Genomic DNA, 66,989 nt, shown 5'->3' with positions numbered 1-66,989 from the left:
AAATGTATGCACTCACTAACTGTAAGTCGCTCTGGATAAGAGCGTCTGTTAAAATGACAAAAAAATAAATAAATAAAGTGTCTCGAAGTAGGAATGCTGATCTAGGATCAAGTCCCTCCTGTCCATATAATATTATTTATTATGCTCAAAAAGACAACTGATCCTAGATCAGAACTCCTTTGTGAAAACTGCCCCTGTTAAGTAGCACCTCGACAAGAGGGCTCAGACACCTAACAGAAATACAAGTCTGTCTCTAATACAAATGGAAACGGTTTTCCAAGCCACTCTATAGCAGTATCCCTCCCTATCTGACAGAGAATCTGACCTGGCTGCCCTGTGGGCCGTGGCTCAGACACATAATACAGTATTGTATAATAACCACTTTGACAAATGGACTGGTGTGACTTAGGGGCAGATCTGCAGGAGGATCCATCTAAGATAAGAGAGAGGTTAACTGGAGGTTAGAGTAGGGGAACTATCCCTTTAAGAGGAGATACATAGGTGGTGACTTTTCAATGTAAGAGGAGAACACAGAAAGGTGAACTATTAATTTAAAGCAACAATCTTAGACTTGTGTTTCAGCCTAATTCAGCCCTGCCACTTAAAGGTATAGTTCACCCAAATTACAAAATGACCAATATTATAATTTTTTCACGCATCATGTTCAAATCAACTATAAGTGACATTGTTGAGCTTCACAATCAATTTGAGATACTTTCAGATGATTTAGACATGATGTGCGAAAAACGTTAATATCGGTCCAATGACTTGAATGGGATTTGTGCCACAAATGTTAAAATGTTAGCATGTGGAAACAGTTCCAGGGAAACTAAATCAAAGCATGGACTGCTGTCATACCTTGTCCATAGACTGCTTACAGGGTAAGGAAACCAATGTTTCATTTAGTAATTTGTGTGAACTATCCCATTAAACTGAGATGGGGCTGGGAAATGTTCATTACAAAAACGGCTACAAATATCCCAGATGGCACCTTTAAGAAAATCATACAGAAGGAGCCCAACGTTCATCAGAGCTGCTCCCCTATAAAAGCTTATAGTGGTTTGTGCAACTGAACAAATTACATTTACAAAAAGGTACAGAACAGGGGCCCTTTCTTACAAAATGTAACCCTACCTAAATATGTACCGTGTGAGTATGTGTCAGTCTATAGATATGTTCTGTGAATATACAGGTTAGGGAATGTGATGTCATGCTTATAAAACACAAACTTAGATGATTAACCTTGAGATAATGTAACAAGTATCATTGTAACACTGCCAAAAGATAGTCTTTATACCGTATTTACCATAGTTAACCCTAGAGTAACCTATTATCTGATTACAATACTTATAACAGGAGCCCTAGCTCAGTGTTTGATTGAATACCTCAAGTATATACTGTATGTTGAGAAGAACCAGCAGAGAATGGATCAAAAACAAAAACATCTCTTAATGTGTATAATCCTTTAAAGGGATAGTTCAGTATTTTGGCAATGTCTACTTCCCCAGTCATTTGAACTCGTGGATACAATTTTTATGTCTCTGCGTTCAGTTTGAAGGAAGTTGCTAACTACCGTCAGCGCAATTGCTAACTAGCGTTAGTGCAGTGCTAGCTGTTCCTGTAGACTTCCAGTCATTGCGCAAACGTTAGTTAGCATTGTCTCATGAAACTACCCCTAACTTCCTTCATACTGGACGCTTAGACATAAAAATGGTATCCACAAGTACGTCTGACTCCGAGGAAGTAGATGAAGGGCTTCATTGTCAAAATCCCAAACGATCCCTTTAGTGTTATGTGCTGAACTGAGAGACAGTCATATAAATATAATTAATTCTATCCATGAATCCTATTTCTATGGAGACAGTGCTGTAAGCATAAAATAAACTCTTCCTACACAATGCTTTCACTGACTCCTAATGACAACCAGCTTTAAATCATACGCCTATAATACCCAGATCAGGTGGGTCTGTGAGATACGAGGGGTATTCAACAAAGCAGGATCAATGAGTTAGCCAGCTAACTTGCCAAACTATTTTTTATTTTAATTTTTTACAAAGATAAGTTTGAAACATGCATGGTCTAAATTAGTCAACAGCAACACATATCTATGTTTAGCTTTCTTAGTGGACCAGAAAATCAATAGTTATTTTGGGTTGTTTATTGAAGTTAGCTGGCTAACTCATTGATCCTACTGTGTAGTATACCCCTCTGGACTGAAAAGCTGTCAACTTAGTGGGAGCCAAGTTACTCTCTAGGGAAGAAGAAACACTGAAACATTAAAAACACAGAATGAGAGCAGTTGCCTCGCCCTTGATTCTGTTGGCCCAAAGAAAAGCGGCCATTTTGAATGTAGTGTTGAATGAGAGGCATTCAGGCCTGTTACTGCCGGTTACATACACTACATGACCAAAAATATGTGGACACCTGCTCGTCGAATAACTCATTCCAAAATCATAGGCATTAATATTGAGTTGGTCCCCCTTTTGCGGCTATAACAGCCTCCACTCTTCTGGGAAGGCCTTCCATTTTACAGTTGGCACTATGCATTCGGGCAGGTAGTGTTCTCCTGGCATCCGCCAAACCAAGATTAATTCATCGGACTGCCAGATGGTGAGGCGTGATTCATCACTCCAGAGAATGAGTTTCCACTGCTCCAGAGTCCAATGGCTTTACACAACTCCACCCGACACTTGGCATTGCACATGGCGATCTTAGGCTTGTGTGCGGCTGCTCGGCCATGGAAACCCATTTCATGAAGCTCCCGACAAACAGTTATTGTGCTGACGTTGCTCACAGAGGCAGTTTGGAACTCTGTAGTGAGTGTTGCAACCGAGGACAGATGATTTTTACGTGCTACGCGCTTCAGCACTCTGCGGTCCCGTTCTGTGAGCTTATATGGCCTACCACTTCGCGGCTGAGCCGTTGTTGCTCCTAGACATTTCCACTTCACAATAACAGCACTTACAGTTGACCGGGGCAGCTCTAGCAGGGCAGAAAGTTGACGAACTGACTTGTTGGAAAGGTGGCATCCTATGACTGTGCCACGCTGAATGTCACTGAGCTCTTCAGTAAGGCCATTCTACTGCTAATGTTTGTCTATGGAGGTTGCATGGCGGTGTGCTCAATTTTATACACCTGTCAACAACGGGTGAAGCTCAAATATCCGAATCCACTAATTTGAAGGAGTGTCCACATACTTTTGTATATAGATAACCAAAAATGACTTGAATGACTAGATATAAATATGGTTGGTAGTAATAATTTGTTTACTATTAGATATCCCAGGCAATCAAGACTGCTACGTCTAAATAGCCAACAGCACTGTTATGGGCTTAATATGCAGCCCTACCCATCTGATGGGACAGGTGTATATATATAGTTGTGCTGTCATGTTGACTCCTTGTCACTCATTTTCATGCCAAACAAAAACATTGTTTGGATTGACAAGGACAGCGATGGAGTAGACAAGAGAACAAACAGATGTGGGACTATTGTTGAGCAATAATGCGGGCCATCAGCCAGGGCCTGTAGTCCCTTTCCTATATTTATCTAGATACATGGGCTCGGATACGATACAGGAACGGTACGTTTTAGTTTGAAAAGATTCAGTGCGATAAGATGCTCTAACATTTGTTGCATAAACATTCATTTTCCATTCTAAATTAAAATCGGCTGCCGATGGAGCGCATGAGCTGGGCCTCTCTGAGCTGGATCAGTCTTAGCTGCCTTCTCTGTCTGTGTGTGTGTGTCAGGGTTTCTGTTAGCCGGCAATTGGCTGATAAATGCCGATATAGAAAACGGATCCCGCCGGGAGAAGAAAATCCCATAGCAAAATAACTAATTGATGGAAATATTAGTCGATACATTTGACCGTCATGCTTATGGGTCTATAGGTTAATTTTCATAATTTAGTGGAATTAAATTGTGTGTATTTTCATTAGTCAGCATATTTTGAGCGGGAAAAGAAAAGAATGCTTTATAAGCCCATTCCTTGTGCAACAATTCTAAATGCAATCGTGTGTTAAAAACAGTTTTGTGCACAATTAAAATAGCTACTATTTTTATTTCTCAACTGGTAATTGAAGCGTGCCTCCCATTCACTATTCAAGTGCAGGCAACAGGATATCAGCGCGTCACCCACCACTTTACAATGTGACTCACTGTACTGCCTCACTATCAGATTACGGGGGGGGGGGACAATGTATGCTTTTTTTCTCCCAACACTTTTAAAGATTTTAAATCACCATCACCCACTTGTCATTTTTCCAAATTAAAAGTGTTTGAGCTAGTAATGTATCAATATTTATGAATATATAGCACAACTTTGGATTTCACCCCCGTCTCAAAATGAATGGTTTTGATCGTTTGGAAGTTTTTAGAGAGCAAGCTTCAATTACTATTTACCTGTGAATAAATACATGAAACGGAGAATGGATTAAACTATTTACCCATTTAACCTTCATACAAATTTGCTATGCTCAATTCTTGACGCACAACCGAACATGCTGCTATATGCTGCCTGCACGCCCACAAGCGAGCCAATCTGGGCGGCCGTAGTGGCAAGTTACCGCTGTATAGTCTACAGTGGCAGAGGAAGAAGCGAAGAGAGAGGGTTTACTCCACCCAAAATCTGTCCACGAAAATAAGACCACGAAGTGAGGACATTTTGTATGGAGATCAATGAGAGTGTCGAATTTGGTCAACAAAACATTGAATTGCTAATTTGCTACTTGAAGCTTAATTGATCGAATATTAGTTTTCGAAATGGTTAGGTTGTTACAAATGCACTGATATACGTGGACGCAAGTGGCATTTCACAACTTTGAAAAAAACGTTATATTGGATTTATGCCTGTTGTTCACACGCGTATCTGCCCTCTCAATGGTAACGGACCCACCTGAACTTCCTCCCACCTGTGCTCCACTGAGAAACTTTGTGAATACAAGCCCAGGTATCACTAAGAGTAAGTACCACTAAGAGGACAAAACAAACAGAACAGAGAAAAAATATATAGCAGCAACAACCACTCCAGGAGAGTCTCAGAGGAGAGTCGATGTGTGTGTCGCAAATGGCACCCTATTCCCTATATAGTGCACTACTTCTGACCAGAGCCCTATGGGTAATAGTGTGCTATAAAGGGAATAGGGTGTCATTTGGGATGCAACCAGTGTGATGATCAGATCAGGGGGGGATTATAAAACCTACAAGGTTCACAAGTCTGATACTGATACTAGTTCCCCCTCAGAATGGAAATAGAGGTTGTGGTGCCAAGTTAGCCTTGGTGCCAGTCTGTTTCTGCCGGCTTGTCAACTCCTTATGGAATTGTCAACTCCTTATGGAATTGTCAACACCTTATGGAATTGTCATGCAAAATGTTATGCTTGACAATGACAATGTGGTAGGCAAAAGCACAAACAGATCTTGGACCAGGCTAGCGCCAAGTTCTTGAAGAAAAAGGAAAGCAGTGACACAGCCTACCTACCAGCTGTGCTTACATACAGTGCTGTAATCGTTCTCATTGATAGACTCGAGGGCTAGGTACTTCAGGAGAACCTTCTGAGGAAATTTGAATTTTTAGAATGTGCTTGCAGTCATTTCTTTACAATCGAGCACATCTCTATAATTGAAGTGACTCAGACCATGCCTGGTATGCCTGGTAGTTGATAAATAGCGATTTTTCACAGCCAGGTATGAAGAAACCTGGATCAACTAGAACTGATTCTCTCAGCTAGATTTGATTTGCTTTCCTCTCTCCATGCGAAATACTTTAATTTCTCTGAGAGCTAAAACATAAGTTTCATTGGTTCATGGTTGTGCTCAGTCTAAATGTTGTTTAGTTGTCCGTAGGGATGCACGATATATCGGTATCGGCATATAATGGCTTCCCTAGTTTTTTGTTCTTTGTTTTTGTATGTTGACAATTAATTATTTGCTGCACTGCTCATCTCACTATAGTCAGTAGTTTAATTCTGCAGAGTTTACTTGATAACAACAACATTTGTGATGAATAGCCTCCTGTAACCATGGCAGCTTCACTTAACCTATTCTGCTACAATACATTTAGTTAGTGGAAGACAAACGAAACAAACAGGATGAATGAATCTCTTAAGTGAAAAAACTAAAACGATAGACAGAATAGGTTGACAGAATTGTTGTTCTAGTCCCTAACATTGAGAGAGACCTGAGGTATTGAGGTACCTGAACTAAGCTACTAACAGACCATACGAGCCATACTCTTCCAGAGAAGTCGTTCCATGTTATTTCAGCAAGCTATGACACCCACCATCTCAGATTGTTCTCAAATGTTTCTGTAGTAAGAAACAGGTAAGATAGGTATTTCTGAAACATTCTTTTGTTAACATTTTATTTTATCTTGGAGAAATTAGGCTAATTAATTGCACCCAAATTGGCCATTTTAATTTGTAGGATTCAGAAAGTATTCAATAAATATATTACCCAACATCCGATGTGGACCAAACTTCTTCCTACCAATGAGTAAGACATGAGGAATCCCCCCAAATGAAAAAGCCACCCACGCACCCCCCACACCAATCCCACCTCAACAACCAGTATTCAGTATCAGTTCTCCATGTTTGACAAGTAGTATGAAGCTGCGGCTTTGAATATTTCCACACTATGTAATGTATTCCCTATGAAACTGGTGATGTTTTTTCCCCCCTGATAGTATAGAAGTCGTTTGCATTATTACCATAAAGTAGTGTGAACGTACTAGGTTTTGACCACTAGATGCCACTGTTCCTGCTATACTGCCACACTCTTATGCATTTTGCTGGTCTCTTGTGTTTATTATATAAATCACAACATTTTCTTTGCAACTTTGGGTAGAAATCCAATATATTTGTCTCATGATTAAATAAATTGTGTGATCATCCTCACAATTCAAGCCAGTCCTCCTCCTTTTTACGCTTAATCTGTGTCCAGGAAATTGCCCCTTTGTTTGTGGTTTATTCCCTTCAAAAAATGTCTGGATTAGTTACTGTTAGACCATTCCTGGTGAACAAGCAAACCATTAGGCTACAGCAGTTCTAATGGTTTCAATGTAATGCTCTCTAATGGTCTTCAATGGTAAAAGTCCCAAACACACACTGTATAGTTCTTTGCAATTGTAATGGTATTGGGTTGCGTTGGGTTTAATGGTAAATGTCACTAATCACAATACATATAGAGCTGTTTCCTGATCATTTTATTGAAACACATAAGACTGCCATGCAATTAATTACTTTATTAGGGCTGTCACAACATTTTAGTCCCTAGTCAATTTCTCCATCAAGAATTGGGCTTGTAGGAAAAGTCTTCATATGAGAATTGCATCGGGATAGCCCTCTCAGAGAGCAGCCACTTGTTAGACTATTCAAGGAGAGTTGGTTTTCAGCATTAAGTTGCTATTAGGACAAACTGAATTGCTTTCATGAAGGATTGGCTTGAATTGTGAGGATGACCACACCATTTATTTTCATAATGAGACAAATCTATTTGTCTCATTGTAGTGATGTATTTAATATACATAAGAGACCAGCAAAATTGATAAAAGAGTGGCGGTATAGCAGCAACAGCGGCATTTAGTGGTAAAAACCAGTTACTTTCACACTACTTTATAGACTGGTTGGCTGATAACGCATCGTTGTGGCCGGAAGCCATGCTTTGCAATGATTCTGAAAGGTGAGATAACTAGCAACAATGACAAGAAACTGCCACGTGGGGAATCGTAGGTGTCTCATTTCAGCTAGTTATATTTTGTTCTTGAGACCATGTCTTGTTTTGAGGTGTTTTGACTTATTTCATGTCAATGCTAATATGGCTCAAATTCGCAAGCTAGCTATCTAACAACTGTAACAATGTATTTGAGAGTCAACAGGTGCTCATTGTGCAAATGTATTTATGTGTTCAACAAACATTTGGAGACAAACATAGTTTACATGTTGTCAACAATCTAAGCCAACCCCGTCTGTTTATCCCCATAGTTGGGCACGCGTCACTTTTGTTGCTAAACAACCAACCCGTCTAATGTAAATAATGCAAGCGACTTGAATTACTAATTTCTCTGAACGGGGGGGGGGGGAACATTACCAGATGCGCAGCGAATATATTACATAGTATGGAGAAGCAATACTCCAAGCCACAGCTTCATACTACTTGTCAAACATAGAGAACTGATACTGTATACTGGTTGTTGGGGTGGGATTGGCATGGGGTGTAGGGGGTCCGTGGGCCTTTGACAATTTTCTGGGGACGCATTGGTAGGAAGATGTTTGGTCCAAATCGGATGTTGGGTACTATATTTGCTGACTATTATCTGAATCCTATAAATTAAAATGGTCAATTTGGATGCAATCAATTAGCTTAATATCTCAGAGATCAAATTATATTTCAACAAAATAATGTTACAGGAATGCTAATCCTATCTCCTCTTACTACTACAGAAACAATTTCAGAACAATCTGGTGGTCCTCTTTCTTGTGCTTTTTGAGGTGGAACGACTTAGAGCAGAGCCGCACTCAGATTTCCATTCTGAAGGGGAATTGGCTCAGACAAAGCTCTGCCGACGAATCAGAGTACAGGCATTTCCAGGAAGACGGGAGGGTGGGAGGGGCCACAAACAACTTGACCTATCAGAGATCCCCCAGCCCCCTTCCCAAGCCTTCAAGACTAGCATAATGTTACCAGCCACTAGACACTGATCTAGGGACAGTATTTTGCAGTTCTTGCCCTAATGGTTAAGGTTAGGGGTTGGGTGAGAGTAAGCTGATCCTAGATCTGTGCCAGTGGGCAACTTTAAACTGTAACCCATCTCCAGTGGTGTAGGAAGTGTCTCCTCTCACTGACCAATGATCTTGTCAGTCAATCTCTCACTGACCAATCACAGAGTCTAGCCACTTCCTGTATGCAAGGGCGAAGCATCCCTGCTCGGGGGAGCGGCAGTCTTCCAGGACGCTGGCTACGAAAACGTGCTCTGAGGGCAGGGCGGGGGGGCAGGGGCCAGGGGGACCCCTCTTCAGACGCTTGGTGTCGCGGGGGTCCTGGACCCCGACCCCGTCCACCTCCATGGCATCCTGACCCTCCTGAGCCTGTCCGTTCCTGCTCTCCACCCTGTCTAGACCCACTCCTCTAGGGGAGGCTGTGTGAGGGTGGCTGCTCAGTCCAGCGTCGGTGTGGTTCAGCTGGGGAGACTCCCTGCCACAGCCCTGGCCATTGTGGTGGTCGTGGTCCCGTCTCCAGTGGTGCCAGAGGTAGAAGACGTGTCGCCTGGAGACAGATAGTGGTTAGGAAATAAAGTGTTGGTTTTGATGTCATATAGTAAACTGCAATGATTGAAAAACTGGATTTCTAGGATCTGTAGAATTGTGAAGCTAAAAAACATTTTATGTTGAAACCACATTATGTTTTTAAGGGGAAAAGATGCCACTCTAGACAAAAATAACAATATCCTCTAAGATATTACTGAGTCATGACCATCTTGGCCAAATCCATTTATACAGTGGGGAAAAAAGTATTTAGTCAGCCACCAATTGTGCAAGTTCTCCCACTTAAAAAGATGAGAGAGGCCTGTAATTTTCATCATAGGTACACGTCAACTATGACAGACAAAATGAGAAAAAAAAATCCAGAAAATCACATTGTAGGATTTTTAATGAATTTATTTGCAAATTATGGTGGAAAATAAGTATTTGGTCAATAACAAAAGTTTCTCAATACTTTGTTATATACCCTTTGTTGGCAATGACACAGGTCAAACGTTTTCTGTAAGTCTTCACAAGGTTTTCACACACTGTTGCTGGTATTTTGGCCCATTCCTCCATGCAGATCTCCTCTAGAGCAGTGATGTTTTGGGGCTGTCGCTGGGCAACACGGACTTTCAACTCCCTCCAAAGATTTTCTATGGGGTTGAGATCTGGAGACTGGCTAGGCCACTCCAGGACCTTGAAATGCTTCTTACGCAAGCCACTCCTTCGTTGCCCGGGCGGTGTGTTTGGGATCATTGTCATGCTGAAAGACCCAGCCACGTTTCATCTTCAATGCCCTTGCTGATGGAAGGAGGTTTTCACTCAAAATCTCACGATACATGGCCCCATTCATTCTTTCCTTTACACGGATCAGTCGTCCTGGTCCCTTTGCAGAAAAACAGCCCCAAAGCATGATGTTTCCACCCCCATGCTACACAGTATGTATGGTGTTCTTTGGATGCAACTCAGCATTCTTTGTCCTCCAAACACGACGAGTTGAGTTTTAACAAAAAGTTCTATTTTGGTTTCATCTGACCATATGACATTCTCCCAATCCTCTTCTAGATCATCCAAATGCACTCTAGCAAAACTTCAGACGGGCCTGGACATGTACTGGCTTAAGCAGGGGGACACGTCTGGCACTGCAGGATTTGAGTCCCTGGCGGCGTAGCGTGTTACTGATGGTAGGCTTTGTTACTTTGGTCCCAGCTCTCTGCAGGTCATTCACTAGGTCCCCCCGTGTGGTTCTGGGATTTTTGCTCACCGTTCTTGTGATCATTTGGATCATTTGACTTGCGTGGAGCCCCAGATCGAGGGAGATTATCAGTGGTCTTGTATGTCTTCCATTTCCTAATAATTGCTCCCACAGTTGATTTCTTTAAACCAAGCTGCTTACCTATTGCAGATTTAGTCTTCCCAGCCTGGTGCAGGTCTACAATTTTGTTTCTGGTGTCCTTTGACAGCTCTTTGGTCTTGGCCAGAGTGGAGTTTGGAGTGTGACTGTTTTAGGTTGTGGACAGGTGTCTTTTATACTGATAAGTTCAAACAGGTGCCATTAATACAGGTAACGAGTGGAGGACAGAGGAGCCTCTTAAAGAAGAAGTTACAGGTCTGTGAGAGCCAGAAATCTTGCTTGTTTGTAGGTGACCAAATACTTATTTTCCACCATAATTTGCAAATAAATTCATAAAAAATCCTACAATGTGATTTTCTGGATTTTTTTTCCTCAATTTGTCTGTCATAGTTGACGTGTACCTATGATGAAAATTACAGGCCTCTCTCATCTTTTTAAGTGGGAGAACTTGCACAATTGGTGGCTGACTAAATACTTTTTCCCCCACTGTAAATAATCTTCTAACTTTCTACAGCCTTCAGCCATCAGTTAGCAACCATCTGAACACTGCTACCATGGCACCCCTTCTTTCTCCCTACCACAACAAAGCTGGTCAGTAGGGCTGGGTAATATGACCTAAAAATCATATCTCGATTTTTTTTTTTTTTACTAATGTAAAAATATATATATAGATAGATAGATAGATAGATAGATAGATAGATAGATAGATAGATAGATAGATAGATAGATAGATAGATAGATAGATAGATAGATAGATAGATAGATAGATAGATAGATAGATAGATAGATAGAGAGAGAGAGAGAGAGAGAGAGAGAGAGAGAGAGAGAGAGAGAGAAAGAGATTTTTAAATATTTTCTCTAAATAAGCTTTGTTGTACAATTAAAAGGTAAAATAAACTGCATTTCAAACAGTCAGCAATAATCTAATGAATTCAGGGCTTATGAAATTATACCTAGGCTAAATATAAGCCTTCCACAATCATAAGACCCACTAATAATTGTATTATTTTATTTAAATAGTTTAACCTGCTTTTTTGCAATAATCACTGATCTGGCTTTCAAGTCAATCTACGAAAATGCCCTTTTTGTAAAGTAAAAATAAATAAAAAATAAAAATCACCAGAACCATGCATAATTCCCTGCCTGCTGTTTCCTTGGCGTTGGTGGGGAAGCTTGTGTGTTTCAGTGATCCTGAACGCTATACTGGTGGGGTTTCGGCCCCAGGCAGGTTCAACCATGCCGGGCAGGTTCCAGGTCAGAAGCCAGACTAAATACAGCACCTGGCCCTCCAGGTTGGGGGTTGGGCGTGGGGCTAACAAACCCACCCCGTAAAAACACACATCGTTACAGAAACTGCAATAACAACTTTGAAAACTACACAAGGGACCCAACAGGAAACTCCAGTCAATCCATAGGCACTATGACAGCTTTAGATGAAAGCCCCACCCGGGAAATCAGGAGCTTGATAACACGTTTTCTAGGGCCCAAAACTACAGTCCGTCTTGGAGAATGGAACGCCCGCACCATGTTTGAAACTTCATGACAGCTCAAGTTATCAGACAGATGGACAGATAAAACGTGAATATCCGGTGTGTAAGCGAAAGCAGATGGACTGGTTCTGGACGCAAGGTGAAAAGCGATGGCTCAACAATAATTCAGGAAAGGATGATTCCAACTCCAGTGGTCTAGCCCTCATTATCAGCAGAACAACTGCCAAATCACTATTGGAATGGGAACCCATCAGTGACCGGCTCATCAGAGCAAGATTTGACTCCAAGTACAGTTCACCATCCTGCAATGTTATTCCCACACCAACGAGGCAGAGGAGGAGGACAAGGAAGACTGATACGAGCAGCTACAACAAGCAGTATCCAAGGTCCCACAACACAACATGGTCATAACGGTGGATTTGAATGCCAAGGTTGGAGCCGATAACACAGACTGTGAACAGGCTATGGGGCAACAACAACAACAACAACAACAACAGTGAATAACATCTGTGTGATTGGTGGCACACAATTACCTCACAAAGACATCCATAAGCTAACATGGAGATCCCCAGATGGTCACACCGTCAACCAAATTGACCACATCATTATCAATAAGAAATGGCGAAGGTCTCTGCAGGATGTCAAGGTCCACCACGGGGCAGATGTCCACAGTGACCACTACCTGGTAATAGCCAAGGTCAGGCTGAAGCTGTGAGCCACACACATACACAACACAACAAGGGCAGAAAGTCTTTGACATCAACAAGCTCACATCTCCTGAAATAAAGAAAGCTTTTACCATCGAGCTAAGAAATCGCTTCAGTCCATTAACCAATGCAGAGGAACACCAGGGCACAGTTGAAACCATGTGTAGTAACATCAAGAATGCGTACACAGAAACAGCAAAGAAAGTGATTGGCTTTAGAAAGAAGGGCAAGAAGTGGTTAACACAAGATACATGGAAGAACATAGATGAGAGAAGGCTGGCCAAAGAAAAACTGCTGAGCGCAAAATCACCCAGGCTGATTGAGCGAGCACAGCAAGAATATAAGACCAAGGACAAATAAGTAAAAAAGAGCGCTGGAAGGGATAAGAGAGCCTTTGGACAGGAATTGGCCAGTGAGGCAGGACACTGCAGCAAGAGGAGAACTAAGCACTGTATCTAAGATCACAAGACAGCTATGTGGCCAAGTTAGCAACCACACAATGCCAGTCAAAGACAAACAAGGTAAAATGTTAACAACCAAAGAGGAACAAACTGCAAGATGGGTCCAGCACTTTGAAGAGGTCGTCAACTGGCCAAAGTCTAATGATCCAGCAGACCAACCAACCTCGGATGAGATTGATGGTATTGACACCGACCCACCAGTTGAAGCAGAGGTCCAAGCAGCCATCAAGGCTATGAGGACTCTCTGCAGGCTGAGCTACTTAAATCTGATGTCAACACAGCTACCAAGGTGCTGACTGATCTCTTTCGCAAGATCTGGGAGCACGATGTCATACCACAAGCCTGGAGAAAAGGCCTTATCGTCAAACTGCCAAAGAAAGGAAACCTCAGTGAATGTGACAACTTGCAATGTATAACACTCCTTCTGCAGGATATTTAAAAGGATTGATATTGCTGTCGATGACAAACTCAGACAAGAACAAGCAGGGTTCTGCAAAGGAAGAGGATGCATTAACCAGATTTTTGCCCTGCGCAACATCATCGAGCAGTGCCTCGAGTGGAATGCACTCCTCTACATCAACTTTATTGATTTCAAGAAGGCATTCAATAGTGTTCACCGTGAGAGCTTATGGAGGATCCTTGGAGCCTACGGAATACCACCTAAGATTGCCAACCTCATTGGGAAGTTCTATGAACACTTTGAATGTAGCATCATCCTTGATAGTTCTCTCACAGAGTCATTTCAAGTCTGGTGTCAGACAAAGCTGTATCCATTCTTCAATCCTTGTTCTTGTTACCATCGACTGGGTAATGCGTCAAACAACATCTGACAATGCTCGAGCAATCCAGTGGACCCTCTTCTCCCATCTAGAGGACCTTCACTTTGCTTATGATTTGGACCCTATCTCATCTAAACACATCCACCTCCAGGAGAAGTCAGACAGACTCTGCATGTATGCTAAACAGACTGGTCTCCATATCAACATACAGAAGTACCAAGCCATGTGCATTAATACACCACCAACACCTCCAATTACCATTGATGGAGAGGTGCTTGAGTTTGTCGACAACTTCACCTACCTTAGAAGCCTAATCAGCAGTGACAACGGTGCCAAAACATACATAAAGGCCTGACTAAACAAAGCTAGAGGAGCTTTCACTCGACTCCATCCCATATTGAGCTCAAAAGTATACAGCCTCAAAACTAATTTCAGGATTTATAATAGCAATGTGAAGTCGCTGCTTTTATATGGCTCAACGGTTGCCTACGCAAGATCTCCAACATCTTCTGGCCAAACAAGATCTCCAACGAGAACCTGTATAGGAGGACGGGCTGTAAGAACATTGTCCTGGAAATAAAAATATGCAGGTTACGTTGGCTTGGTCATGTGCTGAGGATGCTGCCAGAAAGGATCCCCAAAGTTGCCCTCAGATGGATACCAACTGGAAAGCGCAAGTGAGGCTGGCCCAAAAACAACATGGCGATGGACAGTGGTGGCTGAGCTGGAAGAGATGGGTCTTTCATGGGACAGGGCACAAACTGTGGCCAAAGACAGACACCAGTGGCAGAAGATTGTTGCAGCCTTATGTCCCACCCGGGACGAAGAGGACTAAGTAAAGTAAGTACAAATAATGCACATTCACTAATAAACCTCTTGTAGCAGGCAATATAGAAAATTATAAAACGGGTTGTTCGGATCCTGGATGCTGATTTGTTGATATGCAAAATATCAAATCATGTTAATGTCATAATTCCACTGTGCCTCAGCCCAGGCAGGAAATTCTAAAACGTAATCTTGTTCGGGACAAAAGCGCCTACACATTATTTTTTTATTTTGGTTTGCAACAGTTGGGTTTTTTATAAACCCACCTATCTGCCTCTACGACCTGTGCAACAATGTATCATTTTACAAATGTGATCTCTCCCGTGCCAGTAGGCTAGCTAGCCCAAGAATGAACATGAAACTAATAATTCACCATGGAAACCGTAAACACTCCAAATTCCATTCATTAATCAGCGCATGTGCGGCCTATGTAGGCCTATTGGATATTTATAAAATCACTGTTTATTGAAGTTCTTGTCAATCATCATCATTGCATCTATGCTAGCTAGCTACATGCCAATGATTTGTTTAGCATAACAAAGTCGAATGAATAGAATGATTAGAATTAACGACTGGGTCAAAACATGAGAAAATAACTAACGACCAGCCCGCTTGCGTAGCAACTTCAGGATGCAAAAGTTATCCGATGCAGGCCTGGAGGCAAGGGGAATAATGGCTTGAGTGGCCATCGGTGAGAGAGCTCACTCAAGAGTTATTGGCAGCCCATAACATGGAGAACAGAAAGCGCTGGAGTGCCATTTTAGCTGGCAATGATGTGAGTGGAACGTCCCATTCTCCGCCAAAGAGGCAAGCACTGGTTGTTGCCAGGACCATGGATAGTTCTTCCACTCTTGTGCCATCAACGGAAACGTCAATATTAACATCACCAACTAGCTTGGTTAGTTCGTACTCGGCAACCATAATAGTTGTTGCCCATGTAGGACTATTGGTTATTTATTAAATCATTGTTTATTGAAGTTCTTGTCAATCATCATAATTTAATCTCTGATAGCTAGCTACATGCCAATGATTTGTTTAGCATAATAACATTGAATGAATAGAATGATTAGCATTAACGACTAGGCCAAAACATGAGAAAATAACTAATGACCAACCCGCTTGGGTAGCAACTTCAAAATGCAAAAACAAATTTACTCATTAAAGTAATGTTTTTAATGAAAACATGTAATTAATTTTTTATAAATATCTTTTTTATATACCGTTTTATAAAAGCAATAAGGCCCCTCGAACCCTGGGATCATCGTGTGACAACTCACTCCTAAGGGCTGTTCCCGGCCCTCGGCGAAGCCCTTAGTCGGAAGTTATCACACGATAATCCCCGGGTTCTCATGCCATATTGCTTAATTAACACAGGTCTCTCTCAAGCACAAGCCCATGTGCTAGTGAGTAGCCAGCTAATCTTTATATTTAAAACCTCTAAAAGTCTAAGCTGTTGGGGGGGGTTCTACTAAGTTAACATATGGAATTGTTTTAAGATGGTCATACCATGGATCATTTAGCTATTTGATTTAAATTTTAGGACCCCTTTAGGTATAAAAAAATATTTGATAAAATACTGAATTTGGCCTTTACTACTATAGCCCATAGATATACACATTCATAAATGGCAACAAAAAAAATACATTAAAAAAATTAATCATAAGAAAAGCTTTTGAAACGTCTGTCCTATACTTAGGATACAGTGCATTCGGTAAGTATTCAGACCCCTTGATTTTTTCCACATTTTGTTAAGTTACAGCCTTTTTCTCAAATTGATTAAATTGTTTTTTTCCCTCATCAATCTACACACAATACCCAATAATTACAAAGCAAAAACAGGTTTTTAGAAATGTTTGCACATACAGTATCAGTCAAAAGTTTGGACACCTACTCATTCAAGGGTTTTCTTTATTTTTACTATTTTCTACATTTTTTTTTTTTTTATTTTAGTCATTTAGCAGACACTCTTATCCAGAGTGACTTACAACTGTGAGTGCATACATTTTCATACTGGCCCCCCGTGGGAAACGAACCCACAACCCTGGCGTTGCAAGCACCATGCTCTACCAACTGAGCTACAGGGGACTACATTGTAGAATAATAGTGAAAACATCAAAACTATGGAATAACACATATGGAATCATGTAGTAAGCAAAAGGCAAAGGGTGGCTATTTGAAGAATCTCAAATATAAAATATATTATTTGTTTAACACTTTTTTGGTTACTACATGATTCCATATGTGTTATTTCATAGTTTTGATGTCTTCACTATTATTCTACAATGTAAAAAATAGTAAAAATAAAGAAAAACCCTTGAATGAGTAGGTGTGTCCAAACTTTTGACTGGTAGTGTATATTAAAAATATAAAACGGAAATATCACATTTACATAAGTAATCAGACCCTTAACTCAGTACTTTGTTGAAGCACATTTGGCAGCGATTACAGCCTCAAGTCTTCTTTGGTATGGTACACCTGTATTTGGGGAGTTTCTCCCATTCTTCTGTGTAGATCCTCTCAAGGTCTGCCAGGTTGGATGGGGAGCGTCGCTGCACAGCTATTTTCAGGTCTCTCCAGAGATGTTCGATCGGGTTCAAGTCCGGGCTCTGGCTGGGCCACTCAAGGACATTGAGACTTGTCCCGAAGCCACTCCTGCGTTGTCTTGGCTGTGTGCTTAGGGTCGTTGTCCTGTTGGAAGGTGAACCTTCGTCCCAGTCTGACGTCCTGAGCACTCTGGAGCAGATTATCATCAAGGATCTCTATGTACTTTGCTCCGTTCATCTTTCCCTCGATCCTGACTAGTCTCCCAGTCCCTGCCGTTGAAAAACATCCCCACAGCATGATGCTGCCACTACCATGCTTCACTGTAGGGATGGTGACAGGTTTCCTCCAGACGGGACGCTTGGCATTCAGGCCAAAGAATTCAATCTTGGTTTCATCAGACCTGAGAATCTTGTTTCTTATGGTCTGAGAGTCCTTTAGGTGCCTTTTGGCAAACTCCAAGCGGGCTGTCATGTGCCTTTTACTGAGGAGTGGCTTCCGTCTGGCCACTCTACCATAAAGGCCTGATTGGTGTAGTACTGCAGAGATGGTTGTCATTCTGGAAGGTTCTCCCATCTCTACAGAGGAACTCTGGAGCTCTGTCAGAGTGACCATCGGGTTCTTGGTCACCTCCCTGACCAAGGCCCTTCTCCCCCGATTGCTCAGTTTGGACGGACAGCCAGCTCTAGGAAGTCGTGATGGTTCCAAACTTCTTCCATTTAAGAATGATGGAGGCCACTGTGTTCTTGGGGACCTTCAATATTGCAGAAATCTTTTGGTACCCTTCCCCAGATCTGTTCCTCGACAAAATCCTGTCTCAGAACTCTACGGACAATTCCTTCGATCTCATGGCTTGGTTTTTGCTCTGACATGCACTGTCAACTATGGGACCTTATATAGACAGGTGTGTGCCTTTCCAAATCATGTCCAATCAATTGAATTTATCACAGGTGGACTCCAATCAAGTTTTATAGACATTGCAAGGATGATCAATGGAAACAGGATGCACCTGAGCTCTATCCTGTTTTCACTTTGTCATTATGGGGTATTGTGCACAGATTGATGAGGGGAAAGAAATATTTAACCCATAATTTGTAAGTCGCTCTGGATAAGAGTGTCTGCTAAATGACTTAAATGTAAATGTAATTTTAGAATAAGGCTGTAACGTAATAAAATGTGGAAAAGGGGAAGGGGTCTGAATACTTTGTGTAAGAAAGCTCAGAAAATATTTACGTTTTTTTGGACACATATTTAACCTCTTATTTTTGTTGGCACAAAACTACTCCATACTTCTACTCACTTGTATGGATTACAATTGTGTTCGTGAGATTTTCATCTTTCCATAGAGTGGCCATAATTCACTGAACAAAATATAAATGCAACATGCAACAATTTCAAAGATTTTAGAAATTACAGTTCATATAAGGAAATCAGTCAATTTAAATAAATTCATTTGACCCTAATCTATGGATTTCACATGACTGGGAATACAAAATATGCATCTGTTGGTCACAGATATCTATAAAAAAAAAGGTAGGGGCGTGGATCAGAAAACCAGTCAGTATCTGGTTTGACCACCATTTGCCTCATGCAGCGCGACATATCTCTTTCGCATAGAGTTGATCAGGCTGTTGATTGTGGCCTGATGTCCCACTCCTCTTCAATGGCTGTGCGGAGTTGCTGGATATTGACGGGAACTGGAATACGCTGACGTACACGTCGATCCAGAGCGTCCCAAACGTGCTCAATGGGTGACATGTCTGGTGAGTATGCAGGCCATGGAAGAACTGGGACATTTTCAGAGTCCAGGAATGGTGTAAAGATCCTTGCGACATGGGCCCGTGCATTGAAACATGAGGTGATGGCGGCGGATGAATGGCACGACATGGGCCTCAGGATCTCGTCACTGAATCTCTGTGCATTCAAATTGCCTTCGATACAATGCAATTGTGTTTGTTGACGGTAGCTTATTCCTGCCCATACCATAAACCCACAGCCACCATGGGGCACTCTGTTAACAACGTCGACATCAGCAAACCGCTCGCCCACACGACGCTGTCAGCCATACACTCTGTCTGCCATCTGCCAGGTACAGTTGAAACCGGGTCTGCCAGGTACAGTTGAAACCGGGATTCATCTGTGACGAGCACATTTCTCCAGCGGGCCAGTGGCCATCTAAGGTGAGCATTTTCCCACTGAAGTAGGTTACGACGCCGAACTGCAGTCAGGTCAAGACCCTGCTGAGGACGACGAGCACGCAGATGAGCTTCCCTGAGACGGTTTCTGACAGTTTGTGCAGAAATTCTTCGGTTGTGCAAATCCACAGTTTCATCAGCTGTCCAGGTGAATGATGCAGGTGATCCCACAGGTGAAGAAGCCAGGGCTGGTGTGGTTCCATGTGGTCTGCGGTTGTGAGGTCGGTTGGACGTAATGCCAAATTCTCTAAAATGACATTGGAGGCGGTTCATGGTAGAGAAATTAACATTAAATTCTCTGGCAACAGGTCTGGTGGGCATTTCTGCTGTCAGCATGCCAATTGCACACTCCCTCAAAACTTGAGACATCTGTGGCAATTTGTTGTGTGACAAAATTGAACATTTTATAGTGGCCTTTTATGTGCAAAACATTTGAGAGAAATAAGCTTTTTGTGCGAATGGAACATTTCTGCGATCTTTTATTTCAGCTCATGAAACATGGGACCAACACTTTACATGTCGCACTTATATTTTTGTTCAGTGTAGTTTTGTAGGCCAAACCGTTCGGCCTACAGACGTTTTTCGTGTCTAATGGTCTGACAAACACCGCTGTAGCTCGGCCAACTTCCACCGCAGATGTGGAAGGGCGACAAAATGCTGCTAGTGGTACGTGGTACCGCAATGCAGGGCCAGACAGAAACTGAGCATTCATTTTCCAGAATCAATGTTCATTGATACTCCCGTTTTAGTAGGGTCTGCTCTTCGCGCAATTTGAGGAGTTGAGACATAAAAAGAGTATCGTTAGAAACGTTAAGTTCTCCTCTATTATAGAAAATAATGTCTCAACGTGTTTCGGTGTCCCTATGAGAGACTGTTCGACCAAACCTCAAATGCAAATAGCGAGTTGAAACCGCTTGTTGTCAGAGAGGAAGAAGTGACCTTTCATCTTTGTTGAATGGCCGGAGGAAGAGCTTTGTGTGTGGGGGAGGAGCTTGGTGTGGGGAGGGGGGAGCTTGGTGTGGGGGGGGCTTTGTGAGTGGCTGGGGGAGGAGCTTGGTGTGTGTGTGTTTAAATGGGAAGGTGCACAGTCATAGCAGAAGGAGCGAAGGAGACGAGACCAAAAAGAGAACAAGCGGACATAAACAGTTGATTCTTGTGATACAGGCATTTCAAATATCGTGCTAAATCATAAATTAGAATGAATCAAATTAATTCTAAATATCCCCCAGCCCTACTGGTCAGGTATAAACACGTTCTACTGAGCAGCTGGTCTTCAGCCTAGGGGGAAAACATATATATTTCCCCTCTCTCTCTCTGTTCCTTCTTTCCCCAGCTCTCTCTCCTCTCTCTCGCTTGCTCTGTTCCCCCTTTCCTCTCGCTATTCTCTATATCACTATTCTCTGTATCTCTATTCTCGCTCTCTCTCTCCCTCTCTAAAAAAACAAAGAATGTTCTGCAGAAAAACAGCGTATATGACATGATAGGGGCCCACCAACACATCCACTACTGAGAGTCCTGAGAACATTGTAATGGTCTAACAGAAGAAAAAAAATATTTGGCATCACAAAGCATTTGCCACCAATATGGAGGGTAGTTAGCCAAACTCTGTACAGTGTCTATGGCTCTACCTGAAATTAGGCCACACACTAGATACAGCAACGTGCTGGTCCATGATTAGTCCTCCTTTGGTCTCACCTGTGACAACAGAGCGTCTCATAATAAAATGTGTTCTGTGATTGGCTAACATTGTAGTCTCAGGTTGAGTGACAGTGACATTGGCCTGTGGGCTCGTACCTGTGACACCAGAGCGTCTCGTGTCCGGGGAAGGACTGGATGAGGTCAGTACACAGTTCCATCTCCTGGTGGAAGAGTTGGGGCACGGCCGGCACCGAGGACTGGTCATCTGGGGTGGCGGGAGAGGGGCAGGGGGCTGCTGCTGTGGCCTCTCCGTTAGCCTGGTGCTGGGGGTGGGCTGGGTGGGCTGGCTGGGGGGCTGGGCTGGGGCTGCGAGGGCTGGAGCTGCCGGGGCTGGGCCGGGGGGCATGGTGGTGGTGCAGGGACTGGCTGAGCTCCCCTGACCAGGGCCTTGAGCAGGAACTGGCGGTAGTGGAAGCCACTGTGGTCCGACACGTGCATGGAGACCCACTGACGCATGGAGGACAGCTCATCATGGAGGACCTGAGAAAAGAGGAGGAGAGGTGATTTAGACCTCAGTCACTCAGGGTTTTCCATTCAAAGGTATTTGCCCTATGCTAACCAACATATAATTCCAAAAGAGAGAGGGAAATTATTTGGCTTCTTACAAAGACATGATTCGACCAATCGAACGCTATCAGGACAGCCATTACATTAACCAAACTCCAATGGGTGATCAGAGAGTAGGCTTATCCTATCATAACATGAAGTGCCTATTAAAGTATCATTGTTATTGTCTACTCTGTCACAGTCCTATATCCCTGGTCCTAATATACAGTAGCATCTCTTCATATCCTAGGAGTGCCTGGCGTGGCTTAAAGATTAGGCGCGGATCAACTGAGCCACAACACTCTTCATCCACCTTTAAATCCCTAGGCCTCTTATTTTAGATTTGAGAAAGTTCCTGTCCTCCTCAACACACAGTGACAGGCCAGAGATGTGAGGCAGAGCGGGCTGGAGACACACTGACCCTGGTCATACTGTATAAGCCATGCTAGCTGCATGACACATTCACAGCTAGCTGCCTGCCTGACTAGCACACACAGATGTTTTCTGTCAATATTACATTGAAAGAGCTGTCAATGTTTTGACAGAGACCATGTACAATGAACATACATTTAAGAGGCAGAGAGAGAGAGAGAGAAGGAAGGAAACACAAGAGAGAGAAATAGTGGAGAGAGATACAAAAAAAAAACACAAGGAGTGAGAGAGAAAGAAACGAGGAAGAGAAAGAGAAAGATAGAGAGAGATAGAGAGTGAGGGAGAGAGAAACAGGGGGGGAAAGAAAACAGGACACAGAGAGAAGTAAGAAGCCAGAGAGAGAGCGAGGTAGACCTAATCGCGTCCTACTCCTACCTTCAGGTTGCCCTGGGCCATGTTCTGCAGGACCCAGATACGGTGCGACCAGGCGTTGTAGTTGCTAGGGTAGCGGCCAGCAGCATCGGCGCATACCTTCATCTCGTCGTGTAGAACCCTGTGGAGGCGCTCACTAATCCGCGTCCTCTCTGCTGCGTCACGCAGATCACCGTCCTCCTGCTCCTTCCTGTCCGGGCTGGGGGGAGAACACTCCCGTAGAACCTGCTGTAGTACCCAGCGCCTAGTAACACAGGGGGAATGTTTCGTTATATACACTGACTGAACACACACACGCACCTCAAATATCCTCGGCTCTCAAAACAACAGCCCTAAACCCAGAACCAACCGAACCTAAGCATCTGGTTCAACAACAGAGCCAGGACAAAAGGCTTGGATAACATCAATACAAAATGGCTACTTCAGTGAACTATCAACTGCCATGGCATTCTCAGTATGCATGGTGCAACCACAGCCTTCTCAGGCTGCTAAACACTTTGCTGGCCAGATGAGGGGTCATTTTGGGTCAGTTAGATAATGTCCCGTACACACTATATATGGCCATATACACACCTTGACTTTCTCCACATTTTGTTGTGTTATGAAGTGGGATTCAAATGGATTTAATTGTCTTTTTTTTGGGGTCAACAATCTACACAAAATACTCTGTAATGTCAAAGTGGAAGAAAAATTCTTACATTTGAAAAAATATATATACTGTACCAGTCAAAAGTTTGGACACACCTACTAATTCCAGGGTTTTTCTTTATTTTTACATTGTAGAATAATAGTGAAGACATCAAAACTATGAAATAACACATATGGAATCATGTAGTAACCAAATAGCCACCCTTTGCCTTGATGACAGCTTTGCACACTCTTGGCATTCTCTCAACCAGCTTCATGAGGTAGTCACCTGGAATGCATTTCAATTAACAGGTGTGCCTTCTTAAAAGTGAATTTATGGAATTTATTTCCTTCTTAATGCATTTGAGCCAATCAGTTGTGTTGTGACAAGGTACGGGTGGTATACAGAAGATTACCCTATTTGGTAAAAGACCAAGTCCATCTCAAATAAGCAAAGAGAACATCTCAAATAAGCAAAGAGAAACGACAGTCCATCATTACTTTAAGACATGAAGGTCAGTCAATCCAGAAAATTTCAAGAACTTTGAAAGTTTCTTCAAATGCAGTCTCAAAAACCATCAAGCACTAGATGAAACTAGCTAGCTCCCCTACCTCTACGGAAGCACAGTTCCCGCTCAGCCCAGTGAAAGCTATTTGCTGCTCTGGCACCCCAATGGTGGAACAAGCTCCCCCACAAGGCCAAACTCCCCCACAAAAAAGCTCCCCCCACACAAAAAAATGGGGGTTGTCCCACTGGCTATCATAAGTTGAATGCACCAATTTGTAAGTCGCTCTGGATAAGAGCGTCTGCTAAATTATGTAAATGTAAATGAAACTGGCTCTCATGAGGACCGCCACAGGAATGGAAGACCCAGAGTTACCTCTGCTGCAGAGGATAAGTTCATTAGAGTTACCAGCCTCAGAAATTGCAGCCCAAATAAATGCTTCACAGAGTTCAAGTAACAGACACATCTCAACATCAACTGTTCAGAGGGGACTGTGTGAATCAGGCCTTCATGGTCAAATTGCTGCAAAGAAACCACTACTAAAGGACACCAATAACAAGAAGAGACCTGCTTGGGCCAAGAAACACGAGCAATGGACATTAGACAGGTGGAAATTTGTCCTTTGGTCTGGAGTCCAAATTGGAGATATTTGGTTCCAACCGCCGTGTCTTTGTGAGACGCAGTGTGGGTGAACGGATGATCTCTGCATGTGTATTTCCCACCGTAAAGCATGGAGGAGGTGGTGTTATGTTGTGGGGGTGCTTTGCTGGTGACACTGTCTGTCATTTATTTAGAATTCTTAACCAGCATGGCTACCACATCATTCTGTAGCGATACGCCCTCCCATCTGGTTGGGCTTAGTGGGACTATCATTTGTTTTTCAACAGGACAATGACCCAACACACCTCCAGGCTGTGTAAGGGCTATTTTACCAAGAAGGAGAGTGATGGAGTGCTGCACCAGATGACCTGGCCTCCACAATCCCCCGACTTCAACCCATTTGAGATGGTTTGGGATGAGTTGGACCGCAGAGTGAAGGAAAAGCAGCCAACAGGTGCTCAGCATATGTGGGAACTCCTTCAAGACTGTTGGAAAAGCATTCCATTTGAAGCTGGTTGACAGATTGTCAAGAGTGTTTAAAGCTGTCATCAAGGCAAAGGGTGGCTATTTGAAGATTCTCAAATTTGTTTAACACGTTTTTTGTTTACTACATGATTCCATATGTGTTATTTCATAGTTTTGATGTCTTCACTATTATCCTACAATGTAAACATTTTTATAAATAAAGAAAAACCCTTGAATGAGTAGGTGTGTCCAAACTTTTGACTGGTAGTATATATATATATATATACATACACACAGTGGGGAGAACAAGTATTTTTGTGTGATTTTGTTGTCAGCACATTCAACTATGTAAAGAAAAAAATATTTTTGCATTTTATTGCATGACATCAGTATATGATACATCAGAAAAGCAGAACTTAATATTTGGTAGAGAAACCTTTGTTTGCAATTACAGAGATCATACATTTCCTGTAGGTCTTGACCAGGTTTGCACACACTGCAGCAGGGATTTTGTCCCACTCCTCCATACAGACCTTCTCCAGATCCTTCAGGTTTCGGGGCTGTCGCTGTGCAATATGGACTTTCAGCTCCCTCCAAAGATTTTCTATTGGGTTCAGGTCTGGAGACGGGCTAGGCCACTCCAGGACCTTGAGATGCTTCTTACGGAGCCACTCCTTAGTTGCCCTGGCTGTGTGTTTCGGGTCGTTGTCATGCTGGAAGACCCAGCCACGACCCATCTTCAATGCTCTTACTGAGGGAAGGAGGTTGTTGGCCAAGATCTCGCGATACATGGCCCCATCCATCCTCAGCAGTCGTCCTGTCCCCTTTGCAGAAAAGCATCCCCAAAGAGTGATGTTTCCACCTCCATGCTTCACGGTTGGGATGGTGTTCTTGGGGTTGTACTCATCCTTCTTCTTCCTCCAAACAAGGCAAGTGGAGTTTAGACCAAAAAGCTCTATTTTTGTCTCATCAGACCACATTACCTTCTCCCATTCCTCCTCTGGATCATCCAGATGGTCATTGGCAAACTTCAGACGGGCCTGGACATGCGCTGGCTTGAGCAGGGGGACCTTGCGTGCGCTGCAGGATTTTAATCCATGACGGCGTAGTGTGTTACTAATGATTTTCTTTGAGACTGTGGTCACAGCTCTCTTCAGGTCATTGACCAGGTCCTGCCGTGTAGTTCTGGGCTGATCCCTCACCTTCCTCATGATAATTGATGCCCCACGAGGTGAGATCTTGCATGGAGCCCCAGACCGAGGGTGATTGACCGTCATCTTGAACTTCTTCAATTTTCTAATAATTGCGCCAACAGTTGTTGCCTTCTCCCCAAGCTGCTTGCCTATTGTCCTGTAGCCCATCCCAGCCTTGTGCAGGTCTACAATTTTATCCCTGATGTCCTTACACAGCTCTCTGGTCTTGGCCATTGTGGAGAGGTTGGAGTCTGTTTGATTGAGTGTGTGGACTGGTGTCTTTTATACAGGTAATGAGTTCAAACAGGTGCAGTTAATACAGGTAATGAGTGGAGAACAGGAGGGCTTCTTAAAGAAAAACTAACAGGTCTGTGAGAGCTGGAATTCTTACTGGTTGGTAGGTGATCAAATACTTATGTCATGCAATAAAATGCAAATTAATTACTTAAAAATCATACAATGTGATTTTCTGGATTTTTGTTTTAGATTCCGTCTCTCACAGTTGAAGTGTACCTATGATAAAAATTACAGACCTCTACATGCTTTGTAAGTAGGAAAACCTGCAAAATTGGCAGTGTATCAAATATCTTGATTAGATAACTATTAAACTGCCTGAGTCAATATATGTTAGAATCACCTTTGGCAGGGAATGCAGCTGTGAGTCTTTCTTGGTAAGTCTCTAAGAGCTTTCCACACCTGGATTGTGAAACATCTGCCCATTATGCTTTTCAAAATTATTGAAGCTATGTCAAATTGGTTGCTGATCATTGCTAGACAACCATTTCCTTGCCATAGATTTTCAAGCAGATTTAAGTCAAAACTGTAACTCGGCCACTCAGGAACATTCAATGTCTTCTTGGTAAGCAACTCCAGTGTAGATTTGGCCTTGTGTTTTAAGTTAATGTCCTGCTGAAAGGTGAATTCATCTCCCAGTGTCTGATGGAAAGCAACATGAACCATGTTTTCCTCTAGGATTTTGCCTTCGCTTAGCTCCATTCCGTTTCTGTTCTACTCTGAAAAACTCAGTCCTTAACGATTACTAGCATAGCCATAACATGATGCAGAGCGGTACTCAGTAACATGTTGGATTGGATTTGCTCCAAACATAATTGCTTTGCCATATTTTTTGCAGTACTACTTTAGTGCCTTGTTGCAAACAGGATGCATGTTTTGGAATATTTGTATTCTGTACAGGCTTCCTTCTTTTCACTCTGTCAACTACAATGTCGTTGATCCATCCTCAGTTTTCTCCTATCACAGCCAATTAAACTTTGTAACTATTTTGCAATTAAACTCTGTAACTGTTTTTAAGTCACCATTGGCCTCATGGTGAAATCCCAGAGCGGTTTCCTTCCTCTCTGGCAACAGTGAAAGCATGTTAAACACAATGATTGCACACAGAGTGAGTCCATGCAACTTACTATGTGACTTGTTAAGCACATTTTTACTCATGGACTTATTTAGGCTTGCCATAACAAAGGGATTGAATACTTATTGACTCAAGACATTTCAGCTTTTCATTTGTAATTAATTCGTACAAAAAATATAATAATAATAATAATTCCGCTTGTGTGTAGGCCAGTGAAAAAAAATCGTTAACTATTTTAAATTCAGGCTGTAACACAACATGTGGAAAAAGTTAAGGGGTGTGAATACTTTCTGAAGGCACTGTAGAAAACCACCATTCACCATGACCATGTCTCAGTGTTAGCCCACTGTGACATAATAATCCCTGTTCTCATGCTACAGCTAGAGGATGTAAACAAACTGCTGCTGGAATCTCCATCTGGAACCTCCCCTCTCCAGTAGGCAGCACATGATGACATGATGCAACAATTCCTGCAGAACAACAGCCATGCCCTTGCATAGAGCTGATGCTAGGGAGTGTCCTCCCTCCCCCTCACCCTCTCTCCATTATTGCCCCTCCGTTTCTACTCTATACCCCTCACCCTTCCTCCCTTTTCACCCTCTCTTTCGCCCTCCTTCTACAATATGCTGAATGAAACCAGGGTCAGGCCATTGATGATCATGTGACCCTAATCTCCCAGGGTCCCTTGGGGCTTGCAGGGTGGCAGGTAGGAAGGGTGTCTATCTGATGGGATGTGATCCTATGGCCTCCCGGCGGGGGCTTGGTCTTGATCTAACATGACGGGGGGCGGGGGGTAAACTGTGGGAAGTAGGCTGGCTTGGCCCAGTGACCGTCCGTCTCTCAAAGGAGATCTCCCCACTCTCTCTCACTCCTGTGCATACCTCTGTTTCTCTCTCTCTTTCTTATTCAGTCTTTCTCCATCCTTCTCTCTCTCTCCACCACCACCCTCTCTCACTCTCCCCCTTTCTCTCCACCCCACACTCTCTCGCTTTCCTTCTCTCCTCCTCTCTCTTCATCCCTCATTAACTCTCTCCATCCCTCCCTCCCTCTCAGCTTGGGTTAGTGGTGGTAAATTGCATAACTTTATTCCATCATTAATATTTCAACAGATTTATTCTGTGGCCTGGTTTAGAGCCGAGCAGGGACTCAGCAGAGGCAGTAAAGATTGGACCTGTTTAACCGTCTGTGTGTGTATGTGCGTGTGACGTGTGTAAGTGTGTGTAAGGGTGTGTGTGTTTATCGGACGTGTGTGTATGTGTTGTGTTTAAGTGTGTGAGAGGATTTACAGTGGAACCTATAAATGCCATCGTTTTAGAGGCACTAAAATACTTTGGTCCACTGGTGACGAAACATGCATCGTAAAATCGTTACAGTTTAATATTTTTAAAATATTGAATGTGGACACACACACATGCAGGCACCCATGCACGCGCACGCGCGCACACACACACACACACACACCCCTCTCCAGTCCTACCTGTGTATCCATGTCTCGGGGCTCTTGGGGAACTTGGTGAGGGCCAGTTTTCCCAGGTACAGGTCTCTCTCTGGATTTAGGGCTCCGCATTGCAGCAGCTCCTTCCTGCCAAAAGAGACAGAAGAGAGGAACTATTCAATGACTGTCAATCTCAATGTTCCCTACCTAATGTGAATGTTATGTTACTGCATTGGGCACATTTGTGTGCATGCTATTTGCATACTTGTTTTGTTTTATTAATCACTCGACTAAATAACTTCTCACAGGAAAAAAACGTTATTTGAATTGAATTGATCAAAGTTAGGCCTGACCCTCAAAGACACTTAATGTACAAGGTCGAGTCTACCCAAAGCAAATACATTCACAGGCTAAATAGCCTACACCATGGAAGTGCTGACTACTTCTTTATTCTCTGCCAAATGAGCAAATGTTTGAAGAAGGCTTAATTAAATATACCAGGCAACGATTAGGTAAGTGACCTTGACAGTTGGATACGTATTTGGTATGAAAAAACGATTTTACCAGGGTGTTGTCTTTAGCCCTATTCGCACGGGACTAGTATTACTGGAGAACGTTGGTTATGACAGAACCCTGGAGTTTTTTTTTTTAGGCCTGAGGATATTTTAATAAGTCCGGGCCATAACAGGCTACACTGAAAACTTGAGCTAGGTTCCCAAGTTTGAGAAAATATATTTGGCATAGAGTCACCATAATATTTGATTTGAGGAAGTGGGATCATAATCATTAGGATATTTTAGCGATCCGCAATAGAATACGCCCCAAATGCCCCCCAGCCTTCAGATGTGAGCTAAACAGCGCACTTGATATTCGTTTTAGGCTATGTATGAGAAAGTGAACTTGTAATTTCCAAACATTTAGCTCAGTTGTATGCTGCTTTGCGATCTATAACAGCAAGGTTTGCATTAAATAGGCACAATATTTTTTTATCATGCATTTGCCGTTGTTCAATTCATTCGCACAAAACGTAGAAACAAAACCATTCACTGTGCAAGTTGATACATGTAGGCCTTTCATATAAAGGCTATGCGAAGCACTTTGTTAAATGTATCTAATCAATTATTGTTTTCTTGCTCAAACCTCGAGCAACACCTGTCAAACTCAGACATTTCTCTCAAAACACAGGGATGTTGTTTCACACGGGACTAGTATTATCAGGGGACTTTGGAGTTTGCCAAAAAAACTGTAGGTTATTCTGGCTGGAATTGTTACTCTCCTGCCATGTAAAAATGACTGACATGGCGGATTCGGATGGGACTAAAATTACAGAAGTGGTTGGTGTTTTGTGCTTGTGCACATCATTACATTACCTGACCTCCTCCAGTATAACTTATCCCGTCCGAATAGGGCTTTTAAAGAAAGAACATGTGTCTTAAAGGCCTTGGTCCACTCTGTAGTCAGAGGAATAATACGTTGAGCTGACTCAGGGCAATAGAAGGGGTTTGAGTCAGGTCAATGTCTAAAAGGAGATGTCACCCACAGAACAGCACCAACACCTCACAGGGGTGAATTCCCAGACACAGATTAAGCCTAGTCCTGGACTAAAAAATATTCTCAACTGAAATTCTCCTTTAAAGTGTGATTTAGTCCAGGAATAGGCTGAATCTGTGTCTGGGAAACCAGCCCACAATCACAAACCAGTTCATTCATCCTTAAAATGCCACCCTGTAACACAGTGTTCTTCAACCCTCATCCTGGAGACCAATACAGGGTTTATATTCCAACCCAGCACCAACACACCTGATGATGAGCTGAATCGGTTGTGTTAGTGCTGGGCTAGAACAAAACCCAACACACTGTAGCTCTCCAGGACGAGGGTTGAACAACACTGCTGACTGATGTAATATGTAAATCCATTGCAGTGTTTGGTTAAAAGGTGATATTTTAGCGCCATCTCCTGGCCAAAACTGCAAACACATGGTTGAGGTATCAGGTATAGCCCCAGGTTTCAAACAAGTGGATTTAAAAACAGCTGCTTCAGATGACTCATATTCCCTTGACAAAATGAACTGCACTATGCTTATAAGAATGAGAATCACTGTCTGATACAATAATCAACTACCAAGTCAGACATTGAGGCCAGGCCACAGCCAGTCAGGTGACAGGAGGCCTAGCCTGCTGTGACACAATAGAAAACAGAACAGCATGGACAGAGAAGCCGGCCAGCAGGACACAGTGACTGGACCTCCCAAACAGACCTACAGTAGAGCTGGGCAGAGCTGGGCTGGGTAGAGAAGCCTAATAGACAGAAGTCAAATATCGAGGCCAGCGCAGTATCAAGTCAGGTGACAGAAAGCCTAGCATGTTGTCATATAGATGGCAGAGCAGCAGAGAGAGACAGAGAAGCAGGTCAACAGGACACCGTGACTGGACCTCCTCCTGAACCCCAATAGACCTACAGCAGAGCTGAGCTGGGTAGAGTTTGCATCCCAAATGGGATCCTATTCCCTACAGAGTGCACTACTTTTGACCAGAGCCCTAATAGCAGGGTAGAGGGAAGCCACCTCTAGTTTCTCTCTGATGATGGGCCATATGTGGGTCACTAGCATGCATTGCCTCGTTAGTTCCTGACTGTACAACACATAGGACAGTATTATTCTGACATGAGATCAGGGCACGTCACTTGAATTTTTCGCAAAGGTCTCCCATTTACATTAATGAATGATTTACGCATTAGTTAAGCATGCATATTTAGCCAATGTGAAATGGCTAGATAGTTAGTGGCTAATAACTGGATAATTGCTTTATTTGCCTCATAAACTAATAGTAAATCAATAATATTGTTTGTTCTATCTCTCATACAGCTGTGGTTGAGAATAGCCTATGCTATAGACTTTCATTCTTGTTCTTTTTGAAAGCGGCAACTTTAGGACAACACCCTCTTAAACTAGAATATTTTGGAAATAAGTTACTGTTCATAACTTTAAAGCTACAATATGTAACTTTTTGGGCGACCTGACCAAATTCACATAGAAATGTGTCATTATCATTCAACCCAAGTCTAAGAAGCGGTAGATCTGTTCTATGTGCGCTATTTTTATGCTTCCCAATCTTTAAGTTTTGTTTTTCTGTCTTTCGCTTACGGTTTTGTACACCAGCTTCAAACAGTTGAAAATACAATATTTTTGGTTATTGAACATATATTTCACAGCAGTTTAGATGGTAAAATGACATTTGTCACATAAACTGAAATTAAACTATTAGAATATTAGCAACCAGGAAATGGCGCAGCGACTTCTGCATATTGCAACCTTTAACTTCTCTTAAACGTTTATAATAGGCTTAGTAGGAGGATATGTTACTGCCAATTTGGTTTTCAACCTTGCATTGAGGAATTTTCCTGGCCTGCATGGATAATTTATTTCTTAATAAGCATAAACTTGTCATTCGATTTTTCTATAGGCTATTGACATTGTTCTCTCTCATTATTAGTCCCCTGGCTACCTTACGTTTTTAGGCTATTCCAACAAGGTTTTGAGATGTAACTCTGTTGCATTCATTGTTTTATTGGAAGAAAGCCATGAATAAAACGATGAAAGCGTAGCCAAATAGCCCAAAGTCATATTCATAGCCTAGAATGGAGAGCGAAGGGAACATAGTCTAAGTTTTTAAAAACAACTAGACAAGATAGTTATGATAGTTTATTATATATATTTTTTAAAGGTTTAGGCTATAGCCTGAGGCCCATGCATCTGACAGAGCGATAGAAACAATATTTTCTGACTGTACATTTTGCACTGCTTTGGTGGAATTCTCCGCTTTGTCTAGACTACATTCCTCTCTTGCGTTCTGTATAAATCATATTTGTTGAAATAGGCTACAGCAAATAGGAATAGACAAATTACTCGGAATGTCACTTGTGCACTGCGAGACTACGTCAAGTTCAAATAGGCTAAACCATCGTCTGTCACATCACAATGTCATCACCATCGACGAAGGCTAACATAATATCGCCCAATCCTAGTTCAGAGGGTTACTGGTTCGAACCCATGTTGGGGCAAGGAGGGGGAAGGAAGCAATACTGTTACACATGGTTATCTCAACTCCGAATTCATGGGTTGCAGCTCCGTCACTCTGTCCCATTGTTGCCATTGTTATGAACGTTCTACAGACGCCACAGCATTGGTGCCCAAAAGTACAGTGATACCCAGTCATTTTGAATGGGGGCTAATGACTGTTAAGTCTAAATTACACTATAGTGGCCTTGAAATACACTGAACAAAAATATAAACGCAACATGTAAAGTGTTGGTCCCATGTTTCATGAGCTGAAATAAGAGATTCCTGAAACGTTCCATACGCACAAAAAGCTTATTTTTCTCACATTTTGGGCACTAATTTCTTTACATCCCTGTTAGTGAGCATTTCTCCTTTACCAAGATAATCCATCCACCTGCCAGGTGTGGCATAATCCATCCACCTGCCAGGTGTGGCATATCAAGAAGCTGATTAAACAGCATGATCATTACACAGGTGCACTTTGTGCTGGGGACAATAAAAGGCCACTCTAAAATGTGCAAATGGTGGTCACACCAGATACTGACTGGTTTTCAGATCCACACCCATACTTTTTTTTAAAGGTATCTTTGACCAACATATCAGTATTCCCAGTCATGTGAAATCCATAGATTAGGGCCAAATATTTTTTTATCAATTGACTGATTTACTTACATGAACTGTAAGACTTTACTTGGCTCATCGCATGAGGCTTTACTTGACTCATCACGCAATAGCGACTCCTTGTGGCGGTCCGGGCGCCTGCAGGCTGACCTCGATCGTCAGGTGAACGGTGTTTCCTCCGACACATTGGTGCGGCTGGCTTCCGGGTTAAGCGGGCGGGTGTTAAGAAGCACGGCTTGGCGGGTCTAACAGGTCTGTGAGAGCCGGAATTCTTACTGGTTGGTAGGTGATCAAATACTTATGTCATGCAATAAAATGCAAATTAATTACTTAAAAATCATACAATGTGATTTTCTGGATTTTTGTTTTAGATTCTGTCTCTGACAGTTGAAGTGTACCTATGATACAAATTACAGACCTCTACATGCTTTGTAAGTAGGAAAACCTGCAAAATCGGCAGTGTATCAAATACTTGTTCTCCCCACTGTATGTCTTCATCAGCGCCATTGACAATTCAATGAGGAGAATGCTTAGAATGTTCACAACGATATTGTGATGAAACGTGCAATTCAAGAATAGGGCCCACAACTGAATACAACCTATAGCTGGCCAAGATACAGTACATGAACAAATGCATGTGGACACATGCTCGTCGAACATCTCCTTCCAAAATCATGGGCATTAATATTAACACTCTTCTGGGAAGGCTTTCCACTAGATGTTGGAACATTGCTGCGGGGACTTCCATTCAGCCACAAGAGTATTAGTGAGGTCAGGCACTGATGTTGGGCGATTAGGCCTGGCTCGCAGTCGGCGTTCCAATTCATCCCAAAGGTGTTCGATGGGGTTGAGGTCAGGGCTCTGTGCAGGCCAGTCAAGTTCTTCCACCGATCTCGACAAACCATTTCTGTACAGACCACGCTTTGTGCACGGGGGCATTGTCATGCTGAAACAGGAAAGGGCCTTCCCCAAACTGTTGCCACAAAGTTGGAAGCACAGAATCGTCTAGGTTATTGGATATTGTAGTGTTAAGATTTCCCTTCTCTGGAACTAAGGGGCCTAGTCCGAACCATGAAAAACAGCCCCAGACAATTAATCCTCCTCCACCAAACTTTACAGTTGGTATACGGGCAGATAGCGTTCTTCTGGCTTCCGCCAAACCCAGATTAGTCCGTCGGACTGCCAGAGTCCAATGGCGGCGAGCTTTACACCACTCCAGCCGACGCTTGGTGATCTTAGGCTTGTGTGCGGCTGCTCGTGCATGGAAACCAAGCTCCCGACGAACAGTTATTGTGCTGACATTGCTTCCAGAGGCAGTATGGAACTCGGTAGTGAGTGTTGCAACCGAGGACAGACAATTTTTACGCGCTACGTGCTTCAACACTCGCCGGTCCCGTTCTGTGAGCTTGTGCGGCCTACCACTTTGCGGCTGAGCCGTTGTTGCTCCTAGACGTTTCCACTTCACAATAACAGCACTTATAGTTGACCAGGGCAGCTCTAGCAGGGCAGAAATTTGACAAACTGACTTGTTGGAAAGGTGGCATCCTATGACGGTTCTACGTTGAAAGCCACTGAGCTCTTCAGTAAGGCCATTCTACTGCCAATGTTTGTCTATGGAGATTGCATGGCTGTGTGCTCGATTTTACCCACCTGTCAGCAACGGGTGTGGCTGAAATAGCCGAATCCACTCATTTGAAGGGGTGTCCACATACTTTTATATATATAGTGTATCTCCAGAAGGTACAAGTTGGAGAGTAGAGACCAACCGATATGGGATTTTTGGGACCGATACTGATTTTAGGGAGGCAAAAGTCACTGAATCCCGATATATCAGCCGATATATCATTTTTTGGGTGAAATGAAAAACATACCTTTTTTTTACACAAATTGTGTTCTAACGGATTAACAGATAACATAAATGATGATTTCTTAACAAAATATTTAGATTAACATTATTTCAGAACATTTTATTTGCAGAACATTTTATTTGTGGTTTACAGGATATCCACCAAAAAGAAACTATATCCTCTATAAATACGACAGTAAACTTGTTTAGTTTACCTTCTTAGGTACAACTTAAAGATGTGTCTATCTATGACAGTGGATATGAAGTATGCAAAAGTGTTTGTGCTAAACCACCACAAGGGGTGGCTGGCTGAATGAAACTTTGTTTCAAAGTAAATCTGAAAATGCACTGTTCACAAGTTCACAAATAAGCATTGAAATGCAGTAACATGCTGTTCCTAATCTCAGCATTTCTCTTGAGCAGATTTACTACAGTGTTTACAACAGGTCATGTAAAGGTCATGTAAACAAACACCTTATGGCAACCTCGCAATGAGAGTAAGTTATGACAAGCACAAGCTAGCTGTTCATTACAACAATGTTTTCCCACAGAAACCATACGTACATTACACTGTTATTCAATACAAAATGTATATACTCCTAAGTGGCGCAGTGGTCTAAGGCACTGCATCGCAGTGCTAACTGTGCCACTAGAGATCCTGGTTCGAATCCAGGCTCTGTCGCAGCCGGCCGCGACCGGGAGACTCATGGGCGGCGCACAATTGGCCCAGCGTCGTCCAGGGTAGGGGAGGGAATGGCCGGCAGGGATGTAGCTCAGTTGATAGAGCATGGCGTTTGCAACGCCAGGGTTGTGGGTTCGATTCCCACGGGGGGCCAGTATAAAAAAATATGTATTCACTAACTGTAAGTCGCTCTGGATAAGAGCGTCTGCTAAATGACTAAAATGTAAATGTAAGGTATTGGCTATACATTTCAACTGCAAATGGCATGTGCTGATGACTGAAAACGTTTATGCAGGCAAATGCTTGCCGCACTGGTTTTAGTCACACGTTCTAACTTATCTAGCTAGCAAACGTTAGCTAGTTATCTCATCATGAATGTAAGCACACGCCTTAGTGATAAATCTGCGCAAACTGTCAAGCTTTTTGCAGATTATATATTTCGGAAAACTAACATAATAGACAGTAACAGTGTTCTTTTTGTATCAAGGACGAGTGTTCACTTTGGCGCCAGTCCAGTGTTAGCACATAAGTAGAACAGATTGCTAGCTAGCTAAGCTAACTACCTTGCTGGCTAGCTAGCTAAGCAAACAACCTTCCTGGCTAGCCAGCTAACGTTAACTTAGTGTGAATGTGATGAGGACAGGGCTGCTTGCTTGGTGAAGTGTTCTTTTGATTATTTACTTATTCATATACGCTGGCTGTGGCAAGCTATTCCCCGTCAAACTACCATGCCTACTCTCTCTCACGTTGTGACCTAGGGCTGAATGATGTCCGGCACTCTTCAGGCAACCATTGATATTTTCAAAAAATTACTGCAAACAAGCAGACGTATTTGTTTATTCTATGTATATAATATCGGTGCCTTATCTGTGGAATAAAGACTGATATAAATATTTATGTGAAAGGCTAATATCGGCCGATATCGGTCAACCGATTTATCGGTCTGGCTCTATTGGAAACGGAATGTCTTGAAACCCTGATAAAGACAGCCTGCTGTCGAAACATTGATAAATAAATTATTGCAATTATTGGAAAGTATTCAGACCCCTCGACTTTTTCCACATTGTTACGTTACAGCCTTATTCTAAAATTGATTAAATAAATTTTTTCCCTCATCAATCTACACACAATTCCCCATAATGACAATGCAAAAACAAATATGAGGAGACTCAGCGGAGGTTCAAACAAGTACAAAAAACAGCTTGGCCTAATTTCTTCAGAGCAGCTAAGAATTCAGGGTAGTTAATATTTCAACACAGTACTGACTGAAGTGTTCTAGAGAATGTCATTAAAAAAAACAGCCTCTGAGATCAAAAGGAATACGTTTTGTTGCATGAAGCACTTATATCAAGGAATCTTAATGTTTTTTGTCTGTTTGTCTAGCTGATAGGGAGTAGGCGGACGGAGTGGGTCTATTTACAGGACTTTGTTATTGTGTGTTATTGCAGCCACAACATATACACACATATCGTATCCACAATAGGGCCGGGACGATACTAGCATTGCAATGTTTTTTCCATGGCAAAAATGAAAACACGAAGCAGACCAAATGCTTTGGTCCTTTAAAAACCTGCTGTATGTAGAATATTGTGTGCTATAGCTTGGAAAATAAATAAATGTGACTCTGGATGACAACATAATGATGTTTGTTTCCAACATTATGTCTGCTTTCCTAAAGAAGTTGAATCCGCTTCATGTTTTATTTCCTTTCCACGATACAAATGAGTATCGCGATACTGGTATCGTCCCGGCCCTAATACACAACACAGCTGGGCTGGTGTGAGCTGGAGTCATTGGCTGGTGTCCATACCTGACATTCCAAGCGGTGGTAAAGTCTGGGTTGAGCAGCAGCAGAGTGCAAGTGATGTCCACCAGAGCTTCAAGAGGGAGAGAGAGAGACAGTTTAGCATATCAAATTATTATTTGAAGTACAAGTAAAGCGGTCTATAATGCCCATTTTGTTTGCTACAATAAATGTTGGCCGTTCAAAAAGGTAATGAAAGGACCAGACCACTTGACAATTTTGACACATCCCCAAAAGCTATATCGGTTGACCGATATTATCGGGCGATATTTGCCTTTCACAGAATTTTTTTTATCGGTCTTTATTCCACAGATAAAGCGCCGATATAATGTACATAGAATTAACAAATACGTCTGCTCATACAGTTGCCGCAGATCTATCATTCAGGCCGTGCTTACATTCATGATGAGATAAGATTGTTAGCTAGTTAATTAGAACGTGTGTGACTAAAACCAGTGCAGCAAGCATTTTCCTGCATGAACGTTTTCAGTCATCGGCACATGCCATTTGCAGTTGAAATATATAGCCAATACAGTTTGTATTGAATAACAGTGTAATTTACATGATGGTTTAATTTCTTTTTTTCTCGTAATGAACAGCTAGCGTGTGCTTGTCATAAGCTTTCATTGGGTCGTCACTAGTTACAAAAAAATAAAATAAAATAAAACAGCCACAAAGACATAAACTCCGGCTATTTATAAAATGTATCTTCTTAAAATGTGATTTTAAACATACTGCTAACCTTATGCCTAACCTTAAATTAAGACCGATATCACCCATTCTGACTTTGTGGCTGTGTTAACTAGTGGAAACCCTTTCATTGTGAGGTTGACATAAAGTATTTCTTAAAATGACCTTTGACTGTTGTAAAGCACTTTAGTGAATATTCTCAATGCAAATGCATTTCACTGAACTTTCACTGCATAGGTTGTATACAGATTTACTTTGAGACAAAGTTTAATTCATTCAGCCCTTCTTGTTTATTAGTGTGCTTGTGGTGATTCAGCATAAACACTTCTGCATTCTTATCCACTGCCATAGATAGGTACAACTTAAAGCTGTGTCTAAGAAGGTAAACTGAACAAGTGTTTTGTATTTACTTACGTATTTATAGAGAATATAGTTGTTTTTTGGTGTAAACCACAAATAAAATGTTCTTAAATAATGTACATTTGTATATTTAGGAGCACAATTTGTGAAAAAAGGTATGTATTTCATTGCACCTCCAAAAAAACATATTGGTAATCGGTAACTTTTGCCTCCCTAAAATCAGTATCGAATGCAAAAATCCCATATCGGTCGGGCTCTAATGCCAAAGGTGCTTCAACAAACTACTGAGTAAAGGGTACATTTACATTGGTAAATGTGATATTTCAATTTTTTGATCTAAATTTGCAAACATTTCTAAAAAACTATTTTTGCTTTGTCATTATGGGGTATTGTGTGTAGATTGATGAGGGACAAAAACAATTTAGTCAATTTTTGAATAAGCCTGTAACGTAACAAAATGTGGAATAAGTCAAAGGGTCTGAATACTTTCCGAATGCACTGTACCTCAGGACTTCAGAGTACAGTAGCCCTTACTATCAACAGTGAGGAGCCCCAAAGCAAGCAGCTGTACAAAGTGTTACTTTCCCTGACTGAAAAGCTGCAGGTATGAAAAGCCGTTGATGGCATCTCCTGCCGCTCTGCCCTTGAGTAAGGCACTTAGCTCCTAACTGTTCCACGGGGTGCCGCTGCACCGTGGCTGACTAGTGTGCTTCCATCCACTCGAGGTATATATCAGGGCTTGCGACTACCTTTTTTTCTCACTGTGCCAAAGTGCAATTTCAACTGTCCCAAACTGAACTTCAACCGTCCCAAAATGTAAATATATATATATTTGATGTTTTGATATGCCAACATGGTTCTAGGTCATTTGCAGTGCTTTTAAAGTAATTGGTGTATTTCTGAGATGAATACAGACAGTCTTCATTACATCAACTTAATTTGTTAAAAAACTACTTTTTGCATCTTAATGAAAACAGACAAACATCCATTACATTATTTATAATAATAATTTATTAATTGAACATGCTAACCACATGTATACAATATATCTAAGAGGGACCAACGTTATTGTGAACTAGTTACTGAATAAACTTAAGATTGAGATATTAGTGACTCGTTTCAGGAAACTAGGCATATGTCGCACGTCACTACTTCACAGGAGAGGCATTTGAATGTAAACATTAATTTTTTATCAAAATACGTTTTTATTCAGAAAGGCCTTCTGGAACATGTGAACTTTCATGTACCTTAATAAGAAACTTGTATTCCATCCATAAATACGAATAAAATTGTTAAATTACGAACCTAGTTCGTTTAGCCACGGAAAAAGACAGGAACCTTCCCGCTATCCATGATTGGCTGAGATAATGGATGGGCTGGACATGCCGTGAGATGAATTTGGATTGGTCTGCCATGTAGCAGCTTCTGTCTATAACGTGAGCTGTTCAGTATGTGTTGACAGTCCTTTCCACCGCACTGTTTTTATAATAATAATAATAATTGGTCATTTAGCAGACGCTCTTATCCAGAGTGACTTACAGGAGCAATTAGGGTTAAGTGCCTTGCTCAAGGGCACATCGACAGATTTTTCACCTAGTCGGCTCGGGGATTAGAACCAGCGACCTTTTGGTTACTGGCACAACGCTCTTAACCACTAAGCTACCTGCCGCCCATGAAAGATATAACGTTAGCCATCGTGAACTACAAAAGTTTTGCTACTTTTCTCAACAACATTGAGGCCCTGAATATAGCAGGCACTATCGACAGATCAGTTGGAAAAAGTGATGGGCTACTTTCTGCACACGCCACGGTCAGTGTGAACCAGAGTGACTCGACACAACGCTGGCCAAACAAGATGTAGCTACAGTCTGCCGTGAAGCGTTCATCCAAGAGTCTAGCTACATTTTCAGATATACGTTTCTAATTTTGTCAGAAAGTCGTTTTTATTGCAAGGTAAAGCGTACTATTAGTTAGCTAGCAAACGTTAGCTTGCTGGCTCGCTAGCTAACGTTATGTGTATGATCTGTGTAGTAATATTATTCAATCAGAAATCTATTTGCATTGCTAGTTATAGCCTAATGTTAGCTAGCTAACATTGAAACTAGTTTGTTAGCTTTAGCTACCTGCAGATTCATACTACAGCTATGACAATTGTTTAGCTAGCTACCTAGCTAAATACATGTCTAAACAAAAGACTCCACTTCGGCCGGATTATTACATGACCCATCAAATTAGCCAGGTGTGTCTGGGGGTGATTATGGCCATCTATTGTATTTCTTGAACATGTGTACATGTCTAGACAATAGTGACCCATCCACTTACCTAGATGTGCCTGGGGGGTGGTAAGCATAATCTAATAATGATAAAATAATTATAAAATATTTGTACCTGGACACTTTCTGTTTTTGATATTGCTACTATGCAAGTAACCACGTCACTGTACCATTTACACCTTCTGTATCCTGTGAATGTGACAAATAAACTTCGATTTTATTTGATATAGCGTGTGTCTACCACATGGCCTCACATGTGAATCCTTAAAGAGATGGGTGGGGCTAAGGCTTAAGAGGGTGTGAACGATGCTGAATGGGTGTAGACAAAATAGCTCTCCAGTAGGTTTACCATAACATTCAAGTGCCATTTTCTCAAAAGTGGGGTTACATGTTTATCAACTTTATCAACTTTCAAAGCAGAATTACTTTCCCATTGTTCCTCAACTACAGTGTATAATATACAATTTTGTAGCTCTGAGTATCTACTTTTATCCAATGTAAAAATAAATAAAAAATTCAAATGTTGCTACATAAGACCGAATCGAGGTGGTTGGTCACATTACATTCCACCACCAGCTGCCCCATTAAACAACATAACACAACAATATACATTTACATTTTAGTCATTTAGCAGACGCTCTTATCCAGAGCGACTTACAGTTAGTGAGTGCATACATTTTATTTATGTTTTTATTTAATTTTATAAAATCATACTGGCCCCCCGTGAGAATCGAACCCACAACCCTGGCGTTGCAAACGCCATGCTCTACCAACTGAGCTACATCCCTGCCGGCCATTCCCTCCCCTACCCTGGACGACACTGGGCCAATTGTGCGCCGCCCCATGGGTCTCCCGGTCGCGGCCGGCTACGACCACTGCGCCACTCGGGATTTACAATAAAGAACAGGTGTGTGTGTGTGTTCCCCAGCGTTCACTTTCTTTGCTTCACCCCTCCCTCTTCAGTCACTGAAGAATGGTCGCCTTGACCTTTTTGAGTACCATCACTTGCTAACGCCCATTGCCTAAAATGTTAGCTTTGGGACACCAGCCACTCAGATTTTTTACCAGCTAAAATATTTTTATTCGCTAAAATTACACCAACAAAACACATAAATACGGATGAGCATGCTTTGTAATGTTTCTAAAACAACAAATGTATTACTAGTAAGAAGTAATGTGGTATAAAGTATTTTAACCAAAATATCACAGATGAGACAAAAAATGTCACCTACCCCTTTACGGGCGGGAGGTTACCGTGGTAATACAACTCGAGTCATGTTTGTGCCTGTGAGATTGAGAGTCTGACAAGTATCCGCGTTGCTTCTCTTCCCTAGCAGTTGAAACTCAAACATTGAAAAACAACCTAGCTTGTGAACAAAACAATTCAAATAGCCAAGGACAAAGTCTCACTTCAGTAGACTTCAGTTTCAAGAAAATTAAACACATTTCTATGCCTGTGCGCACTCAGCTCTTCACGTGCGCACGCACAGCCCCAAGCCAGGCAGTGTTACAGCACGAGGCAGAAATTCTTTGCACATTTTACAGTGTGCATTCAGTTCAGGTCAGGGAGATCCAACCATATTCTCTAGAATACCATAGTATCTAGCCATAGCCTACAGCCAATGCAAATGCCTCAGCAACTCCCAGCACTCTAAATCTCGGCTCCAGGCCGACGGGCCCGCAGACAGGCTGGAAGAGAGTAAAGTGTGCATTCTAATAGGCTTTTGCCCAACATTGGAATGATATTCTAATATTATACATTTCCATAACCTAAATAATGACATATGCGATGCCAAGCCAGCCATATCATTGTTTGAAACCTGGATGTTTTACATAACCTATCTCACCTTGCTTTTAATAGCCTACAGCCAAAATCCCACCATAGAAAAAAAGCGAAGATTTCCTGATATGCCATTGAAACCAGCAGTTCTTCTTCTACTGTCCAAAGGCAGTAAGGCACAATCATATTGTTGCATCTTCAGATATTCCCTCTTTCTAAGTTTCTACCATTAGGCTGTATATCCATCTGCGTGTTTGAGAATGGTGTTCTCCCGTAATAGCATTTTGGAACATTCACGCATATGGCCGAGACAACTGAACACATTGCTGCGCTTGTAATGTGAATTATTCATAGTTGATCAACTTTTAAGCTAAATGTTGTGATCTGTTTAATCAGACTTGTCTTTCTGTTTAAACATTTTAGTATGGAACCACTGTTGTATGCATTTTATATTTCTCAAGTCTATCATATGTGGGAACCCCTTCAAGACTGTTGGAAAAGCATTCCTTGTGAAGCTGGTTGAGAGAATGCCAAGCGTGTGCAAAGCTGTCATCAAGGCAAAGGGTGGCTACTTTGAAGAATCTCAAATATAAAATATATTTTGATTTGTTTAACCCTTTTTTGGTTACTACATGATTCCATATGTGTTATTTCATAGTTTTGATGTCTTCACTATTATTCTACAATGTAGAAAATAGTAAAAATAAAGAAAAACCCTGGAATGAGTAGGTGTGTCCAAACTTTGGACTGGTACTGTATATGTGTGTGTCTCAGTGGACTGTAAGGAAACTGGATAAAGAATAAATCATTATTCTTCTTACCTTCCCTGTCCAGCCACTGTTTGCGCTGCCTGTAGAGCAGTAGTTTGTTGTGGACGTAGGGTAGCAGGAACTTGACACACCAGCTCTCCACCCCCAACTTGTTCTCTACCAGCACAATGGGGCTGCGGTTATACCTGGCCTCAGGACACAGGATCAGACCTATCTCATCACTAGGAAGGGGGAGGGGGAAAGAGAGTGTGTGAAAACCTGCATGCTCATTGCTCTAACACAACAACAACACAAACACACAGACACACACACGATCTCAGATACCCATGCTCTCTTACATGCATGCTCACACTCACACATACAGTAATAACCTTTGAACCTCAGTAAGAACCCAGCAATAACCTCCACCCCTGTCTGATGGTCGGCTTTATTCACTGCCTGGTTTAGGGAGTAGGTACCCTTGTATTTCGCCTAAATGTGTCTCTAGTTGAAGGAGCAGAAGCACACTTTAGATGCCCAACACAACACTGGTCTGGAGGACGGGGCACAAGCCTTGTAGAGAGCAGCCTAGTTTGCACAAATGCATCTCCAGAGAGTCTACGCCTCACTGAGCACACAGCAGAACTGGTTTGCCTCAAACTGCGGTTCACGCACACACACACAACCCCTTTGCAGCAGGGCCATGTTCAGTAAGCAAAATGGATTGGAACATTTCAGGTAGAAATGTCACAAATAGAACTGGAGTGATTCCTTATTCTACATGTCAGAGAGGCATGTTTGTTCTACTTTATTTTTTTATGGATGCGACCAAATCATTGGCTGGTGCCACCAACTGAAAAACGTATCAGCGCCACTAGGGGGAAATGTTAGTCTGGAACCCTGGTGTGTGCACACAGCACAGCTCAGTATAGCGCTCAGCACAGGTCACTCACAACACAAGACGGATCGAGCCTATGCACCTATTCAAACACTACAAATCAGGCTTAGATGTTGTTTTCATTGAAGGATTTTCTTGCCCCGTAAAAATGCCTTTACCTTATAAAGTAGAAATGTACTCAGTTCAAAGAGGTTATTATACCTGCGTATGTTCTATTTCTGATTAAGTGGAACTGAACTGTGCATCAAATTTCTCTTTTACATTCCGTTGTGCCTTGTACTGCATAGCCTCTTTTGATATCTCTCAAAAGCGCATGGTGGTTATGAGCTTGCTGCCAAAACAAGGAGATGCTCAGCATCAAAGTTGAAGCATTCACACCCTGTTCTTAAATGAGCTACAGAATGTAGGCCAGTTCTAATTTAGAACACTCAGGCAGATAAGCTTCTAAACAGAATACATCTAGCGAGCTGACACTCTTCTAAGCCCAACAAGGCATTATTTACCATGTTATTAGAACAAGTTATAAAAATATGACCAAGTAATAACATGATCATTATTAGATATGATTAGCTAGCAACTTGGAAAGCGTAGCTACAAAGACAGTAGCTATCTCAGAATGAGTTGACTGATATTAACCCATTAATCTGATTATGTCATTACCAGAGCAGATCTCCATGGAATCAAAACAGCAGGTGTGAAACCTGACAGGTTTTTGAGATAAGATTATAAATAAAACATATATGAATCAGAGAGCCAAACTCAGCAGTAAAATCTGGGGTGAGGGATGACAACTATACTCAACAAAAATATAAATACAACATGAAGTGTTGGTCACATGTTTCACGAGCTGAATAAAAGATCCCAGAAATGTTCCATATGCACAAAAAGCTGAGGAGTATTTATATCTGTAATAAAGCTCTTTTGTGGGGAAAAACGATTTCTGATTGGCTGGGCCTGGCTGCCCAGTCATGTGAAATCCATAGATTAGGGCTGATTGAATTTATTTCAATTGACTGATTTCCTTCTATGAACTGTAACTTAGTAAAATCTTTGAAATTGTTGCGTTTATATTTTTGTTCAGTATAGTAGTGACAAGATCTGGATATAAAAGTGACAGACCTCATTTCTGTACTTACTGGCACGAAGAGGAAGGAATCTGGAAATGTCACTTCCACATAACAGGCTATGACATTGCATGCGAGAGAAGAGTCGCGAGCCAAGGACTGTTCCAACAGTATTTGGCTGGCTATATACTTTAATATGTGGTCAAAACAAGCACTTTCTGATCACGTGATTTATGCATGCCATTCCAGAACTGGGAATAACAAGGCTGTGTTTACTTTTTCTGCAAATCAGGTAGCTAGCCTTCTTGGCTACTGTAGTTAGCTAACGTTAGTTAGCTAGCTACTAAGTGGCAAACAAATTCCACTGCACAGTCAAATATATATCCTCTGCAACGTGTGGCTAAATGTATGCAAATATACAAGCTAGGTAAATAGCTAGCTATTTTAGCAAGCATATGCTATCCTCCGGGCTCTGGCTAGCTTTTTATCCTGAATGTTAGCTAGCTAGCTGAACAACAAGCTGTGATGGTTAGATAGCTATCATTAGCTGCGTTAGCAAGCAAACGAACGTTAGCTATCTCGTTAGAACACCATGCCATGATTAGTTTGCTGTTATCTTGTAGCTAGCTAATCGTACTCGTTATTTACAATAAATTGGATATAGCTACGTACATGTGGGGATTTCTCTTGAAGGCATTATTGATATCTTTTACAACTCTCTGGACCAAGACATCCATCTCCTCCTCCGACTCTGCCATTTTTGTTCACTGATGACGTCAACGAATTCTCTCAAATTCATCCGGGTCATTAAAAATGAACACACTAGGAAAAGTGCACACACAGATAGAATAATGGTTTAGTTATAAAAAATATTTGCTGCACATGTGTAAAACAGGTTTCACCATGGTAACATTGTAGCAACACTTCTTACAATGTTTACACCACCAGACAAGGGCCGTCACTAGTTACCACAGCCACAAATACATAAACCCCGCCCATTTCTACAATGTATCTTCCTAAAATCGGATTTTAAACCTAACCTTAACCTTAACCACACTGCTAACCTTACACCTAACCCTAACTTGAAATTAAGACCAAAGAAAGCAACAAGATAGACCATTCTGACTTTGTGGCTGTGGTAACTAGTGAAAAACCCCAATATCGGTGCTCTCATGACAACTGGGAAAAACGAGGTCAAATTATGACGTCAGTGATCTTTAGTTCGGAAAGTCGGAGCTCTAGAAAGAAGGCCGAGTTCCCGACTCCGAGTTTCCAGTTGTTTTGAACGTGGCATATTTCCATAGTCCACATTACTCAGCTATCAATTCATTCATTTCCTACACCTCGAGCGACAAGGATTATGCATTCTATGGGTGCATTCGTAAATTCACTCTGGCTATCTACTCCGATTTCAGATCACTCTCGTCTGAGTGTGCCTGAGTTTACGAAAACACAATATGTTACTCACATTCAACTCTTTGTTTTGACAGTCCAAGTGAATTATATGACGTCACAGTTAATGGAATGGAATTTGGAGGCTCTTCACTTAGGAGAGAATCCTGAGTGCAAAAGGCTTCAGTTCAGTGGAAGTTTTATTGGTGAATAATGGTTCAACCTCCTCACCATAGCAGCGGGAAGTAGGGGTGCTGAGGGTGCTGAAAATCAGCCCCTCCCCCATCTGCAGATCACATGAATTCTGTACCTATTATTTCCATCTAGGCATAAAAACAGGCAGAGCTCAGACTATGACTACACTGTGTGTCCAGAGGGAGAGAAGAAACTCAGCAAATCTACCTACAAACACTTTGGGACCAACATGGATGCTGTGAGCAATAGCCTTCTTTATCAAACAATAACACAAGACATACTACTGAATTGACATCAACTTGTTATAAATACTTTTTGCCTTTGGTCTGGGTAGTTCATGTAAATTCTATCAATAGGCCTTTAAAAATATATAATGTTGAAGTCTGAAGTTTACATATACTTAGGTAGGAGTCATTAAAACTCGTTTTTCAACCACTCCACACATTTCTTGTTAACAAACTATAGTTTAGGCAAGTGGGTTAGGACATCTACTTTGTGCATGACACAAGTAATTTTTCCAACAATTGTTTACAGACAGATTATTTCACTTATAATTCACTGTATCACAATTCCAGTGGGTCAGAAGTTTACATACACTAAGTTGACTGTGCCTTTAAACAGCTTGGACAATTCCAGAAAATTATGTCATGGCTTTAGAATCTTCTGATAGGCTAACTGACATCATTTTAGTCAATTGGAGGTGTACCTGTGGATGTATTTCAAGGCCTACCTTCAAACTCAGTGCCTCTTTGCTTGACATCATGGAAAATAAAAAGAAATCAGCCAAGACCTCAGAAAAAAAATTGTAGACCTCAACAAGTCTGGTTCATCCTTGGGAGCAATTTCCAAACGCTTGAAGGTACCACGTTCATCTGTAAAACAATAGTATGCAAGTATAAACACCATGGGTCCACGCAGCCGTCTTACCGCTCAGGAAGGAGACGCGTTCTATCTCTTAGAGATGAACGCACTTTGGTGCGAAAAGAGCAAATCAATCCCAGAACAACAGCAAAGGACCTTGTGAAGATACTAGAGGAAACAGGTACAAAATTATCTATATCCACAGTAAAACGAGTCCTATATCAACATAACCTGAAAGGCCACTCAGCAAGGAAGAAGCCACTGCTCCAAAACCGCCATAAAAAAGCCAGACTATGGTTTGCAACTGTACATGGGGACAAAGATCGTACTTTTTGGAGAAATGTCCTCTGATCTGATGAAACAAAAATAGAACTGTTTGGCCATAATGACCATCGTTATGTTTGGAGGAAAAAGGGGGTACTTGCAAACAGAAGAACACCATCCCAAAGAAATTAAAGCTGAAATAAAACATTCTCTCTACTTTTATTCTGACATTTCACATTCTTAAAATAAAGTGGTGATCCTAACTGACCTAAGACAGGGAATTTTTACTAGGATTAAATGTCAGGAATTGTGAAAAACTGAGTTTAAATCTATTTGGCTAAGGTGTATGTATACGTCCGACTTCAACTGTATATACTTGTTGTAGAATAATGTAGAATAATGTCAGCTAATATGAAGCCATAAGAGTTTAGAGTTTATTCATTACCCCTGTCATCTCAAATGACATGACTGCAGTAACATAATTTACTTATGTCCTTACCCAAGTTCCCTGTGGGAAAAATAAACTCATTATATTATATTATATTTAACCTCCAGGACTGGAGCACCAGCCCAGAAACCTATATGTCTCAGTATCTCCTGAAGAAAGAGTATGAGCCCAAGAAGATTCCCAAGTCTATAGTGGAGGCTGACCACTTCCAGTCTGCAGACTTTGACAGACATACAGTCAGGTAGGCTGTAACTGTAGGACTGTAGTGTTTCAGGTGAAGAGCTGTCACTTGCATTACATTGATACATAGGTCTACAGCACATAACATACCATCATGGTCATCACGAGCAGCAAAGAATGCGATGAATTAGAATGTGCAAGGCAGTGATGGGTTTCCAGACATATCGTTTCTTTTCCTATTCAATACACTTTTAATTGGGAAAAACACATATTTCACTGGCTTGAACTGAAGTCTTAATTCTGACTGGAACTGCAAGGACCTGATGTCAGTATTTCACTACTTCCACTAACTGCTAACATTCATTCAGTATTTGAAGAGTTCCAAAACACTATATCCATCAATTTTTTACATTTCTCTTTTATTTTCTGCAGAAATAATTGCTTATGGGTACCTTCATGTGTGTCTAAAATCTTACTGTTCTCAGATATTTTATTCAAATATTTTAGATGTGTATTAAAATTGGTTTTGCTAAATGCTATATATCCATTGTTTAGCTGGAATGGAATGTTCGTATCCTCTATATTTGACTGTGATATTTGGTTGTCTCACCTAGCAATGTTAAGATGAATGCACTAACTGTAAGTCGCTCTGGATAAGAGCGACTGCTAAATAGTCCATGGGTCAGACCCCCAAATTTGGGCCTTCGGGCTCACTTGGGGTGACGATGTCTCATAGTGATTTTATTAAAGGTCTATGTCGCTAGAGTTGGAAAATGTGTGATAGCGGTGCAGTAATGACAGTTTTCTGGCAGCAGCAATGCTAGGTTTTAGACAGTCAAATGTGACAAATACAGTGGGGGGAAAAAGTATTTAGTCAGCCACCAATTGTGCAAGTTCTCCCACTTAAAAAGATGAGAGAGGCCTGTAATTTTCATCATAGGTACACGTCAACTATGACAGACAAATTGAGAGAAAATAATTCCAGAAAATCAAATTGTAGGATTTTTAATGAATTTATTTGCAAATTATGGTGGAAAATAAGTATTTGGTCACCTACAAACAAGCAAGATTTCTGGCTCTCACAGACCTGTAACTTCTTCTTTAAGAGGCTCCTCTGTCCTCCACTCGTTACCTGTATTAATGGCACCTGTTTGAACTTGTTATCAGTATAAAAGACACCTGTCCACAACCTCAAACAGTCACACTACAAACTCCACTATGGCCAAGACCAAAGAGCTGTCAAAGGACACCAGAAACAAAATTGTAGACCTGCACCAGGCTGGGAAGACTGAATCTGCAATAGGTAAGCAGCTTGGTTTGAAGAAATCAACTGTGGGAGCAATTATTAGGAAATGGAAGACATACAAGACCACTGATAATCTCCCTCGATCTGGGGGTCCACGCAAGATGTCACCCCGTGGGGTCAAAATGATCACAAGAACGGTGAGCAAAAATCCCAGAACCACACGGGGGGACCTAGTGAATCACCTGCAGAGAGCTGGGACCAAAGTAACAAAGCCTACCATCAGTAACACACTACGCCGCCAGGGACTAAAATCCTGCAGTGCCAGACGTGTCCCCCTGCTTAAGCCAGTACATGTCCAGGCCCGTCTGAAGTTTGCTAGAGTGCATTTGGATGATCCAGAAGAGGATTGGGAGAATGTCATATGGTCAGATGAAATCAAAATAGAACTTTTTGGTAAAAACTCAACTCGTCGTGTTTGGAGGACAAAGAATGCTGAGTTGCATCCAAAGAACACCATACCTACTGTGAAGCATGGGGGTGGAAACATCATGCTTTGGGGCTGTTTTTCTGCAAAGGGACCAGGACGACTGATCCGTGTAAAGGAAAGAATGAATGGGGCCATGTATCGTGAGATTTTGAGTGAAAACCTCCTTCCATCAGCAAGGGCATTGAAGATGAAACGTGGCTGGGTCTTTCAGCATGACAATGATCCCAAACACACCGCCCGGGCAATGAAGGAGTGGCTTCGTAAGAAGCATTTCAAGGTCCTGGAGTGGCCTAGCCAGTCTCCAGATCTCAACCCCATAAAAAAATCTTTGGAGGGAGTTGAAAGTCCGTGTTGCCCAGCGACAGCCCCAAAACATCACTGCTCTAGAGGAGATCTGCATGGAGGAATGGGCCAAAATACCAGCAACAGTGTGTGAAACCTTGTGAAGACTTACAGAAAACGTTTGACCTGTGTCATTGCCAACAAAGGGTATATAACAAAGTATTGAGAAACTTGTGTTATTGACCAAATACTTATTTTCCACCATAATTTGCAAATAAATTCATAAAAAATCCTACAATGTGATTTTCTGTAAAAAAAAATCTCATTTTGTTTGTCATAGTTGATGTGTACCTATGATGAAAATTACAGGTCTCTCTCATCTTTTTAAGTGGGAGAACTTGCACAATTGGTGGCTGACTAAATACTTTTTTTCTCCACTGTATATACAGCGGGCAAGTAGAGAGTTGGGAAACTCTGGCCTACACCATCCCAACATGGGCCAGCCCACACCAAGCCCAGAGAGAGGCAGGGGTGCATTATAATATTTGGGGGCGTGGTTTGCATACCGTTATTTTTGTGCAACGTTTACTGAGTATTTTTTATACAATATATCACTTTCCTTAAATACCTTCAAGGCTTGAAAATTATGCAATTTATGTATTGAATTAAATTGTAATAATAATACATTATAATTAAATTAATTCATATTAAATAGAACTGTGGGGCCAATATTTTAGCCTGCATTGGGCCCATATTGTGCCAAGGTGGACATTTTTGCTGGGAAATTGTCTCCAAATGGTGTCACTACTACTGTCTGCCAGAAGAGGGCGATATGACTGTTTGGTCATAACCTCAATAACCTGGTTTCATCTTGTTTTACTCTTACTTACCATTCATTACAAGAATAACTCAAATGTTGACATTGACAAGTTTAATATGATAACAGCTGAGAAAATAGTGCTGTCAGCAAAGTTAGAGAGGTTTGGAACATCCTTTGATGAGAGGGCTGGATCAAACATTTGCCCTTTTTCCAACCCCTTTGGTTTCTACCTTAAAACCGTCAAATAGGACTGTAACATTACTTTTAAACACAATTGCATAACAGATGGAGAGCGCCTGTGGAAAAAAGTGAGATATTCCTGACGTCGTCATCGGTTCCCAGTGTGGGGGAGGCTAAGGCTACAGTTCACACTAACATTTGTAATGTCTCACACACCAGTAATAAACACACACACACTCTCTCCCGCTTTTAGAACGCTTTGCAACACAACACAACAGTCACTTAACAACATTAGATTCATGTCTCTGCCGAAATACCTTTCAAGAACACCTGTCTGTATATTTGCTGTAGGGTATAACAACTCCTACTCACACATTGTCTAGACATAATAATAATAATAATATGCCATTTAGCAGACGATTTTATCCAAAGCGATTTACAGTCATGCGTGCATACATTTTTTGTGTATGGGTGGTCCCGGGGATCGAACCCACTACCTTGGCGTTACAAGCGCTGTGCTCTACCAGCTGATCTACAGAGGACCACATAGTGGCAATGTTTATGAAGCATCATATATGTACTGTGTGTGTCTATTGAAGTTACAGTGACATTAAGGTCAGAATCTGTTGCAGAAGATGTAACATACTGTATCTACAGTTGAAGTCGGAAGTTTACATACACTTAGGTCAGAGTCATTAAAACTCGTTTTTCAACCACTCCACACATTTCTTGTTAACAAACTATAGTTTTGGCAAGTCGGTTAGGACATCTACTTTCTGCATTACACAAGTAATTTTTCCAACAATTGTTTACAGACTGATTATTTCACTTATAATTCACTGTATCACAATTCCAGTGGGTCAGAAGTTTACATACACTAAGTTCACCGTGCCTTTAAACAGCTTGGAAAATTCCAGAAAATGATGTCATGGCTTTAGAAGCTTCTGATAGGCTAATTGACATCATTTGAGTCAATTGGAGGTGTACCTGTGGATGTATTTCAAGGCCAACCTTTACACTCAGTGCCTCTTTGCTTGACATCATGGGAAAATCAAAAGAAACTAGCCAAGACCTCAGAAAAAATATTGTACACCTCCACAAGTCTGGTTCATCCTTGGGAGCAATTTCCAAATGCCTGAAGGTACCACGTTCATCTGTACAAACAATAGTACGCAAGTATAAACACCATGTGACCACGCAGCCGTTATACCGCTCAGGAAGGAGACGCGTTCTGTCTCCTAGAGATGAACATGCAAATCAATCCCAGAACAACAGCAAAGGACCTTGTGAAGATGCTGGAGGAAACAGGTACGAAAGTATCTATATCCACAGTAAAACGAGTCCTATATCGACATAACCTGAAAGGCCGCTCAGCAAGGAAGAAGCCACTGCTCCAAAACCGCCATAAAAAAGCCAGACTACGGTTTGCAACTGCACATGGGGACAAAGATCATACTTTTTGGAGAAATGTCCTCTGGTCTGATGAAACAAAAATAGAACTCTTTGGCCATAATGACCATCGTTATGTTTGGAGGAAAAAGGGGGTTGCTTGCTAGCCGAAGAACACCATCCCAACTGTGAAGCGCGGGGGTGCTTTGCTGCAGGAGGGACTGGTGCACTTCACAAAATAGATGGCATCATGAGGAAGGAAAATTATGTGGATATATTGAAGCAACATCTCAAGACATCAGTCAGGAAGTTAAAGCTTGGTCGCAAATCGGTCTTCCAAATGGACAATGACCCCAGTCATACTTCCAAAGTTATGGCAAAATGGCTTAAGGACAACAAAGTCAAGGTATTGGAGTGGCCATCACAAGGCCCTGACCTCAATCCTATAGAAAATATGTGGGCAGAACTGAAAAAGCTTGTGCGAGCAAGGAGGCTTACAAACCTGACTCAGTTACACCAGCTCTGTCAGGAGGAATGGGCCAAAATTCACCCAACTTATTGGTGGAAGCTTGTGGAAGGCTACCTGAAACATTTGACCCAAGTTAAACAATTTAAAGGCAATGCTACCAAATACTAATTGAGTGTATGTAAACTTCTGACCCACTGGGAATGTGATGAAATAAATAAAAGCTGAAATAAATCATTCTCTCTACTATTATTCTGACATTTCACATTCTTAAAATAAAGTGGTGATCCTAACTGACCTAAGACAGGGAATTTTTACCAGGATTAAATGTCAGGAATTGTGAAAAACTGAGTTTAAATATATTTGGCTAATACCCATCAGAGGGCTTTGGCTCTGTAGGACCAACCCTGCCAGGCAGGCTCAGAATCTTGAGGGTGTCTGTTAACATGTTCCTATACACCACCGACATGACTATGCTGTGTGTGCCAATATCATTAACTGGTAGGCTCTCTTCAAAATCTTTTACAAATGAAGGCACAAATCAGTGAGTGAGTGAGTGAGTGAGAGAGAGAGAGAGAGAGAGATAGAGAGCGAGCGAGAGAGAGAGAGAGAGAGAGAGACTGTCCATCACCATCTCTTGGAGGTTTCTCTACCAACACAACACTGTGAAATGACAGGCCTTGTAATATCACTGTGGAGAGAGACTTCCACAGAACCCTCACACAAGTCTCAACGTCTATCACTGTCCTAGAGCTGTGATGACCGTATACAGTTTTTTAGGAAGCCAGTGTCTGTTCAAATCATCATGCTGTCTGAAAACCATCATACCGATCAGTTTGGTTGACAACAAAATTCTGTGCAAGATGTGATATATGTTTGTCTTTACGAGTAAGTATGAGAAACTGTTCAGTTTGAAGGGGAAGCACCCTGTTGAAGGCTAGGTATTCAATAATAAATAAAGTTTTTATTGAACGTCCAGTTTCCCCCATAGTGATTAAATGTCTGGAGGATATGATTATAAGGAGATACCAGAAATGACAGTAGGATCATCCAGCATTCCTCTGTGGTAAACAGAGAGCTATTATCATAGCTATAGATAATACTATACTCCCGAGTGGCGCAGTAGCTGTGCCACTAGAGGTCCTGGTTCGAATCCAGGCTCTGTCGTAGCCGGCCGCGACCGGGAGACCCATGGGGCGGCACACAATTGGCCCAGGGTAGGGGAGGGAATGGCCGGCAGGGATGTAGCTCAGTTGGTAGGGCATGGCGTTTGCAACGCCAGGGTTGTGGGTTCGATTCCCACGGGGGGCAGTATGAAAAATAAAAAAATAATGTATGTTCTCACTAACTGTAAGTCGCTCTGGATAAGAGCGTCTGCTAAATGACTTAAATGTACTATAGAGACACATGCATGAAAATGTAGCAGTTAACCTATTGTGATTGTGAGAATTACATATTTACTTAGTGGTTGCGACTGAAAGAAAGTGTTCTAAATGGGAAGAAATCTCCTCTTTCACTCATGTGTATAGATAGGATAGACAATGGAGTAGCCTGATTCTCCATCGAGAGCAGACGAGACAACTGCCTTCATCTCACATTTCTATTCACTGTTTCCCCCAATTCCCCAAAATACAGTCAACACATCTGTATTCCTTCAATGTGTAATAATTAATTTATCTTGGAAAGTTGGACAGAAGCTGCAAGCCTAACTAACATGATTCCGTTTTTACCAATGACCTGCCACTAGCATTAAACAAAGTATGTGTGTCCAAGTATGCTGATGATTCAACCATATACGCATCAGCAACAGCTAATGAAGTCACTGAAACCCTTAACAAAGAGTTGTAGTCAGTTTTTGAATGGGTAGCCAGTAATAAACTGGTCCTGAACATCTCTAAAGCTAAGGGCATTGTATTTGGTACAAATCATTCCCAAAGTTCTAGATCTCAGCTGAATCTGGTAATGAATGGTGTGGCTGCTGAACAAGTTCAGGAGACTAAATTGTCAACTGTAAACTGTCATGGTCAAAATATATATATACTGGAAAAAATACATAAGCGCAACATGTAAAGTGTTGGTCCCATGTTTCATGAGTTGAAATAAAATATCCCAGAAATGTTCCATACGCACAAAAAGCGTATTTCTCTAAAACGTTTACATCCTGTTGGTGAGCATTTCTCCTTTGCCAAGATAATCCATCCACCTGACAGGGGTGGCATATCAGGAAGCTGATTAAACAGCATGATCATTACACAGGTGCATCTTGTGCTGGGGACAATAATGGGCAGTTCTGTCACATAACACAATGCCACAGATGTCTCAAGTTTTGAGGGAGTGTGCAATTGGCATGCTTACTGCAGGAATGTCCACCAGAGCTGTTGTCAGATAATTGAATGTTCATTTCTCTACCATAACGTCGTTTTAGAGAATTTGGAAGTGCAGCCTCACAATCGCACACCACGTGTATGGTGTCGTGTCGGCGAGCGGTTTGCTGATGTCAACGTTGTGAACAGAGTGCCCAATGGTGGCGTTGGGTTATGGGTTGCTTAGATTGATAGAACAGTCAGTGTTCATTTTGTGTTATAAGACTGGACGATTTAGCAGCTTGCTGATTTCAAATTGAAAGACTCACCTATTCAACATGAATAGTGAGACGTTTTCAAGGTAGTCATTTTTTTCAGTGCCGAATGATTTGAAAGCTTAAACTACTGTGAATAGGGTTGGAATTTGGAATATTGAATTGAACATGGATATGAATTGAGTGTATGCGGGTCAATTATAGCCAGTGTTTGTTTTATTAATTAGAGCGTAATCAGAAAGGACAGTTACAGAAATTGAATAGCGGGCTGGCAATGGCAATGGAGCTGTGGCAATGATTTGAATTGAGAACAAAGGAAAATAATTTATGGCTCTGGTTCGCGGGTAAAAGAGAGACAGTCCAGCTAGTACGAATCGAGCTGTAAGATAGATTTCAAGTAGAAGTGTAAATAGTTGAATGGAAAACAGTTATTTGACAAATTCTAATTGTTATTACTTTATTCGATAGGTTGCTTAACACCAGTGGTGTATGCAAATAGTTGGTGAATTCTAAAACAATAATTTGTTTTCGTTACGTGAACCAGGGGATGCAAGTAGCTTTAGCTATTATGCTGATTGTCACGGAATCTGCCGAGGCTGCTCCTCCTCCTTGCTCGGGCAGGTTTCGGCGGTCGTCGTCCCCGGAATACTAGCTACCACCGTTGTATGTTTCTATGTTCGTTTGCTTTTGTCTGATTGTTGTACACCTGTGGTTACTTAGCGTTGATTATGTGTCCTATAGGTTCTCGTTTTGTTAGTCATGTGTTGTGTGTTATAGAGCTTCCTGTCTTCGTGTCTGTATTGGTTTTCCCTCCTTGTGTTTTAGGAGAGGTTTTCGCACTTGTTGTGCGCGTTAGTATTTTTCCTGTTTGTTTACGCCTGTGTGCGTATCGCTCGTCTCCGGGCACTTTTGCTCGTATTGATTCACTAAAGACTGTTGAACGAAGCTTCTGTGTCCTGCGCCTGATTCCCGCACCTTCCACATACAGCACTCCTGACAGAATAACACACCAATATGGAATCAGCAGGAGCAGCACTAGCATCCGAGTCCCTGGAGGAGCGTGTCCGCGAGCAGAACGACCAGATCAACCGCATCGGGACCGCCCTTCAGGACATAATAAACACTCTGCACCGATGGGAGAACAGAGGGGCACCCACATCTCCCCCTACCTTGCCATCACCATCGGCCAGTCCGCCCATCCAAGCTCCGGAACCCAGTGGGATTCGGCTCTCGCTCCCGAGGGCGTATGATGGTACCGCTGCCGGGTGTCAGGGGTTCCTCCTGCAGGTGGAACTATACCTGGCCACCGTACACCCGGCGCCCTCGGGAAACGAGAGCGTTTCCGCCCTCATCTCCTGTCTCACCGGCAAGGCGTTGGAGTGGGCCAACGCCGAATGGAGGAGGATAGACGCCGCCACGATCACATACGCGGAGTTCTCCCGCCGCTTCAGGGCTGTGTTCGACCATCCACCTGAGGGGAAAGTGGCAGTGGAGCGTCTATTCTACCTCCGGCAGGGGAGGAGGAGCGCCCAGGAATTTGCACTGGAGTTCCGGACTCTAGCGGCTGACGCAGGGTGGAATGAGCGGGCCCTCATCGATCATTATCGTTGTAGTCTTCGGGAGGACGTCCGTCGAGAGCTGGCCTGCAGGGATACCAGTCTCACGTTCGACCAGTTGGTGGACATGTCCATCCGGCTGGACACCCTGCTGGCTACCCGCGGACGTTCCGAGTGGGGTTCGTCCATTCCACCCTCCAGCACCTCCGAGCCGAGCCCTATGGAGCTCGGGGGTGATGGTGCTAGAGAGAAGAGGGGAAGGAGCACGAGGGGGGCCATCCCCTGCACCAACTGTGGCCGTGGAGGACACACCGCGGCCAGGTGTTGGGGAGGGTCTCCTAGGGGAGAGGACGGCAGGCCCTGCACTGGGGAGTCCTTCCAGGTGAGTAGGCGTCCCACTTACCCAGAGCTCTCTGTTGTGCACTTCTGTATACCAGTGCGATTTCCACAGGTTGCACCTCATTCCCAGCATAAGGTGCTAGTAGATTCAGGCGCAGCTGGGAATTTTGTTGATCATACATTTTGTTTAGAATTAGGGATTCCCCTACTTCCTGTTGACATCCCATTTCCTGTTCATGCCCTAGATAGCCGTCCGTTGGGATCGGGGTTGATCAGGGAAGTCACAGCGCCACTTAGGATGTGTACGCAGGGGGGTCATGAGGAGACTATCCAGCTATATCTTATCGACTCTCCTGCGTATCCGGTGGTGCTGGGAATTCCCTGGTTGAGTACCCATGATCCTTCTATTTCGTGGCAAGAGAGGGCTCTTAAGGAGTGGTCTGCCCAGTGTGAGAGGAGATGTTTGGGTGTTTCCGTGGGGCGACCTCGGTGGAGAGTCCAAACCAGGTGTCTTCACTGCGCATTCCCACTGAGTATGAGGATTTGGCACTTGTGTTTAGTAAATCGAGCGCGACGCGTTGCCTCCTCATAGACAGGGGGATTGTGCGATAGACCTCCAGGCAGGAGCAGCGCTTCCGCGGAGCCATGTGTATCCTCTGTCCCAAGAGGAGAAGAGGGCTATGGAAACTTACATAGCCGAATCTCTAAGACAAGGATACATACGGCCCTCCACTTCTCCTGCGTCCTCAAGCTTCTTTTTTGTGAAGAAAAAGGATGGAGGGTTGCGCCCGTGAATAGATTACCGTAGTCTCAATCAGATCACTGTGAAGTACAGTTATCCACTCCCTCTGATTGCGACTATGACTGAGTCTTTACGGAGCCCGTTTCTTCACGAAACTGGATCTCAGGAGCGCATATAACTTGGTGCGCATTAGGGAGGGCGATGAATGGAAAACGGCATTTAGTACCACCTCGGGTCATTACGAGTATCTCGTCATGCCATACGGGTTGATGAATGCTCCTTCAGTCTTCCAATCCTTCGTGGATGAGATTTTCAGGGACATGCAGGGGCAGGGTGTGGTCGTAGTCATAGATGACATCCTGGTTTACTCGCCACCCGAGACAAGCATGTAGCCCTGGTGCGTCGTGTGTTGGGTAGGCTGTTGGAGCACGACCTGTATGTCAAGGCAGAGAAATGTCTGTTTTTCCAGGAGTTGGTCTCCTTTCTGGGTTATCAGTTATCCGCGTCAGGGGTGAAGATGGAGGTTGACCGGGTGTCAGCCGTGCGTAATTGGCAAACCCCAACCACCGTGAAAGAGGTGCAGCAGTTCTTGGGTTTTGCGAATTACTACCGGAGGTTTATCCGGGGTTTTGGACAGGTGGCAGCTCCCATAACGTCTCTTCTGAAGGGGGGTCCGGTGCGATTGCAGTGGTCAGCGGAGGCGGACAGGGCATTTGGGAGACTGAAGGCCCTGTTTACCTCGGTTCCAGTGCTTGCGCATCCGGATCCCGCCTTACCATTTCAGGTAGAGGTGGACGCGTCTGAGGCCGGTATAGGGCCGTGCTATCACAACGGTCCGGCACGCCACCCAAACTCCGCCCCTGTGCTTTCTACTCTAAAAAGCTCAGCCCGGCGGAGCGTAATTATGACGTAGGGAGACAGGGAGCTGTTAGCCGTGGTTCAAGCCCTAAAGGTGTGGAGACATTGGCTTGAGGGGGCTCAACACCCTTTTCTCATTTTGGCTGACCACCGTAACCTGGAGTACATTCGGGCAGCTAGGAGACTGAACCCTCGCCAGGCTCGGTGGAACATGTTTCTAACCCGGTTTGTATTTAAAATCACGTACATCCCTGGGTCCCAGAATGGTAAGGCAGACGCCCTGTCCCGGTGGAATGACACAGTGGAGAGGTACGTTGAGCCCACTTCCATACTGCCGGAGTCTTGTCTAGTGGCACCGGTAGTGTGGGAGGTCGATGCTGAAATCGAGCGGGCGTTGCGTACAGACCCTAGCCCTCCACAGTGTCCGGTGGGTCGGACGTACGTTCCGCTCGAGGTTCGGGATCGACTTATTTATTGGGCTCACACGTCACCCTCCTCTGGACATCCAGGTATTGGCCGGACTGTGCACTGCCTTATCGCGCTAAGTACTGGTGGCCAACGTTAGCCAGGGATGTGAGGGTTTATGTCTCCTCCTGTTCAGTGTGCGCCCAGTGTAAGGCGCCCAGACATCTGCCCAGGGGTAAGTTACAACCCCTGCCCGTTCCACAACGACCCTGGTCTCACCTCTCGGTGGACTTTGTTACAGACCTTCCCCCCTCTCAGGGGAATACCACCATACTGGTCGTTGTGGATCGGTTCTCTAAAGCCTGTCGTCTTCTCCCAATGCCAGGTCTTCCCACTGCCTTGCAGACCGCTGAGGCACTATTCACCCACGTCTTCCGGCATTACGGGGTACCCGAGGATATAGTGTCTGATCGAGGTCCCCAGTTCACCTCCCGAGTCTGGAGAGCGTTCATGGAGCGCCTGGGGGTCTCGGTGAGCCTTACCTCGGGGTACCACCCGGAGAGTAATGGGCAGGTAGAACGTGTTAACCAGGATGTGGGTAGGTTTCTGAGGTCGTATTGCCAGGGCCGGCCGGAGGAGTGGGCGAGGTATATTCCCTGGGCAGAGATGGCCCAGAATTCTCTTCGCCACTCCTCCACCAACCTAACCCCTTTCCAATGTGTGTTAGGTTACCAGCCGGTTCTGGCACCGTGGCATCAGAGCCAGATCGAGGCCCCTGCGGTGGATGAGTGGGTAGGGCGCTCGGAGGAGACGTGGAACGCTGCACACGTCCATCTGCAGCGGGCCATCCGTCGACAAAAAGCGAGCGCCGATCTCCACCGCAGTGAGGGGCCGGTGTACGCACCTGGAGATCGAGTCTGGCTCTCGACCAGAAACCTACCCCTCCGCCTGCCCTGCCGGAAGCTGGGTCGGCGGTTTGTAGGGGCCCTTTAAAGTCCTGAGGGAGATTGAACGAGGTGTGTTACAGGTTACTACTACCTATTGAGTATAAGAATATTAACCCCTCGTTCCATGTGTCTCTTCTCAGGCCGGTTGTAGCTGGTCCACTCCAGGAAGGTGAGATAGCAGAGACTCCTCCGCCCCCATTGGACATCGAGGGGGCTCCGGCGTACACAGTTCGGTCCATCTTGGATTCGAGACGTCGGATGGGGGGTCTCCAATATCTTGTGGAGTGGGAGGGGTACGGCCCGGAGGAGCGGTGCTGGGTGCCGAGGAGGGACATCCTAGACCCGTCTCTCCTGACTGAGTTCCACCGTAGTCACCCTACGCGCCCTGCACCGCGTCCTCCTGGTCGTCCCCGAGGCCGGGGTCGGCGCACGGCTGGGGCCGCGCGTCAAGGGGGGGGTACTGTCACGGAATCTGCCGAGGCTGCTCCTCCTCCTTGCTCGGGCAGGTTTCGGCGGTCGTCGTCCCCGGAATACTAGCTACCACCGTTGTATGTTTCTATGTTCGTTTGCTTTTGTCTGATTGTTGTACACCTGTGGTTACTTAGCGTTGATTATGTGTCCTATAAGTTCTCGTTTTGTTAGTCATGTGTTGTGTGTTATTGAGCTTCCTGTCTTCGTGTCTGTATTGGTTTTCCCTCCTTGTGTTTTAGGAGAGGTTTTCGCACTTGTTGTGCGCGTTAGTATTTTTCCTGTTCGTTTACGCCTGTGTGCGTATCGCTCGTCTCCGGGCACTTTTGCTCATATTGATTCACTAAAGACTGTTGAACGAAGCTTCTGTGTCCTGCGCCTGATTCCCGCACCTTCCACATACAGCACTCCTGACACTGATGGAATAGCACCAACTTATAGTGGGTTTTAGATTTGTTGAATAACAAACGTATATTTTAAACTAAATTAATGCAATAGGCTACAATTATAACATTATCAGAAAAAGGCACAATTTAATGCGAAGCAGTTATTACAAGTGTCATTGATCCAGTAATGATAGAAGGATAGTAGAGGAAAGGCAAGGGATACAATCTCATTTAAGGAAAGAAGAAGAGTATGAAGATATATTAGGGAGAAAATACCATTAACTGAGGGATATAAAAACATTTAGCTGAGAAAGACAACAGGACTAATTTACCTTACACCCTAATATAGACACTGAACCACACAAGGAGTAGAGATGGCAGGAACACCAGTAGCAATCATGAAGAGAAGGTTCCCAGAAAATAGTAATATTGGTATAATCTCTGACAAATGGGAAAAAAGGACCAGGAAAATAGTAACTAAATGGCCAAAGGAGGGAACATTTGATGTAACAGTGTGCGAGGAAATGGATACCCTAATAAAGAACTATAAAACAGGAGAGAAATGGGAGAAAAGAAAGAAGAAGAGAGAGAAAGCGAGAGAAATCTTGAAAATGTTCTGGGAGAAAGGAAAGAGTTGGAGGGACAGCATAGCCAAAGCTAGAAGGATAATGATGGAGAGGGAGAGTGAACCAAAAAAGCCTGGTTTAACTACACCACCACCATACACAGAAGGGTGGCAGTATTCTCAGGTCACAGGTCTAGTCTCAATAACAGGGAATGTAGAGATAGAAGGAGAAAAAAGGAAGCAGCAGGTTTCCACACCAAGAAGAGGAGAACAATCACATTTAGATATAGACTGTTATTGAGGACTGAGGGGTATGGTAACGGAACTGGAAAATTATGGGATAGATGAACAAGAGTGTGATGGGCAAAGAGATGGGGGGAATACAAATGAGGAGGAAGGTGAAGAATTTAGACAGTATGCTGACTCTGATCAAGGACAGAGTGAGACAGAGGGACTAACGTCAGAATCACGCAAGGAATTCTGCGACCATATTATCCACGCAATGGAGAAATACAGGAGGGATGAACCGAAATTGGAGAAGCAGTGGAGAGAGATTCTGAGAAAACTGGGACAGTTGCAGCTGGAAGAGCTGACAAGAAAGGACAAAAAGAAAACACAAGCTACACCTGTTCTCCAAGGAGGTCAACAGATACCACCTCAGCAGCAAGGACAAAGAGTTCCTGCCTTACCAGTAGTGAATGTGTACACACACCAATCCCCTGGGCAGTGGCAAAACAAGAATAATGAAAATGGACCCAAGAATCAATGGTACCAACCACAGCATCAGACACACCAGAATGGTGGACTAAGAAGACCAGGTGTCTGCTGGGGGTGCAATCAATCAGGACATATGAGAAGGGATTGTACTACCAAGCCGTGGGTGCCTAGGCAACCACAACGGGGTAATTGGCAAGAAAATGGGCCCAGCTCAGCTAGAGGGGGGCAGTCTCAGACACAGGCTCCACAGGGCCAAGTGAACCTGTGGGGAGGACCAAATCAGGGTAGCTGGAGAAGCATTTATTTTGGACTAGGGGACAGGACTAACTTTTTGTAGGTTCTGGATTGATTGCACAACAATTTATATTTTTACTAAAATCAATGCAGCAGGTTGAAATTATTAGATTACTGGAAAGTGGTTATGGGTTTTATGTTATATGTGTATATTCTACTTAATGGAACAGGATGATGTCTTGATTGGGAGTCTTTTTTCTGGGATTGATGGAAATCCCCTACAGTATGAATGATGAGGGAGATGTAGGAGACCCACGTCTCAAACAACATTTTAATAGATACTTGGGATCAAATATCACTGACTGTATTGACTGTATTGGTGACAGGGAAAAGTATTACATTCAGTGGGGTTAAAGAATGCTTCCGAGGGTCAAAGATAATGGATTCTGAAAGGTGAAATGTAAATTGACAGTATGTATGGGTGACAGCGCGAATGAGGGTTACAAATAGTCAAATGGTGTATCATGCTGCATTTACACAATCGCTGAAGGGGTTGAATTTGAGTGTTGTGGATTGTAGTAAAGTGTTAGTGGCGTCGAAGAGCGAGGACACTAAAGGGCGAAACCATCATCACATTAGTAAACTATTTTGGTAGAAGGGGGGCCACAGGGCATGTGGGAAAGTACAACCAACGAGGCAAGAGATAGCATATTTGAGTTTTCGACGTCATGAAGCATGTTGGAGGTGATTGAGTGGTAGCAGTGCGGCTAGGGAAAAGCCTAGGGGTTTAAATCTTATGGGATTTTATTTCGTTTTATGTGCACTGGATTGTGGAATTCACCGGGGAAGGGAGCAGTCACAAATTAGGTTATTGGGGGTTGTCTGAAAGGGGGGATCATGAGATGTGGGAATAGAGAGTGAGAATTTCGAATTTAAATTGTTTGGACTGATTAAGAGGTATCAAAATTGAAACTAACTAAATGTGTACTTTTTCTTCCAGGAAAAAGGGGGGAGTGATTTTCTCTTTTCTTTCAAATATTTTCTGAGACTATAAATAAGGCCTGGCCATTTTTTGTTTGTTTATTGTTTTACTATATGGTGTTCAAATAACCACAAACAAACCACTTAGTATGAAATGTTAGCTGTATAGGATTTTTATTTGTATTTTAGGTTTTTCAAGGGATGGAAGTGAAATATCTAAAAGGTGACACATGTAATTTGGGTTTTATTTACTGAGGGATAAGTAAATACGTGTGATTTATTTTGAAAAGAGCTGTACTAATGACATACTGTACACTTGGGATACAACATTTATGAAATGTGTTGACGGTTGTTAATGAGTGGTATACTATTGATGGAACAATTCATTGAATGATTTCAATGACCTCTGCAAGCTGTCCTGGCTTTATAGTGGGACTTGATCACCCGCACTGTAAATACTAGAGGCATGCTGAATTGGGGGTTGGTCATAATAAGGAATTGTGAGGAAGTATATAATTTGGCATTAATCCTATACATCATTCCAAACAGGAGAGAGCTAGTCTTGAAGGAGAGATATCCTTGAATAATGTTATGGAATGCAAATGGGTTAAGATATCATCAAGGGTTGTCATTTTAAGTTCAGTTATTATTTTAGGTTTTTGAACACATGAATCACGATGTGATGCATGTGTCCAAAGGGGGGAAGTTGGTTTTAACGGTTTTAATGTTTTTGGGTTTTGGGGGGTTTACAGGATTTTTGAATGGTTTTAATGTTTTTAAATGTTTTTATGAGCAGTAGTAGCAGTAGTGTTATGGCTTAGGTTAAATATATATTTTTTTGTGATAGGAGGCAGGGTGTAGAGGGGGTCTGTTTATGAAATGAGTGGACTGCAACAAGCTGCAAGCAGGTGCGCTGCATAATCTCAAAGCTTCTCCTGACAGATGAGAGGACATAAGTAGCATACTGTGTCTCACCTAACCTAACAATGTTCTTAAGACTTTTTTCCCATGGGTGAAGGGAAGTAGCATACTGTGTCTCACCTAACCTAACAATGTTCTTAAGACTTTTTTCCCATGGGTGAAGGGAACTCTGCCCAACGGAGTAGGATAATCTGAGTATTTTCTGTGCCCTGGAGACTATGTGATGGTAAAAGACTACGGAAGAAAGAGCTGGAAAGACCCTATGTGGAGGGGCCCGTACCAGGTGTTGTTGGCTACCTCAATGACGGTAAAAGTGGCAGAGACAGATACTTAGATCCATGTTTCCCACTATAGGAGTGTTCCAACCCCAGGAGAGGAAGATGGCCCCGCCATTGGGTAGCATTGTTGTCTTTTGGGTTTGTCTGTGTTTGTGTCTTTGCAGTAGTAACTCTGAGCTTCCCTATGGGTAGGCTGATAGAAGGACACTCTTCGCTGACCGATGTCGATAGATTGAGAGGGACTCTGGCTGATCCGGAGACCCTAGTGACGGAAGAAGGTTAACAGCTAAAGTGACCATACATCGTCGTCCAGGTTACACCAACGGCGGTACGGATAGAGGGGAGCGTGACCTGGTATCATCTAAACCATTGTACCAGAGTGAGGGAACCGATGACTGAGAGATGAGAGAGCTGAGGATGCTGGCGAGAATCAGATGGGGGAGGATGGGAATTACTGATGAGCTACGTGTTCTTGCTGATTCCCTCGGCGGAGGGGCAGATCTTCGAGACTTTCGAGACCTTTGAGACTTTCAAGACCTTATAGATCTTCGAGATATTCCAGACATTCAAGACTCACCAGATATCCCCATCATTGATTTCTCTGCACTTGACTAGTTCCCTGAGAATAAGGGGAATGGGGTACTGATAATAGTAGAGAGCAGAAGAACAAGACATAGAAGGGATATAGACAGGATTAAAATGTATATTCCTGCACAGGCAGGAACCATAACTAAAATACAGGAATGGATCACTATTAAAATACAAGGGTTAACTGGTTATTGGTGTGGGATGAACCAGCACAAGGATTATGGGGAAATCACATGGGGTAACGGTGACCTTAAAATAATAAAAGAAAAAGACAGATGGATCATAGACATAAGGTTAACAGTTCAAGACTTAGATAAACAATTTGATGTAGTACTTAGTGTTAGAGTTCCAGGGGGAAGTGTTGTTGGAGTAGTTATTCCTTGGGAAAGTGCACTAAACCATGTATATGTTAGAGCTATACCAAATGCAGAAGAAAGGGAATGGAAGGAGCCGTTAAACAATGATTGGTATAGATGATTACAATGTATTACATTAAAATTAAAGAAGGAAAATAGTCTAATATGCACCACATCTCCGTTTAAAGAATTAACAGT

General features: G+C 42.8%; 1 protein-coding gene across 1 annotated transcript; it reads right to left on the bottom strand.

The window, feature by feature from the left end:
- Positions 1 to 8,610: 8,610 nt before the first annotated feature.
- On the bottom strand, positions 8,611 to 46,420 carry LOC121584241 (protein prenyltransferase alpha subunit repeat-containing protein 1-like). Its single transcript, XM_045225945.1, is given in 9 exon segments — positions 8,611 to 9,264; positions 21,389 to 21,501; positions 21,504 to 21,566; positions 21,656 to 21,772; positions 22,646 to 22,886; positions 28,880 to 28,984; positions 37,855 to 37,921; positions 43,773 to 43,942; positions 46,335 to 46,420. Coding segments are annotated over 9 exon segments (1,359 nt in total). The 3' UTR covers positions 8,611 to 8,867.
- Between the last annotated feature and the right edge of the window lie 20,569 nt (positions 46,421 to 66,989).

Source organism: Coregonus clupeaformis, chromosome 16 (genome assembly GCF_020615455.1).
Source record: "Coregonus clupeaformis isolate EN_2021a chromosome 16, ASM2061545v1, whole genome shotgun sequence".
NCBI classification, from domain to species: domain Eukaryota; kingdom Metazoa; phylum Chordata; class Actinopteri; order Salmoniformes; family Salmonidae; genus Coregonus; species Coregonus clupeaformis.
The sequence above is the reverse complement of the archived record's forward strand: the minus strand, read 5'-3'. Positions and strand labels throughout refer to the sequence as shown.